We start from the raw sequence: 69,841 nt of genomic DNA on the forward strand, positions 1-69,841 counted from the left end.
TGAGACCACGAACCCACCAGAAGGAAAAAACTCTGGACACATGTGAGTATCTGAAGGAACAAACTCCGGACACACCATCTTTAAGAACTGTAACACTCACGGGTCCGTGGCTTCATTCTTGCAGTCAGCAAGACCAAGAACCCACCAATTCTGGACACATTGCCATGACAATGGTAAATTGACACGGCACACTGATGGGTGTGTCTGATTGAAGGGTATTGAAGGGTGCTTCCTCCTCACTCTCCACCACCGTTTTAGCTAGTCCTCCATCTGGTCTGATGTCTAAGCCCCACCTCTGGAGTCCAATCCTGCTTCCTGCTTCAGTTTCCTCTGAGGCCTCTCTCCCTGTCCTGCAGATGGCCACCCTCTTCCTCCTCTTCACATGGTCATTTCTGTGTGTACATGTGCTGCTGGTGTCTCTCTTGTGTGATTAGATTTCTTCTTATAAAGACACCAGTCAGATTGGATTAGGGCCCATCCTAACAGACTCATTTTAAATTAATCGCCTCATTAAAGGCTCCATCTCAAAACAGTCACATGGTGAAGTACTGAGGAGGCTAAGTCTTCAACGTATGAATTTGGGGGAACACACTTCAGTCCATAACAAGAGGTATCCAATTTTCATAGCAGTAACTACAAACTCCTAGAGCAGCTACATAATCTAGAGAAACCTGGCTCTGATTCTAAGGAAAACAAGGTTACAATGCTCAAGCACCTTTTTTTTTTTTTTTGAGATGGAGTTTCGCACTTGTCAGGCAGGCTGGAGTGCAATGGTGCCATCTCAGCTCACTACAACCTCCACCTCCCAGGTTCAAGCAATTCTCCTGCCTCAACCTCCCGAGTAGCTGAGACTACAGGTGTGCGCCACCACACCTGGCTAATTTTTGTATTTTTAGTAGAGACGGGGTTTCACCATATTGGCCAGGCTGGTCTCGAACTCCTTACCTCAAGTAATCCACTTGCCTCGGCTTCCCAAAGTGCTGGGATTACAGGCATGAGCCACCACACCCAGCTCAAGCACTGTTATACATAAGAAAAATAGGCCAGGCAGGCCTGGTGGCTCACACCTGTAATCCTCACATTTTGGGAGGCCGAGGTGGGCAGATCACTTGAGCCCAGGATTTGGAGACCAGCCTGGGCAACATGGTAAAACTCCATCTCTAGAACAAAATCCAAAAATAAAAAATTAGCTGGGAGTAGTGGCATGTGCCTCTAGTCTCAGCTACTCAGGAGACTAAGGTGGGAGGATTGCTTGAGCCCAGGAGGTCGAGGTTGCAGTGACCCATATCACACCACTGCACTCCCACCTGGATAATGGAAGGAGACCCTATCTCAAAATAATAACAATAATAATAATAATAATAATAATAATAAGAGAAAAAATAGACCAGGCATGGTGGCTCACACCCATAATCCCAACACTTTGGGAGTCTGAGGCAGGCAGATTGCTCAAGTCCAGGAGTTTGAAACCAGCCTGGGCAACATGGCAAAACCCAGTCTCTACAAAAAAAAAAAATATATATATATATATACACACACACACACACACACACACACATACACACACACACACACATATATATGTACACAAAAAATTAGCTGGGTGTGGTGGCACATGCCTGTAGTAGCAGCTGCTTGGGAGGCTGCAGTGAGCTATGATCACACCACTGTATTCCAACCTGGGCAGCAGAGAGTGACCCGGTCTCAAAAATAATAAGAATAAGAAATAAAGATAAAATAAAGAGAACCACCACTTTTTCAAACACAGAACATATTTTACTTAGTTTTACAATCAAATGTAAGTGGAGATCAGATTCCCATAGGAAGCTCCAGGTTTGTTCTAAACAGCAGAGAGACAAACCAACCAAGAGTGGGAGGTGTGAAAGAGTAGACACAACTGAACAATGTGCGTGGGGCCCTTGGTTCTATAAACCTCAACAACATGTAGGGTCATCATCAAGTAAAACCACTGAAGTGGCCGGGCGTGGTGTCCCACGCCTATAATCCCAGCACTTTGGGAGACCGAGGCAGGCGGATCACCTGAGGTCAGGAGTTTGAGATCAGCCTGGCCAACATGGTGAAGCCCCATCTCTACTAAAAATACAAAAAATTAGCCAGGTGTGGTGGTGGGCACCTGTAATCCCAGCTACTTGGGAGACTGAGGCAGGAGAATCGCTTGAACCCAGGAGGCGGAGGTTGCAGTGAGCCGAGATGGCACCCCTGCACTCCAGCCTGGGCAACAAGAGTGAAACTGTGTCCCAAAAAGAAAGAAAGGAAAAAAAAAACCACTGAAGTGTGACAAAATAGCTCTAAACTGAAAACAACATAAATGTCCACCCACAGTAGAATGGGTAAATCCATTGCTTTTCTTTCCTACACTGGAATACTACACATCAATGAAAACCAACAGATTACTGCTATTAATACATAGATGATTCTCACAGATTTCATGCTGAGTGAAAGAAATCAGTCACAAAAGAATACATATAGTAAGATTCCATTTACGTGAAACTCAGGAACAGGCAAAACTAATCCATGGTGATAGAGGCCTGAATAACGATGACCTTGGTTTGAGAAAGGGGCAAGAGAGAGCATGGTAGGAGCTGGAGGTAGTCCGTACCTTGCTCAGTCTGGATGGTGGTCACAGGGGTGTATACATTTATAAAAATGATCATGTGATATATGTAAGATTTATGTATTTTACTAGATATAAGTTACATATTAATTGGAAGAATTTAAAATGCTGCAGTGTGGTGGCACACACCTGTAGTCCCAGCTACTCGGGAGGATGAGGCAGGAGAATCGCTTATACCCAGGAGGCGGAGGTTGTAGTGAGCCGAGACTGCGCCACTGCACTCCAGCCTAGGCGATGGAGCGAGACTCTGTCTCAAAAAAAAAAAAAAAAAAATGCTGCAGTGTACAGGAAATCAGTAAATGCACCCTTATTACAGTTGCAGCTTTTGTTTATCAAACAAGCATTTGAATATTCTGTGGACTGGCAGTTACCAAGGCTGTATTAAGTAGGATTTCCATGAATATTTTTTAGTATGTATCAATAAACATTTGTGCTTCCCAGCTAGGGTAAATTTAAACCAGAAATCTTTCAACAGTCTTAAATATAATCTTACACATCATACAGTTGGCTAGCCAGAGAACCACAAAAACAGATAGAGACACATTCCAAAGAGAAAATCTCTCTCTCAGCTTCATCATTGGAAAAATGTAGACTGGACAGTAGGAGTTCAATGATTCGTGTGGAAGGGATCATCACAAACAAATAATCACCTCTGCAAGCTTTTCACACAGGTCTTTAGAGTGGCCTGCAGGACCTGGCCTACCCACTCCCCGTCCCCACCCTCCTCCTCTCTGAACTCATCTCACACCACTCTCTTCCTTTTCCACTCTGCTCCAGACACACCGTCCTCCTCGCTGTTTCCCAAACTCAGCAAACACACTCCCTTCTCAGGGGCTGTGCCCTTGCAGGTCGGTCTGCTCTTCCCCCAGAGATCCACATGGCTCCTTCCCTTTCTTCAGGACATTCATAAAATTCCACCTCAGTTCCCTGGCCGCCCTATCAAAATGTGCAGGCAGAGACCCACTTCATCTCCCTGTTCCCAGCTTTATTTTTATACCCAGCATGTTTCACATTTAAGCATCCACAGGTATTCTTTGTTATCTTGTTTGCTATTTGTAGAGATTTTTGTCCATTTTGCTCACTTTTTTTTGTTTTTTGTTTTGTTTTGTTTTTTGAGACAGGGTCACGCTCTATTGCCCAGGCTGGAGTGCAGTGGCATGATCACAGCTCACTGCAGGCTCAGCCTCCCGAGCTCCAAAGATCCTTCACTTCAGCTGGGACAGGGACTACAGGCATGCACCATGATGCCAGATCAATTTTTGTATACTTTTGTAGAGATGGGGTTTTGTCATGTTGCCCAGGCTGTTCTTGAACACCTGAGCTCAAGCAATCCACCCACCTCAGCCTCTCAAAGTGCTGAGATTACAGGCTTGAGTCACCACACCCGGCCTTTGTTCACTTCTTTATCCCCGGGACTTAAAACATGGTCTGCACTCAATAAATATTTGTTAAATAAATGAATTTTTAAACATCCTGCTCTTTAACCCTATTTGCTTCTATGTATCAGTTCACATATATCAGGGGAAGCCTCAAGATTTAAAAATCTTCACTCAGAAAAAAAGAACTATTGAGGAGAGAAAGATAAGGCACACACGTCTCTCTCAAATAAAATAGTTACTGGTCACCAATGTACGCTTTCAATCTCCTTTCAGGAATTTTTTAATGAATTTCTCTTTTAAAATAAATTATCTGTTTCACTGTAGATGCAATTTTCTCTCTTTCAGTAGTCTGTTGCAGGGTAGGTAGGAACGGCAACCAAAGATGGAGAATTGTCCAGTTCAATTGCTGACTTAATTTTGTAATTCTCTCAAACTTCTATTAGCAGGATCTATCACTCTCTCTTTTTTAAACTGAGTCCAATCCTATTTCTAAAACCTCTCCTCCAGGGCCAGGTCAAGACACATAGGTTTCCTTGGAAGGCTAATTATTTGAGATCGCTCTTCAAACAGTTATTCTTCAAAGATCTGTTCCAAAAGCACAGAGAAATTGATTTTCTGCCAGCAAAATTTATTTACTTCCTGGCTTATGTTCTCAATTAAAAGTTTATTACATGTTCTGCACATAATAAATATTTTAACTTCTTTAGAAACGTTTTTTACAATTTACTCCACCTGGGTAATTAGATGCTCACCCTCACTCAGGATAGAGGTAGATTTCATAGAGTAATAGCAATAAAAATTTAAAGTTCTGTTTCCGTATTGGCAATGTGTTTCTCCTTTTCTACAGTCCCCCTTCATTTTTCTTTGATGATTCTGTTTTTCAAATCAGCACGTTGAGAAGTGTATCAAGTGTTTAAGTTTTAGACACAAAATACATGGCTTATTTTCCCGAAACAACATTATGCCCTGCACTTTTTCAGATTCGGAATTTGAGTGCACTGACAACTGACTAAAACCACATATTAACCAACTGCTATCAAGGTTGGAAATGTGTCTGGTTGCACCATGCAAACTCCCTATGCTGTACTCCAAATATAATCAAGAAAGAAAGCTAGTGCCAGTGCAGACTCATCTTCAAATTTCCAAGCTTTATGAAGATTGACTTACATTTTGCCGCTTACACAGACATCACAATTGAAAACCATGTTTCCAATTAATTCCAAAGATGTTCAGAACCCTTATTAGGCTGGCATCCTTGGAAGTGAAATTTTTCCTTCCACTCTGCCTTAACCCACCTACAGCATTAGTGTTTAAGTTTTAGACACAAAATACATGGCTTATTTTCCCGAAACAACATTATGCCCTGCACTTTTTCAGATTCGGAATTTGAGTGCACTGACAACTGACTAAAACCACATATTAACCAACTGCTATCAAGGTTGGAAATGTGTCTGGTTGCACCATGCAAACTCCCTATGCTGTACTCCAAATATAATCAAGAAAGAAAGCTAGTGCCAGTGCAGACTCATCTTCAAATTTCCAAGCTTTATGAAGATTGACTTACATTTTGCCGCTTACACAGACATCACAATTGAAAACCATGTTTCCAATTAATTCCAAAGATGTTCAGAACCCTTATTAGGCTGGCATCCTTGGAAGTGAAATTTTTCCTTCCACTCTGCCTTAACCCACCTACAGCATTTCATTTTGTGAGGCAAATTTACTTTCTTAATTCTCCAACTTGTTTTTCTTGTTCGGGATTCTCAGTGAAGTCCACAGCTCTTCCCCACCACCCCCATGCTCCCTCCAGCCTAGATCTCCCTCTAGCCACTGGTTCTGCCTTGCTGACCTCTGAGTTTACCGGCCACCTGCTGACATTAGGGAGGTCCTGACATAATCGCAGAGACTGGGGATGTCAAGTGCATTGGATTTCTTCTGCTTCCTGAACACCTAGCAACCTGCACTAGAGTGTTTAACTAACAACATCCACCCACCAGGGGGCGCCCCTCCACTAGCAGTGCCGTCTGATGGCCTTTTACAGTTTTCCCTGGCCACGCCTGTAGTTCAAATAGTTTGAGCACTCCTTAACACGGCTCTTTAAAATGGAAAAAGAAGGCCATTTACTGAATACATGGACAAAAAGAAACAGATAATACCCCTCGGGTATAATTCGTCTCAGATTTTAGTATTTTTGCCCTTGGGAAAGCTGCGGCTTGCTGTGAGAGGGGCTTTACTGCCACCTCCTGGATCACGGCTTGGCAGCACCGGGCGGTACTGAACAGAGCCAAGGCAGTAAGGTGTCACCCTAGTGAAATGAATGTGAGGTCAACGGCGCAATCCCAGAGCTCAGATCTTTCATAACTTTCCTTAAATAATTCCTGTCCATCCAAGCAGAACTGACATCTCCTTCATCCCTCTGCCTCAGGAGGGAGACGTGTTAATCTCTCATTGACTTATTTCCTCCCAAAACCCAGAAGAAGAAAGGGGACCTATCTTACTTAAAACAAGTGTAGTTTTTAAAAAAATACATTCTGGGCCGGGCGCGGTAGCTCACGCCTGTAATCCCAGCACTTTGGGAGGCCGAGGCGAGCGAATCACGAGGTCAGGAGTTTCAGACCATCCTGGCTAACACGGTGAAACCCCGCCTCTAGTAAAAGTACAAAAAACTAGCCGGGCGAGGTGGCGGGCGCCTGTAGTCCCAGCTACTCGGGAGGCTGAGGCAGGAGAATGGCGTGAACCGAGGAGGTGGAGCTTGCAGTGAGCCGAGATCGCGCCGCTGCACTCCAGCCTGGGCAACAGAACAAGACTCCGTCTCAAAAAAAAAAAAAAAAAAAAAAAAAAAAAAAAAAAAAAAAAGACCACCTTTCTGGTCGGGGGTGGTGGCTCAAGTCTGTAATCCCAGCACTTTGAGAGACCAAGGTGTGCGAATCACCTGAGGTCAGGAGTTCGCAACCAACCCGGCCAACATGGCGAAACCCCATCTCTACTAAAAATACAAAAATTAGCCAGGCATGGTGGTGCACGCCTGTAATCCCAACTACTCGGGAGACTGAGGCAGGAGAATCTCTTGAACCCGGGAGGCAGAGATTGCAGTGAGCCAAGATCCCCCACTTCACTCTAACCTGGGCAACAGCAAGAGACTCCGTCTCAAAAAAAAAAAAAAAAAAGCATTCTTCTGGCTGGGTTGCATTTCTCAAAAATCATTTTTAGCCACAATATGTCTTGAGCCAAACCATATTATCTGAATCTGGTTTTTCCCTTATTGTCAGATATAGAAAAACCATCTAAAGAGGGAAGCCTCCAATACTCAAACTAAAATCTGCTTTACCTTTTTTAAAGACCTTAATATCTTTTATTCACAGAAGGAATTCAAATGACCAATATATATACATAAAATGTATCAGAATATGTGTAACCTTAGTAGTAATCAAGAAAATGTAAACCAAAGCAAGGTAAGTTTCACCCATCTATCTGGCCAAAATGGAAACTATTAATGTCTAACGTGAGAAAATTTTCTCATATACTGTTGGTGAGAATATAAATTAGTACAGTCTTTTTGAGGGACAATTTGGCAGAGTCAATCCAAATCTAAAATAAAGCATTCCTCTTGCAGCTTCAAAAAAATGTCCATCTCTGGTTAGCACTGTGATCATTTTTCCAATGTCCATTCTCTGCCTGCCCTGCTTTGTGGAAGCCATGTGGTTCCATGGGTGGGCTGCTATTGGCCTAAGCCAATCAGCATAATCCAGTTTCCCTTTGATTCCATTATTAATTAAGGGAAGGGAATTTAACAGAGGCCCAAGGTTCAAGTCATCAGTGATTGTCATTCACCTGGCTACTGTGATTGATTCAGGGATGAGCAGTATCCAAATTAGGCTCAATAACAGTGAAGTGTTGTTTAATGACTGGGGAAACTCCTTGTCATCTCCTCTAGAAGTAAATGAGGAGGCATGTAGCTCCAGGAGTCTAAGCTCTCAATGTTATATTATCTAAACAGGTTTTAAAAATTAATTCCAGCTCTAAATAATCATAATCATATATTTATTTCAACACCCATGGCTCTATCATTTATTGAGTGACACTGAGTCAATTCCTTAAGTTTTCTAAGTCTATTATCTTGCCTACAAAACATGAATAACATTCCTACTTTTATAGGGTTATTAACTATTGTCACATAGAAATCACTGTGCTACATAAGGTTCCCCATCTTTATAGATTTAAAAATTCAGTGAGGCAGTGACACTGAGTATTGTTCTTGCCTCTGTGTTTTCAGAATCGAACCCTGACTCTTCTGGTGGGTTGAGGAGCAACTTTAACACCTTTCAATAAATGGCTTTTCCAGTTAAAGAAAAAAAAAAAAATTGGGGGGGGGGAGATAGGTATACATGTAAACAAAAAGAGTGAGAAGCCAAGGAAGACAACTAAAAACGGGTTGAGGAGGCCAGGCATGGTGGCTCTCTCCTGTAATTCTAGCACTTTGGGAGGCTAAGGAAGGAGGATCGAAATTTCAGCACAGGAGTTAAAGACCAGCCTGGGCAACATAATGAGACCCTGTCTCTATAAAAAATAATAATAAAATAAAATAATGAAACAGGTTAAGGAGGGAAGTGACCAATTAAAACATTATTTTGTGGGGGTCAAGGGATAGTTTTAAATTCTAGCAGCAAGATTAATGAAGATCACTTGCCAGGTCTAGAGCAAGTGGGATAGCTGCATGGAGGTAAACTGATATGAAAGCCTGTTCTCCGGACTGATAGGAGATCCTACCCTAGCTTAGGGATAGGAAAACATGCTGAATTGAGATACATTGTTTTCATTTCCCTGAACCTTTCTTATATGTTCATGTTAATTGACAATACATTTTCCAAAATGTTACCAGAAACTTCACTTCTACAGGAGATGACCCTGAGTGCCAAAGTAGAGAATATAGAAATTAAGAATGTGCAATAGGCAAAACCGAATTTTCACTGAACACAAAGAAAAATGCTGTTTTGTGGATGGGTTTTTTGTTTTAAAAGAAAATTTCTCAATATATTCAACATCAGATATCCACAAATATCTATAAACACAAAACACAAGTTACCCATGAGTGATAACATAAGGTACTTACTTCTCAGAGGGCATGTTAAGAAAAAATATGCTGTACATTAATTACATTTTTGAGTTATTTCATGTCTGAAGCTATCAACAGAAAAAATAAGACCCTTGAGAAAACAATGTGAGAACATAATTTTTTATTCATATAGAGGAGTGTTAAGCACCCTCTTCTAGTGCAAAAACACTTAATGCAAAAAACAACAGAGAAAAATCCATTTAGTCCGTTTCACTAAGACTAGCCTAAAGTCTTAGGAGCAGTGTTCTGTTTCTTCTCTAATCCCCTGACCGTGGTTCAGTTATATAGAGGAGGGCTTAGAAAACAAATCGATCACATTTTTCAATCTAGTCTGATACATAGTGTATTACAAGTCCAGCCTTATATTTTAGCACAACTAAGATAAAGGAACCAATAATGAGAGTCACATAAGAAAACACATTTTCTATGTTCCATTTCAATGGGAAGTCAGATATTCTAAGCAAGCAAGGGATTCTCGGTCAGGAAAACCAGGTTCTGTCACAACTTTTACCAGTTAGTCTTCACAAGAAATGTCGTTTTATGACCATGCTGCTTATATTACCAGTTATACAAGAAAATTAGCTTGTCACTCCTACATCCAAAGTTTTCAAGAAGAATTAACAGATTTCAAACTTATTTGTTAAATACCATACAGTAGTGTATATATTATTTATAGCCTCTTAATTAAATAAATCTAAACTAAAACCATCTATGGAGCCCAGTAAGATAATATTTATTAATTTTAAAACATACATACACACAGCAAGCCCACTGCTCCCCAACAGTACATACACATATTCCCTACAGTGTGTGACTAAATCATATCCTTGCAAGAGAAACTAAATAACCTTAAACTTACAAAAAGGATGACTTTGATTCAATATCTATTATTGTTGATGATTATGATTACATCAAGAATCACTGAAACCAATTTGCAGAATCTTCTTTTTCTAGTAGTTCCACCACAGTTCTAATTAGATACAATCCTCAAGTCGTAACTTGGACTTATAGTAAATAATTTTTAGTTCCTTAATTCTAAAGTTCACAAGGTGTTTTAATAGGCAAAAGATATCAAAAGCTAGTATAAAAACTGTAAGGTAATTGATCCTAGAACCTCAACCATTGAGCTGATATGTTCACACTGATCTTTACATAAAAATAGTATTGAAATAAGCCGAAGCGCCATTTGGCTTTAAGTATTACCTGCTGGCCATGCTGCAGAACCTACTGGCAGTGTTTTTCAAAGTAAAAATAAAATAGTAACATTTTAATATGAAGCCTGTTAATGCCGATACGCTAGTTTTTTCAGCATGTTAGCCATACTAATGTAGTCAAACACCTGGTCACAGATTAAAAGTAGAGCTTTTAAATCAAGACCAAATTTTAATTTAACCACCAAATAGACTTGTACATTGAAACCCCTTATTTGCCTCCTCTTGAATGTCCTACTCTTTTGAGGCTTAAATATCCAAGGTCAGAATTTCAATATTAAGCTCCTCAGAGTAAAAAAGAAAAGTCCTAGTTAAATTCTTCAGCTAAGTTCTAGTCAATGGCTTAGGGGAAAAAGCAACACACTATTAACTGGTTAAGGCAAAAAAAACCTCACACAAATTCTGGTTCCTTAAACAACCATTCTCTAAAATGATAAAGCAGAGCATGGCTAGAAACCCAGAAATCAAGAACTTGTAGCCAACTTGGTTTATTCCCCCCACCTAAAAAGTTCTGGATCCATGCATTGGAAAAGATGTGTGGAATGTAGGTAAATGATTTGGCACCTTGGTGGAAAGTTTTTGAGAAGGCCTAAGTGTTTGAGGTCACAAGGAGACAGGAACTTCTCTGGGTTCTAGTATCACCCTTAAACTACCAGGGGACAAAAGTGGAGTCCATAATCATGAACATTCTCTCCCCAAAGCCTCTTCAGCTGGGTGGTTCAATAGCAATTGGTTCGCAGAAGAGTAATCAGTCCTGATCAATTCCGTATGGAACATTAGCACCAGAATCTTATAATACAGAGAACTAGCCAGTGCCAGAGTGGTAGTAAGTCCTTCGAAAGAGGTTTCTCTGTCAAGCTTGCATTAGTGTGGTTCTTAGAAGATCAGCAGAGAGGTCAGAGTCTCATAATATACTGATAGAACATCAACAATAAGTACAGAAACCAAAGATACACATCTACCCATGGACAGGAGTTACATATTCCCTTAATATCTAGAAACATGTAAGATTTTTAAGTGTGTTTTCATAGTTAAATTTGGGCAAAGCAAACAGTTTCTCTTACTGATCCTAGTTTCTTCAGTTTTCTTCAACTGGTCCTAATTATTATCACCTACCCCCACCAAACCCACTCCTAAATAAATGTACACATTTATACAGAAAACACACAAAGTTCAATGCATGAGTAATATGGCCTTTTATAATATTTCTCTCTGTCCCCCTTTTTTACTCACTTTTAATCATGGGAAACTTAAAATATACAATCTTCTAACAGTAAATACACATTCATGTAACAAGAACCGTATCACTGTTCTTCCACTGGATATATCTTGAAATAGCATCAGTGGACATGAAAGGTAATGGGATAACATTTGAGGAGGGCCATTTGTTCAATCTTCCTTTGAAACATTTGGAAGTCTTTGTCTTTCCTTCTTCTAGAAGGCCTTCCTTAGAAAATGCAGGCAGTTCAGAAGGAAATGATCAAAACCATGAATCTCTCCTCTTGGGATATCAGCACTCTTGCTGCAAAAAGATGTCATCTCAAGTGCAAGAGCAGCATCTAAAAGCACAGGAGGATATACCATCAACTATTTTACATAAAATCCTTCTAAAAATTAATTTCTATCTCACTTGCTTTCTCACATTGCATATATTGATAATATTGGTGGGTACTATGTAGTTTAAGAAAACCTTAGATTTCAATTAGATGTGTCAACAGCTAATTTTTAAGACAATCTTTAAAACAATTACCAATCAAAACTATCATGTGTATGACCAGGCGCGGTGGCTCACGCCTGTAATCCCAACACTTTGGGAGGCCAAGGCGGGCAGATCACCTGAGGTTGGGAGTTCAAGCAGCCTGACCAACATGGAGAAACCCCATCTCTACTAAAAATGCAAGAAAATTAGTCGGGCATGGTGGCCCATGCTTGTAATCCCAGCTACTCAGGAGGCTGAGGCAGGAGAATCGCTTGAACCTGGGAGGCGGAGGTTGCAGTGAGCAGAGATCACGCCATTGCACACTCCAGCCTGGGCAACAAGAGTGAAACTCTGTCTCAAAAAAAAAAAAAAAAAACTACTATATGTAACACATATCTCCTTTTATGCAAATAATGACTAATTCTGACAAAACACATACAAGTTTTGCAGAGCCTGTAGTTTACACAGTTTGTATGAATTAGTTGTTCATTGCTCAACATGAATTAACTGAAATGAATGAATTGCAAAGACTCTCCCAGGGCCTTGAAAGGACCTGTGCAAATGAAAGATCAAAACTTAAGCTTTGTTCACTTCACAGTGAATTCACCTTTGATGTCACAGATGCTCAAAATGCTTTGTAAAGATTAACAGATTAATTCCAATAATACAGTTATGGGCTGGGCATGGTGGCACATGACTGTAATCCCAGCACTTTGTGAGGCCAAGGCAGGCAGATCACCCGAGGTTGGGAGTTCAAGACCAGCCTAGCCAAGATGGTGAAACCCCATCTCTACTAAATACACAAAAACTAGCTGGGCATGGTGGCACACACCTGTGATCCCAGCTACTCGGGAGGCTGAGGCATGAGGATCACTTGGAGGTTGCAGTAAGCCAAGATTGCGCCACTGCACTCCAGCCTGGGTGACAGAGCAAGACACCGTCTCAAAAAAAAAAAAAAAAGTTACGCGAATGTAGGAATTTATCATCATAATATTTTATATAGTTAATGAGATATTAAACATTGAATGACTTGCTTGAGCAAATAAATTATCACTCAAAATGGTCTGATCGGCCAGACACGGTGGCTCACACCTCTAATTCCAGCACTTAGGGAAGCCAAGGTGGGCAGATCACTTGAGCTCAGGAGGTCGAGGCCACCCTGGGCAACATGGTGAAACCCCATCTCTACCAAAAATACAAAAAAATTAGGCGGGCTTTGTGGCACACACCTGTGGTCCCAGCTACTCAGGAGGTTGGGGTGGGAGGATCGCTTCAGCCTAATAGGCAGAGATTGCAGTGAGCCAAGATCACACCACTGAACTCCAGCCTGGACAACACAGTATGATCCCATCTCAAAAAAAAAAAAAAAAGTCTGATTTTTGTTTTGGTTTTTTAACACTAAAAAAGTTATATTTAAAAGGAAGTCAATAATTTGGTATAGCACTGATCTCTCTTTATTGGGAAAAATATTGCCAAGTATAGTCATGCACTATATAACAACGTTTAGGTCAACAATGGGCTGCATATACAATGGTAGTCCCATAGGTTATCATGAAGCTGAAAATTCTTATTGCCTAGTGACATCATAGACATGATAACATCATAGTGCAATGCATTACCTTTTCTATGTTTTGATATATGAATACTTACCATTGTGTTACAATTGCTTACAGTATTCAGCACAGTAACATGCTATACAGGTTTGTAGCTGAGGAGCAATAGGCTGTACCATATAGCCTAGGAGTATAGTAGGTTATATCATCTAACTTTGTGTAAGTAGACTATGATGTTAGCATAACAGTGAAATCACCTAAGGATGCATCTTTCAGAACATTAAGCGAGGCATGGCTATAATCAATGTTGCTTTACAGGCCCACAGGGCAAATGACTGATAAGGGAGATAGGTATATATCTTTCTTGAGCACTTGTCACACTAAATTCACATTACTATATCCAATAAAATGCAGGAGATTAGTTTAAGAGCAAGAGATATATGCTCTATGAAAAGGGATTTCATCTCAGAGATAAATACTACTTCTGGTTTTCTAAGTGGCACAACTCTTTCTCTATCAGAAGCTCTCATGGAATCAATCACTGGAGAAGGTTTCAGCTGAAAAATTGGTCTTCAGCAAGCCACAAAATAGTACCCGTGAAAGGCTGCACGGCTTTAAGTATGGGAAATCACACCTACCCAGTTCAGAACCAAAATGGTTCTCAGTGCTGGTGTTCCATTTGAGGCAAATCAGCCCCTGAATCATCTGACAGGGGAGGTCCTGATACCTGTAAATTAATAACAGAGCATCATAGGTTCTCAGTAATTGCAAAAGTTCCACTTCCCCAAAATTTCAATTCTATTTGTTCAAATATTAGATGTTTAGAATTAACTATTCATAGCTCAAGTTGCCTACATGGAAAAGAACGAAGTAAGGGGACATTATTCTTTTCCTTTTTTTTTAGTACCAAACATTACTGTTGAGTGGATGTTATTCTTTGATCTTAGTGTATGTATATGTTAAAAGATAATTCTGATCTGCTATGGCAGTGTAAGCCCACTACAGCCCATCTCTTCTACTTATTACAAAAATACAAAAACAAAAACCTGTTGGAACCATCATATAAAGACTTTGAAGCAGCCCTTATAACTCTGCTACATGAAGTAAAGGAAAATATACTTGAAATGGATGAAGGGATAGGAATTCTTAGCAGAGAAATAGACACTATAAAAGGGAGTCAAATGTATATTTTAGGACTAAAAAGTACAGTATCTGAAATTTTAAAATCTCACTGGATGGGCTTAATAGCAGAATGAAGATGATAAAGTAAAAAGTCAGAGAACTTGAAGACAGATGTATAGAAATGGCCCAACCTGAAGATTAGAAAGAAAAAAGTTTAGGAAAAAGTGAACAGTATCGGGAACCTATGAGAAAATACTAAATGGTCTACCATACATATCATTAGACTCTCAGAAGGAGAGGTGAGAGATTATGGCACAAAAAAAATTTTTTCAAAAAACAATGACCAACAACTTCCCAAATCTGGTAAAATATGTAAGTTTACAGATTCAAAAAGGCTGTCAAACCCCAAATAGGATAAACTCAAAGAAAACTATGTCTAGATACATCATATTTAAGCTAATGAAAAGAAAAGATAAAAATTAAATCTTGAAAGCAACTAGAGGAAAATGAAACATTACGTACAGGGAAACAATTCAAATGCCTGAGAATTTCTCACCAGAAATTACAGAGACCATAAGACAGAAGAATCACATCTTTACAGTGCTGAGAGGAAAACAAAACAAAACAAACATGTCAACCCAAATTCCATATCCAATAAAATATAATTCAAGAATTAAAGTAAAATAAAGTCATTCTCAAATGAAGAAAAACTAAGAACATTTGTCGCCATCAGACCTGCTCTGCAAGAAATGCTAACAGAAGTTTTTCAGGCTGAAGGAAAATAATACCAGAGGACAACTGGAATCTAGGGAAAAGAGAGACCAACAGAAACGGTAAAGAGCTAGGTAAATATAAAAGACAACTTTTTCCTCATAAATTGTTAAAAATATTTATGACTGTTTAAAATAAAACATATAATGTATTTGGGGTTCTGAAGACATATAAATGTAGTACATATGAAGTTCTAACATAAAGTGCAAACTGGGAGAAGGGAATACGTTTGCAAGGTTCCTACTTCTTTTGTTGTTAATTATTTATCAAGAGAAATTATTTCTTAGACCACATATTCATGTTTCATAGTTCAGGAACACAGGTAAGTGACAAACTTCTAGGTAATTCAACCCAAAGAAATCCTTTGCATTCCAAAATCACTTTGTATTCTGAAAGATACCAGCCTTCCCCATCTCCTCCAAATCTTTCACAGAATCATAATTTCTGTAGAAATCTGCATATGTCTTCTTTCTTGCTTCAGCCACAGCAATCTTACAGATAGCTGCAACCCCCAGGGATACAATAAAGGTTCCAACAATATGAAATCACAGACATTTGGCCAGAAGATCACACAGCTGAGGTTTTGCCAAAGCGCTGGAAGCCATGGTAGTTACCGTCCTTTATAGGTATGTCAACCTCAGAACCAACGTCTTTCCTGGATGATGGAGAAATGGATGGGCAGTTCCTACTTTTTATTTCAAGGGGTACAATGTAGACTACGAAAAATTAGTGATGTATATTGTAATTCCTTGAGCAATCACTAAAAAAATATATAAAAAGATATTGCTGAAAAAATACTAAAACTATTCAAAAACAAAAGAAAACTGGAAAGGAAAAACAGGAGCAAACAGAAAACAAATAATAAAAAGATGGGACTAAATCCAAAAACATCAATTATCACATTAAATGTTAATGGTCTAAACATTCTGTGGTCAGCAGGATTGTAAAGCTATGCCCTTAAGATTCCTGTCCCTAGCTAGTTAATCAAACTAATTTCAGTACTGATATGAAGGGACTTTGTACATGGAATAAATATTACTAATTAGCTGTTAATTGTTACTAATTTGCTGTTAAATGTTACTAATTAGGATAGACTATCTTCGTGGGCCCAGTGTAATCATGTGAGCTCTTAGCATCAGAGTGAGTCAGAGATGAGGCAGAAGGAGTGGTCAGAGAGATTCAAGTGTAAGAGAGATCTGACCACTGTTGCTGATTTTGAAGGCAGAGGAAGTGGGCCATGAGCCAAGGAATGCGGGTGGCATCTAGAAGCTGAGAACAACCCCCAGCTGTTAGCCAACAAGGAAATAAGGACTTCTGCCCTACAACCATATGGAACTAAATTAGCCCAACAACCTAAGTGAGCCTGGAAATGGTTTCTCCCCTAATGCCTCCAGAAAATAATGCAGCCCTGCAGACACCTTGATTTCCACCTGTGAGACTCATGCAGCGAAGCAGCTGTGCCCAAGCTTCTGACTCAGAAACTGAGATAATAAATGGATATTAATTTAGTGTGTTAAGTAGTCCCCACCATTCGTGAGGGATATGTTCCAAGGCCCCCAGCAGATGCCTGAAACCTCAGATAGTACCAAGCCCTAAATATATAGTATTGTATTTTTTTTTATCTGAAAGCCTAGACAGCTACTAAGCAATAAAAGGGTAGGTAGCATATGTATACAGCATGGATACACGGGACAATGGGACGATTCATGTCCCAAGCAGAACGGAGCCAGACAGCTCGAGATTTTATCAGGCTATTCAAAATGGCGTGCAATTTAAAACTTAAGAGCAGTTTATTTCTGGAACTTTCCACTAACATTTTCAGACCACAGTTGACCATAGGTAACTGAAAATGCAGAAAGCAAAACTATAGATAAGGGGGGACTACCATATCTCTAAGGTAGCAGAAATAATAAATGAATACACATTCCAATTAAAAGGCAAAGACTGACACAATGTATACAAAGGAAAGATCCTACTTATATGCTGTCTGTGAAAGAAACACTTTAAATATAAATATAAAAACCAGATAGGGTGAAAGTAAATGAAATCAACAAGATTTACTATGCAAACATACGTATAAGAAGTTTGGAATGGCTATTTTAATATCAGATAAAACAGAATTCAAAGCACAGACCACTACCAGAGATAAAGAGAGGCATTTCATAATGAGAAAAGGGACAATGTATCAGAAAGACAAAACAATTATGTGCAAATACCTAATAACAGAGATTTAAAATACATAAAGCAGCCAGGCGTGGTGGCTCACTCCTGTAATCCCAGCTACTCAGGAGGCTCAGAAGGAGGTCAGGAGTTTGAACAACACAGCAAGGCCAGCCAAAACAACAGAGCAAGACCCCATCTCTCAGAACAAAAAAGAAAAAAATTAGCTGGGTGTGGTGAGCTGTGCCTATAGTCTTAGTTACTCAGGAGGCTGATGGGGGAAGATCGCTTGAGCCTAGGAATTCAAGGTTGCAGTGAGCTATGATCATGCCACTGCACTCCAGCCTGGGCAACACAGTGAGACCCCATTTCTAAAAAAAATAAAATAAAATAATAAAATACATGAAGCAAAAATAAATAGATATAGGCCAGGTATGGTGGCTCATGCCTGTAATCCCAGCACTCTGGGAGGCCGAGGCGGGTGTATCACTTGAGTTCAGGAGGTCAAGATCAGCCTGAGTAACAAAGCAAGACTCTGTCTTGAAATAAATAAATTGGCCGGGCGCGGTGGCTCAAGCCTGTAATCCCAGCACTTTGGGAGGCCGAGACGGGCGGATCACAAGGTCAGGAGATCGAGACCATCCTGGCTAACGCGGTGAAACCCAGTCTCTACTAAAAATACAAGAAAATTAGCCGGGCGAGGTGGCGGGCGCCTGTAGTCCCAGTTACTCGGGAGGCTGAGGCAGGAGAATGGCGTGAACCCGGGGGGGCGGAGCTTGCAGTGAGCCAAGATCGCGCCACTGCACTCCAGCCTGGGGCACAGAGCGAGACTCCGTCACAAAAAAAAAAAAAAAAAAAGAAAAAAAAAAAATAAATAAATTAATTAATGTAATTAAATTAAATCAAACAGATATAAGAGATAAATAGGCAATTCTACAACATAATAAAAGATTTTAACAGCACTCTTTCAAGAACTGATAGACCTAAACAAAAAAAATTAAGAGCATAGATGATCTAAAGAATACTGTACTATTAACCACCTTGATCTAGTTTCACATTTATAGAACAATTAATCCAACAACAAAGAATATACATTTTTTTCAAGGGAACCAAGTCAATCACCAAGATAGACTGTAGACCATAAAACATGTCTCATTGAGTCTAAAAAAATCAAGATCACACTGAGTGTATTCTCTGACCACAATGGAATTAAATTACAAATTAATCAGTAAGAAGACATCTAGGGAAACCTCAAATACCTGGCTATTAAACAACATTTCTAAATAATTCATAGGTCAGAGAAGAAATTACAAGGGAAATTAGAAAACGTATGGACTAACCTTTTTTTGTTGTTGTTGTTTGAGATGGAGTCTAGCTCTGTCCCCCAGGCTGGAGTGCAGTGGCGATCTTGGCTCACTGCAAGCTCTGCCTCCCGGGTTCACACCATTCTCCTGCCTCAGCCTCCCGAGTAGCTGGGACTACAGGCACCCGCCGCCACGCCTGGCTAATTTTTTTGTATTTTTAGTAGAGACGGGGGTTTCACCATGTTAGCCAGGATGGTCTTGATATCCTGACCTCATGATTCACTCGCCTTGGTCTCCCAAAGTGCTGGGATTACAGGCATGAGCCACTGCACCCAGCCTAGACTAAGCTTAATGTTAAAACATGACAAAGATATCTTTTTTTTAAAAAAAGGATATTATAGTAGCAGTAATAGGAGGTTAGATATATACAAAATAATTAATCAAATAAGTAAATATATTAAATTATACATAGAATAACATACAGCTAATTTTCTCACTCTCAAAGAGGATAGTAAACTAGACCAAACTCTGTGATGTTGGATTCGAATTAAAGGAATCCTTGTAGATTTCAATAAGCATAGAAATGAAAATACAACATATCAAAAGCTGTGGGATGAAGGTAAAACAGTGCTTAGAGGAAAATGTGTAGCTTTACATGTTTACATTACACACACAAAAATCTAAGTGACCAAGTGATGGGTTACCTTAAGAACCTAGAAAAATTGAGCAGAATAAACCCAAAAAGGGAAAAACTAAGAGGAGACATCAATAAAAATAGGGAACCGACAGATAACAGAGGAAATTAACAATGCCAAAGGCTTGATTTTGTTGAAAAACACAACAAAATTGACAAACTCCTAACTATACTGATCAAGAAAAAGAAAGTGAACATAATAAAGTAAAAATAAGTAAGGAATAATCATCACAGTCCTTACAGATATTAAAAGGACAATAAGAGGTTAGGTGCAATGGCTCACGCCTGTAATCCCAGCACTTTGGGAGGTTGAGGTGGATGTATCACTGGAAGTTAGAAGTTTGAGACCAGCCTGGCCAACATGGTGAAACCCTGTCTCTACTAAAAATACAAAAATTAGCCAAGTGTAGTGGCTCACTTTGGCTAAAAAATTAGCCAAGTGTAGATTACTCACTACAAGTGTAGTAATCCCAGTAACTCAGGAGGCTGAGGCAGGAGAATCGCTTAATCCTGGGAGGTAGAGGTTGCAGTGAGTTGAGATTGTGCCACTGTACTCCAGCCTGGGTGACAGAGCAAGATTCCATCTCAAAAACAAAAATAAAACAGAAGGACAATAAGAGAATACTATGAACAACGTCATGCCGACAAATTTTAAAAATTGTATGACATGAACAAAAGTATTAAAAAATACAACCTACCAAAAGAGACACAAGAAGAAACAGAAAATCTGAATAGCACTATATTTTTTAAAGAAATTGAAATCAGGCTGGGCACGGTGGCTCACACCTGTAATCCCAGCACCTTGGGAGGCCAAGGCAGGCAGATTCCCTGAGGTCGGGAGTTCGAGACCAGCCTGACCAACATGGAGAAACCCCTTCCCTACTAAAAATACAAAATTAGCCAGGCATGGTGGCACTTGCCTGTAATCCCAGCTACTTGGGAGGCTGAGGCAGGAGAATTGCTTGAACCCAGGAGGTGGAGGTTGCAGTGAGCCAAGATCGCACCATTGCACTCCAGCCTAGGCAACAAGAGCCAAACTCCGTCTCAAAAAAAAAAAAAAATTAGGCCGGGCGCAGTGGCTCACGCCTGTAATCCCAGCACTTTGGGAGGCCGAGGCGGGCGGATCACAAGGTCAGGAGATCGAGACCACAGTGAAACCTTGTCTCTACTAAAAATACAAAAAAAATTAGCCAGGCGCGGTGGCGGGCGCCTGTAGTCCCAGCTACTCAGGAGGCTGAGGCAGGAGAATGGCCTGAACCCAGGAGGCGAAGCTTGCAGTGAGCTGAGATCGTGCCACTGCACTCCAACCTGGGCGACAGAGCCAGACTCTGTCTCAAAAAAAAAAAAAAAATATATATATATATATATATTCAAAACTTTCCCCAAAATAAAGCTCTTGGGACAGATGGCTTCACCAGAGAATTCTATTAATCATTCAAGGAACAAATAACACCAACTTATTAAACCTTTTCAGGAAATAGAGACCACTTCTCAACTTGTTTTATGCAGCTAACAAAATCTCAATATTAAAACATGACAAATATATTTTTTTAAAAAAGGGAAATCACAGTAGCAGTTACAGGAGGTTACATATATATCAAATAAGTGCATATATTAAATTATACATGGAATAACATACAGCTAAATTTCTCACTGTTAAAGAAGAGAATAGTAAACTAGACCAAACTCTAGGTGTTGGATTACAATTAGGGGTATCTTTGTAGATTTCAGTAACCATAGGTAGAAATAGAAATAAACTCATAGTAAATGTGTATGTATGTACATGTCTATGTACCTAGCTCTGTCCACTAAGAGGGCCTTGGAACAATGACTCCCCCAAATCAATGAACACACCTAGAGCCCAGATCTTAATTTCTAAATATGATTTTCTACTAAAGGAAACTAGGGATCCTTAGAGAAGTGGCTGATTCCAGGTTGGTACAAATCAATCTGCATTATCTGTTGCACCAGATAGCAAAGAATTCCTCAAAGAATAATGAGGACATGTCAAAAGGAGACAGAAGCTACCTTGAAGGGTATCCCACTAGAAAAACTGGACTAGTTTGAACATCAAAATAAATAATGACTCAACAATGTGAAAACAAACCACCATTAAAAATGGGCAAAAGATTTGAGCAGATATTTCATCAAAGAAGATATACAGAAGATATACAAATGACAAAAGATTCTCAACATCTTTGTCATTAGGGAAATACAGATTAAAACCACAATGAGATGCCACTTCAGACCTATTAGAATGGCTAAAATTAAACTGACAATACCAAGTGTTGGTGAGGATAAGACACAACTGAAATTATTATGCATTGCTGGTTGAAATACAAAATGATGTAGTCATTTTGGAAAAATTTGATAGTTTCTTATAAAGTTAAACATACACTTACCAAATGACCCAGCAAATCCATTTTCAGGTATTTACCAACTAAATGTGAAACTATATATTCACACACAAAAAACACATTTACAAATGTTTATATAACACTTCACGTTTAATTGTCAAAAACTGCAAACCACTCCACTGTCCCTCAGCTGAAAAATGGATAAATAGATAAATAGACTCCACCTCTAAAAAAAAATTGTATTACTGGGCGTGGTGGCCTGCACCTGTAGTCCCAGCTCCTTAGAAGACCGAGATGGAAAGATGGCTTAAGCCCAGGAGTTCAAGGCTGCAGTGAGCTATGAGCATACCACTGCACTACAGCCTGGGCAACAGAGCAAGACCACATGTCCAAAAAAAAAAAAAAAGAGGCCAGGTACAGTGGCTCATAGCCAGGTGTGTTAGAGCACGCCTGTAGTCCCAGCTACTCAGGAAGCTGAGATGGGAAGATCGCTTAAACTCAGGGAATCAAGGCTGCAGTAAGCCATGATGGTGCCACTGCACTCGAGCCTGGATGACACAGCAAAATTCTGTCTCAAGAAAAAGAAGTAAAGAAGTATATAAGAAATGTATTGATACTCTATGGTTCCTAAATGTGGAATCTGTGACAGTGATTAATCTTCATGTGACAGAAATTTGTTCAGTTTTAATTAAATGGTGCTATAGAAATTGTCGGCAAGAGATAAGGCAAAGCAATCACAGCAATAAATCCTTTCCTCAGCATCTCTAGATAATTTATTATCCTCAGTAACACTACTCCTTTGTAGAGCTCTGCAGAACTATTAAAGAGTTAACAGTGAGGCCGGGGGCAATGCCTCACACCTATAATCCCAGCACTTTGGGAGGCCGAGGCAGGTGGATCACTTGAGGTCAGGAGTTCAAGACCAGCCTGGCCAACATGGTGAAACCCTGCCTCTACTAAAAATACAAAAATTAGCCGTGCACCTGTAATCCCAGCTGCTCATGAGGCTGAGGCACATGAATCACTTGAACCTGGGAGGCAAAGGTTGCAGTGAGCTAAGATTGCACCACTGCACTCTAGCCTGGGTGACAGAGTGAGACTCTGTCTCAAAAAATAAAAAAAGAGTTCACAGTGGAAAAAGCATCACCATGGATAAGGAACAACATACAGGAACTCTCTATGAAATGGAAATGTGTTAATAATGAGGATGGAGAAATAATTCTAAAACAAAAGTTGTCTAGCTTCAAGCAAAGGTGAAAAATCTGTCTGAAGCAGTAAAAGGAAAGTACAATGTCCATAGCCAAAGTTTGTAGCTAGTTATGGTTGGCTCAGGAGATTTAAGTTTGTCAATTTTTTCAGTGTAAAAATGACTGATATGGCTGTTGATATAAAAGTAATAGAAACACATATATTCTGAAAAGTTAAGAGCAATGATAGAAAAAAATGACTATATGGAATAGCAAATCTTTAACATGGATAAAATGGATTGTGTTCGGGAAAATATGTCAAATAGATCATCTATTTTGAAAGAATAAAAACAATTCCAGAGTTTCTCTCTTTGAAAGGTAGGGTGTTTATAACTTTGGAGTTAATGTAGTGAAATACTACGAACTATAAAATAAATAAATAAATAAACCTAGTAGTTAACAAAAACTGTAGCTAGGCTGCATACCCAGACACACACATTTTTAACCTATAAAAAATGGATTACTGGCCAGTAACCATAGCTCACGTCTGTAATTCTAACACTTTGGGAGGCTAAAACAGAATGATCACTTGAGGCCAGGAGTTTTGAGACCAGCCCAGGCAACATAGCAAAGCCTCATCTCTACAAAAAATTTAAAAATTAGCTGGATATGGTGGTGCATGCCTGTAAACTCAGCTATTTGGGAGGCTGAGGTAGTTGGATTGCTTAAGCTCAAGAGTTTGAGGCTGCAGTGAGCTAGGATCACGTTACTGCACTCTAGCCTGGGCACCAGAACACGACCATGTCTCTAAAAAAAAAAAAAGTATTATGGCAAGTTAGGAAACATTTATGTAAATATATATGTAATAAAGGTACTAAGTGCGATGAATGAAACAAACTTTAGCAAGCAAAATGTTATAAATCCCACCAATAAACCTGCACAATTCTTAAGAGCAAACTCTCCCTAAAATACTTTACTAGTAAGTATGAGAGAGACCCGAGTTCTGTCCATCCTATAAAGAGTATTTCTGTACCTGATGTAATGTAATACTGGGGGTGTGCAGGTCAATAGCGGCCAGAGAAGGAATTCGAGATTCTGAAAGAATTTTGCTGTCTTTCTTTGTTAGCCTGGAATTTCGAGCTAGATAAAAATGACCATAAACACAGTGAAAATATTAGACATTTTGTTAGTTTTTAGTTTTTGACATTCTCTACTTGTTACTCAGTATGTACTTATTAAAATAGGTATTTACATACTTAAATATGTAAAGTTACTATGAATTTTTATTTTTAAATTCTGTTTATTTAAAATACATTTTAAATACTCTAAACAGACTATACAAAGTAAAAGCATTATCAACATACCTGTGCCTTCCAATGCTCTTAGTTCAGGGAGATGATTATAGTTTAGTTCAGGCAAATGGACATCTGTCCTGGAGTACTCCCTTCTTTTCTTACTTGCCCAAAAGAGGCTTTTTTCACTAGAGACCTAATATCATCAACATAGTCAACAAAAAAGAATTAGTTTCAAGGTTAGCTAGGCTTTCCTTCTTTTGTAACTCCTATGTTCATATCCTAAAATTTGTGAAATTGAAGGTCTATAATAAAAAATTTGAAGGATATTAATAATAGAAAAAAATTTCATCCAATTATTTCAAATGTCTTCCTCATTAAATTCATTAAAATTGCTAACAAGTAGATAACTTGATTGCTATGAGTTTCTCCTCCCTTTGCCAATTATCAGTGTGTAAATCCCAGCAAGTAGTAAAAGGTTAAAAGATGGGCATTGATGCCCTGGTTCTTCAGGCCAGCAAGGTCGGGCCTTACAACACTTCCTAGGCTTTTCAGCAAATAGTTGCTGTTGTCTTCATAAATTTTGAACAGTTTATCTTCACATGTATATCACATCTCCCCCTAGCTTATTTTTCACTTTCCCAATATAATTTTGTTATTCATTTTTCTATATTTGTCCTTGTCTTGCTCCTCAGAGTAAGAATATAATACTATCCTCCTAGGAATACAATTTATTAAGTAAAGAATTATAACTTCAATTATTTTCCTAATCTTTCTTAGTACTATTATTTCACAGTTGATAAAGTCAGAAAAAATGTCCGGAGCTGCGTGGCCCGGCCATAGCGATTATAACTGACGACTGACACCTGAGCTCTATACATTTCCACTTTATGCCTCCTCCCTAGATTTACTTTCTTCCTTGTTCTGCTGTCTCATACGCCAGTACAAAATGGCACTCTTCCGGGTTCTTCATCACCCATTTTCCCGCGCCCGGGAAAATGATCAACTTACAGCGCAGGTGCCATCCCACGCCCGGGAAAATTACCAACCGATGGCGCAGGCGCAACATGACCTCCGACCGAAGAAACCAATACCTACCTGGCCACGCCCACTGCAGGGCCACCATCATCGCCCTGGCCCAACCTCCACCCTTGCTGGTCTATATAAGGCATTACACTGCCACCAATAAACGAGACTTGATCAGGATACTGTCTTGTCTCCATTTCTCATGTCTCTTGTCCCCCCGAGTTCCCACTCCCTCTTCTAGGGCCTACATTGACGATCCCGCGGGTCGGGACAAAAAAATAGTGAGGAATAGCAGCAGCACTTCAATTCTGCATCCTTATGAATTTGACACTTTTCCAATATTTTTCATTCGAGAATCACAGAAACCCTGTATTCATATGTATGTATAATGAACTACATACACACAAGCATATGTATAATGAAATTAAGTTATTGAGGTTCCTTGATGCCTCAAACTTAATATTCTGTGAGTTATGCTATTCTGGCTGCCAGAAATTCTTCACAAGTCCTGCAGTGAGCTTTTGAGTTTCTTTCTTTTGGATGTTTCTGCTTACTCTTTTCCAAGCGCTAAGGCTATTGGTTCAAGTTGGCTATAAAATAAAATAGTTCAAGAAAACTACATGCAAGTACAAAAAATAAAATTTAAAAATGAGTTTAAACTACCAGATTAACACATTCAAAGAGTGAAAATAAAACACATAATAAGTATTTATAATAATATATTTATTCACACATCAGAATGGGGGCATAAAACATGGGAGAGAGGTACTGATCTTTAACATACAAGTTGAAGAAAGTCTAGGCTTAGCTCTGCTTGCATTAATTTTCATTAAGGAAAGACTCCACTGGGTCTTCGCCCTCCTAATCTTCACCTCCTTTCTTGATTACCTCTTCCAAAGAAGAATAAATCAGATCTAAAATTATCAGCCAGCATTGATTATGCAATACCTGAAAGCAGGTTGATATCAGTTCTGGCAAAATGGTATTAAACCAGCTATTTTGAAAAGCCTTCCTGATTAAAATAATCTTCCAAAGCAAATCAGGATTTTAAAACACAAATATCCACAAAGAAACCAAAAAAGAAAGTATTATAAGCACAGAAATTATAAACTAAGAATAATTAAAAGAAAAATAAATACAATGTCCAAATCATGAGAGAGATGAAAAGGCTGTATTTTCCAGCACTGAAGATAGTGAGAGAAGTAGAGAAGGGAAATTTGTCTCACACACACACACACACACACACACACACACACAAATACTCCTTTGGGAATACATCCATACCTCCCTTTGTTGTGAAAAGCATTCATTCATTCAGTGTGGAGTCTTTCCTTAATGAAAATTAATGCAAGCAGAGATAAGCCTAGATTTCCTTCAACTTGTAGGTTGTAAGTCAGTACCTGTCTCCCATGTTTTATGCCCCCATTCTAAGGCGTGAATAAATGTATTATTATAAATACTTATTATGTGTTTTATTTTCAGTCTTTGAATATGTTAACCTGGTAGTTTGAACTCATTTTTAAATTTTAGGCCAGGCATGGTGGCTCACACCTGTAATCCCAGCACTTTGGGAGGCCAAGGTGGGCAGATCACCTGAGGTCAGGAGTTTGAGACCAGCCTGGCCAACATGGAGAAACCTCGCCTCTACTAAAAATACCAAAATTAGCTGGGTGTGGTGGTGGGTGCCTGTAATCCCAGTTACTCGGGAGGCTGAGGCAGGAGAATCGCTCAAATCAGGGAGGCAGAGGTTGCAGTGAGCTGAGATCATGCCACTGCACTCTAGCCTGGGCAACACAGTGAGATTCTGTCTTGAAAAACATATAATATATATATATATTTGTACTTGCATAGGAAGGAAAAGTACAGTGAGGAAAACAAAAGCACAAATCTCTGCCTTGGAAGCTTACATTCTAGTCGGGGGAGACAGACAATATATAAGAGTATATAGACGATGTCAGGTAAATGCAATGGAAAAAAATAAGCAAGGAGAAGGCATCGAACATAAAGGGAGGCATAATGAGTTACAAGACTTCACAATAAGGTTTCATGTGAACTAAGGAAGAGAAAAAGTAAATCCATTGGATTATCTGGGGGAAGGATATTCTAAAGCAAAAGAAATAGCAAGTGCAAAAGCCCAAAGGTGGGAGTATGTCTGACCATGTTCCAGGAATAACAAGGAAATCAGTGTGGTAGAACAGATTGATGGAGAAAGAGTAGGTGGGGATGGGATAGAGGGCTGGGTGGAGTCAATCATGCAGGCACTTATAGACCCTGTAAGGACTTTGGCCTTTCCTCAGACACAAGAAGCTCAGACATAAGAAGCTAATGGAGTATGTTGAGCAGAAGAATGATGAGAGTTTCACCTAACTTTAAAAGAGAAACATTCTGGATGCCATGCCGAGAATAATAATGCTCCTTCCTGTGCTATCTCTAAATACAATATGATACTATGCTTTAATTTGCTGATCCTCTAGATCATGAAGTCCTTGAAAAGAAAGATTTATTTATTTCCAGTGTCTCACACATAATAAATGATTGATAAATATTTATTATATAAATAAATAGAATCGTTTCTTTCTTTTTTTTTTTTTTCGTGAGACAGGGTCTTGGTCTGTCACCCAGGCTGAGGTGCTGGGGCACAATCACGGCCACAGCTTACCACTGTATCCTCAACTTTCCAGGTCCACCCACCTTAGCCTCCCAAGTAGCTAGGACTACAGTCATGTGCCACCATACCCAGCTAATTTTTTAAAAAAATTTTTGTAGAGACAGGATCTTGCCATGTTGCTCAAGCTTGTCTCAAACTCCTGGGCTCAAACTATCCTCCCGCCTCAGCCTCCCAAAGTGCTGGGATTGTAGATGTGTGCTACCATCTCCGGCCAATAGAATACAGCCACCAAAAATCTGGTGTGGGTGAGATAAGACAATTTATATTCTCATCTACTCTAAAAAAGAACTGATCAGCAATCATCAAGGCGAGAAAATTTACTATGTTATTAAAGAAAAAATAAAACAAGCCAGGCACAGATGGCTCATGCCTGTAATACCAGCACTTTGGGAGGCCAAGGCAAGGTGGATCACAAGGTCGGGAGTTCGAGACCAGCCTGGCCAAGATGGTGAAACCCTGTCTCTACTAAAAATACAAAAATTAGCCGGGTGTGGTGGCAGGCACCTGTAATCCCAGCTACTCAAGAGGCTGAGGCAGGAGAATCGCTTAAACCAAGGAGGTGGAGGTTACAGTGAGCCAAGATCACGCCACTGTACTGTAGCCTGAGCAACAGAGCAAGTCTCCGTGGGAAAAAAAAAAAAGAAAGAGAGGAAGGAAGGAAGGGAGGGAGGGAAGGAGGCAGGGAGGGAAGGAGGGAGAGAAGGAGGGAGGGAGGGAGGGAGGAAGGAAGGAAGGAAGGAAGGAAGGAAGGAAGGAAGGAAGCAAGGAAGGAAGGAAGGAGTTTTCAGACTTATAAAACTTATTTAAACTTTCAGAATTTCACGTTTATGGCTATGATGAGTTGGGATAATATATGCACAATTAAGGTTTCACTTTATATGTATCCAAATAAAATTCTCAGTTTTTCACTATCATATTTAATTTTAATAAAAGTCTACAGCTGACTGGTGTTTGCTCTTCTACTACTGAGAACTGCTTACTTACTAATGTGGTCACATTAATGTTATAAATGCCTGATGGGGAATGTCTGTTCGGTTTCACAAATGGAATAGAACACTTCTTAGTTTTCTCATCCACTCTGTAACAAAAAAAAAAAAGTTTTTAGGTTAGAACCAGCAATAATTATTTTTTCAAGCACAAAACCAAATGACACAGCACCAACTAGCAAGCAGTTTAACCAGAATGTAATGTCTATTCTCAAATATACAATGCACATAAATCTGGTGAAACATTCTATTCTTTAACACTACCCTCATGCCTCCCACCAGCCCCCAAGTCCTGCCAAATACATTACCCTCCTTTCAGCGAAATTCCCAAATAGAGCTTCCTTATACTACTATAGGCTCACAGTCACACCATGCAGCAGCAACCACCCCAAAATTCTCTCTTTTACTATGACAACCTGCTTTCACATTATTAGAGTATATAGCTGTAGATTCTCTTCACCTTAAGGAATAAAACCCTACTGTCTCAGGACTTAGGTGAATTGTTTTGATCAAATGCTAATAATTTTCATCACACAGCCAAAAAGCCTTTTGAAACAACTACCTGACAAGAATGAATAGCATTCAGAATTCTGAGAATAAAAACAATGTGGATGAATTGACAAACCCTTGCAATTTGCAAATATATCCTTAAACAATTTTTTGGTCTTATTTTGCTAATTCATACCTGTAACTCTGAATTGGTAGAGTCGCAGTCCCCATTCCAGAATTAATACCAGGAGCAACTGCAGAAAGATTGTGCATAAGTGGGGGAATTGCCACGCCTGGATTCCTTGTGTGGTCCACACTGACATTGCCGCAGTCTTTGAGGCTTGTCGAAGGCACTATTTTGATGTGACTTGTCCTACTGTCATGGAGACAGCTGGCATTTGAAGCTCTATTGCCTTTTTCAGCTTTTTCTCCATCAATTTTTGAGCCTTTTATTTTAAATAGTTTACAATCCTTAATTTTGGGATCAGCATTGGTGTCCTGATCATTAATAAAAATATTAATAAGGTTAATGATCTGAAGAGAACGAAAATTCACCTCTTCTTATAAAGTACTTGTCAACTAGAGCAGAATATCATAAGTATCACCTTTTTCAACCTGTTTTCTTTATTCTACCTAAGGGATTAAAATTAAAGCCAGATTCTTATTCAGATAGTTATTGGGAAAATATGAAAAGAATGGAAATGCAATTCACCCAGCTCGCTCAGACATACACACACACACATACACACACATCAGTGGAATAACTCATGGAAGAGGAATCAAGAATGTCACTTTTGTTCTTACATATTCAGAGTCAGGGAACACAAAACTGATAACTCTTTCTTCTTTTGGTGTACTTGATATGAGTGGATTGGTGGTGGATTTGAATTACCTTATCAAGAACAGATCCTGGGTAATTTACTAGGAAAAGCGAACCTAAGTTAAGTATCCAAATCTCACTTTTCAAATGCTTTACTTTATATAAATTTCTACAAACAATATTTTTCACTCATATCCTTTAAGAAAGATAAGTGGGATGAGGGTTGTTTGTTCCACATGTCTATGTGTGTATGTGTGCATGAAAACACATGTCTAGATGTTCTTGGATGAATGTGATTTAAGCACTGTTTCACAGTCTGGCACCTAACAGGTACTCAAAACATGATATGTTAAGTTTTCTAAACAGGTAATATCTATTGAGAAGATACATTTTTACAACTAAACTAAAAGTTAACAATATACTCACTGCTCAGAAAACTTTTTTCAAAATCATCATTTTTCTCAACAAGTTAAAAAAAAAAAGTATATTAAATTAAAAATGTGAAACATGAACATTTACCTGTACCACAAGTGTTTTTCTTTCTTCACCTAAGGAATCATCTTTTTCTTTTTCCTTCTTTCTGTTTTGGGATTTTTTAGATAAAGAAATATTTCTGACATCTTTCTGTACTTTTAACTGTAGTTCTTGGGAAAACCTACATAAAAATATAATAAAATTGTAAGACATGGATAAACCTACAAAAAAAAACTGACTTTCAAGATATTTATTTTTTAAAAACTGAATGTGAAACTAGTCTATGTTATTAAAAATGAGAAAAATCCTAGCCTAGATCAGCAGTTTGGAAAGGGTGGTGCATAGATCTTTGGGGATCCCTAAGAACCTTCACAAGGTTCACAACGTCAATGCTATTATTTTAACATAAAGATGTTTGTCTTTCTTACCACGTTAACACAAAAGCAGTGGTGGATAAAACTGCTGACACCTTACCAAGAATCAAAGCAGCAAAACCAAAATGTACTAGCAGTCATTACTTTCTTGATAGCCATACATTCTCAGTTGCCTTTTTTGTTTTTAAAGGTAGTCTTGCTTAAGAATGTCTCTGATGAAGCAGCAAAAAGGTATTAACTTAGTTAAAGCCAAACTCTTAAATGCATCCTTTTTTTATCGTCTGTGACAAAATGAGAATATACACAAAGTACCTCTGCTACAAACCAAAATACTATGGTTGTCTTAAGAAAAATGCTTGCGTAATTATTTGTGATACAAACTAAACTAGATATTTTTACTTCAAAGAAACACTGACAGAAAAACTATGATTATTAAGACTTTGGTTCTATGGGAAACATTTTCTTTTAACAAATAAAGTGATCTTGTCACTTCAAGGAAAACTGAACTTACTGTGTCAATGATAAAATTCAAAATTGTATGCAAAAATTACAATTCTGTTAAACTTGTATCCACTACTGTGAGCTTAGCAGCTTCCCAAAACTCACAAACTTTTATGAGATAGAATGTAATTTTTGATGCTGTACGAGAAATATGTCAATATTTTTAAGATCTGCATAACTCAGCAAACTAATATTTTCCAAATCACTAAAGCATGATATTACAAAAGCATGCATGGGTAAAAGATTCATTAAAAAGGAAAGACAGACAAATGGATTTTAATTTAACAAAGGAAGAAAAACTCAATGATATGGTTTCAGATTCCACAATGCAACCAGCCTTTAAGAAACTACCACTGGGCCGGACACAGTGGTTCACACCTGTAATCCCAGCACTTTGGGAGGCCCAGGCAGGCGGATCACCTGAGGTCAGGAGTTTTGAGACCAGCCTGACCAACATAGAGAAACCCCATCTCTACTAAAAATACAAAATTAGCCGACTGTGGCGGCACATGCCAGTAATCCCAGCTACTCGGGAGGCTGAGGCAAGAGAATCGCTTGAACCCAGGAAGTAGAGGTTGCAGTGAGCAAAGATCGCACCAGTGCACTCCAGCCTGGGCAACAAGAGCGAAACTTCATCTCAAAAAAAAAAAAAAAAAAGAAACTGCCACTGTCAAGTTTTGCTATGGTATCAGAGTTTTGGTATAGAATCAAAGCATACCCACCATTATCTACTTACGTGAGTCCAGAGTTTCTTCATATACTTCCACAAAAACAACATATCACAACCAATTGAGTACAGAAGCAAATAGGAAGACCTAGCTATCCTTTATTAAGCTACACGTTACTGCCACTCATCTCACTATTCTGTGTTTTGTCAGCTGCACTGTGTCTCCAACACATCAGCAGCGTCAGCAGTATCAAAGCACTTGGTGTGATATGAGTTTGGCAGCAACAGAAGATGGCACTTTTATAACTACATCAGCATCTAAGATGATGGCATCACACAGTTGGTAGCAACATAGAAATCAATGACCTAACTGGTAGATGTCACCACAGGGAGAAAGAAAGACTAGCATAAAGTGACTGCTTCATGAAAACCAAGAGCACTAATTTAGTAAATGTAGGAGACCACCCCTAGGAACTGCATTATTGCTAAGGGAATATGGGGGTAGGGTGGTAGATATCTGAGATCCTGCAAAGTAGGTGGGAACAGAAATAAGAGAAGTGCTGTTTGTGACTATTGTGGAAGACTTACTTTAACCCTAGGTTGGTATGGTCTGAAAAACATGGGTAAGTACTATACCTCTCAGCAAATCCATCCATTTGAAAGAAATCATGGTGTAGGAGCTCAGAACAGAAGGGTCTTTTGTCAGGGTCAATATGTAAGCATTTCTGAAAAATTAAGAACACCTAGAGTTCATATCAAAGAAAAACTACCAACATTTAAATTTATAAATATGAAAAAAATTCCTCTTTATAGTCAATGATTTTTATTTTTTTTTTAAAGACAGGGTCTCACTCTGTCACCCAGGCTGGTGTGATCGCTACTCAACCGCAGCCATGACCTCTCTAGACTCAGATGATCCTTCCACCTCAGTCTCCTGCGTAGCTGGAACCACAGGTATGCACCACCACACCCAGTTAATTTTTGTATTTTTTGTAGAGACAGGGTTTTGCCATGTTGCCCAAGCTGGTCTCAAACTCCTGGGCTCAAGCTATCCACCCTCCTCAGCTTCCCAAAATGCTGAGATTACCAGCGCAATCCACCACACTTGCACACCAATGTACTTTACACATCTATAATCAAGGATAAAGAACAAAGCACAAATCTAGACAATGACCATCAATGGTTGCTAGTATCACAAAAAGACCACCAAACATTCAGTGTCTCTATATGGAAATACGCAAACCTCCTATGACGTAGTGCTGCCAAAAAATCAACCTGATTCTGATCAAGTTCTAGCTCTACTGTGAGTTTATAAGAAATACAGGACACAGAGGAACATGTATACCACATTATGTAGAAAATTCTAAGGACAAATGACTTAGTTTCTTCAACAAATAAATTGCAAGGTTTAAACAAAAAAGAAAGAGATGAAGAGAAGCTTATAAATAAAGTTTTAAAAACATACCGACCAATTGCAATCTATAGTCTTTATTTAGATCCTATTTCAAACTATGAAATGAAATTTTGTGGAAATTAAAGAAACTTTAAACATCAGTTAGATATTTTGTGATGGTAAGAAATTAATTGGAATTTTTAAAACTTAAGGCTATTACAGAATGGAAAGGATTTACCCTGTAGTTATTACTATTCTAGATGCTTTACAAAGATTATTTTATTTTATTTTATTGCAAAGTCTTGTTCTGATTCATTAAAGCCCCTAAAATGCCAGTAAAAATAGAAGGGACTCAATAAGTAGCTTTAAATGAACAAGAAAAGTTCTCCGTATAACGGTGCTTCTTTTATAAGTAAAATAACATGTCTGCGATTTGCTTCAAAATACTCCAAAACAAGCTGAAAAGTGTAGATAAATTAAACAAGATTATCAAATGGTTGATAATTGTGGAAACTATATGACAAGTACATGAAGGTTTGTTATACAACTATTATTTCTATTTTCTTTTCTGTTTGAAATTTTCCATAATAAAATATTTTCAAAGTTTTATATGATTCTTTAAGGTATGATCAAGGTACACAAGTTGGACAATAGTTTTACCTTCATTCTTTTATATCTCCTTACAAGATCATAAAGCTTGTACCAATTAAAAATATTTGAATCTGTTAAAAGATTATGTAACAAACTGGAAATGTATTATTCTAAGAACTTGTTATAATTAGTTATAAGCTTATTAAACTTCATGAGTTAAAGAATTAAAAAAAAAAAATGGGTAAATGTTATAGCCTAGTGTTTTAGAGGTAAGTATTTTATCAATACTTTAAACAATCTTAACTAATGAGAACTTTTTGAGCTAATAATTCCCCAAAAAGGTCAACTTTTAGAGTAGATTCTTACTTGATAGAATGAAAACCTCTCTAACATCTTCCTTAATCAAATACAACAAAAAAGTATTGGCCATTTGTAAACTGGCTGCAGCCAATCCAGTGGCTAAGCAAAAACCCCTTTGACAATACCATACAGATCATGATCCTATGCCCTACATTTTATTTATTTATTTATTTATTTTGAGACAGAGTCTCGCTCTGTTGCCCAGGCTGGAGTGCAGTAGTGTAATCTCAGCTCACTGAAACCTCCGCATCCCAAGTTCAAGCAATTGTCTGCCTCAGCCTCCCGAGTAGCTGGGGTTACAGGCACATGCCATCACGCCTAGCTAATTTTTGTATTTTTAGTAGAGACGGGGTTTCACCATCTTGGCCAGGCTGGTCTTGAACTCCTGACCTTGTGATCCACATGCCTCGGCCTCCCAAAGTGCTGGGATTACAGGCGTGAGCCACCGCACCCAGCTATCCTATGCCCTACATTTTAATATTTTCCTACTTCTCTAACCGTTATTTATTTATTTATTTAGAGAGAGAGATTCACTCTGTCGCCGAGGATGGAGTGCAGTGGCGCTATCTCAGCTCACTGTAACCTCTGTCTCCTGGGTTCAAGTGATTCTTCTGTCTCAGCATCCCGAGTAGCTGGGATTACAGATGTACGTCACCACGCCCAGCTAATTTTTTTGTATTTTTAGTAGAGATGGGGTTTCACCATGTTGGCTAGGCTGGTCTCGAACTCCTGACCTCAAGTGATCCACCCACCTTAGCCTCCCAAAGTGCTGGGATTACAGGCTTGAGCTACCGTGCCCAACCCCTTTTTATTTTCTTATCCTACTTTTATTTTCTTTTCCATTTACACAAGGCTTGTATTTTAAATGTTAAACGTTAAAATCATACAGTGTTTTTATGTTTTTAGTATGTTTTTCAATGAGGATGTTTTCACATTTACAAAATGCTAGATAACAATAAATGGTTTCTTAATGAGTTTTAAAACAGGTAAAATTTTCAGTCCTTTTTCTATGAAGTTACCCTCACCAAATTATTTAAATTTTTTCTAAATGTACAAAAATTAAAATCATTACAGGAAATTGTTGACCTAAAAGATCAACTAGAGGCCAGGCATGGTGGCTCATGCCTGTAATCCCAGCACTTTGGGAGGCTGAGGTGGGCGGATCACGAGGTCAGGAGATCAAGACCATCCTGGCTAACACAGTGAAACCCCATCTCTAATAAAAATAGAAAAAATTAGCCAGGCATGGTGGTGGGCGCCTGTAGTCCCAGCTACTCGGGAGGCTGAGGCAGGAGAATGGCCTGAACTCAGGAGGCAGAGCTTGCAGTGAGCCGAGATCGCACGGTGGCTAACGCCTGTAATCCCAGCACTTTGGGAGGCCGAGGCGGGCGGATCACGAGGTCAGGAGATGGAGACCATACTGGCTAACACGGTCAAACCCCGTCTCTACTAAAAATACAAAAAATTAGCAGTGCGTGGTGGCGGGTGCCTGTAGTCCCGGTTACGCCGGAGGCTGAGGCAGGAGAATGGCGTAAACCCTGGAGGCGGAGCTTCCAGTGAACCGATACCGCGCCACTGCACTCCAGCCTGGGCGACCAGTGAGACTCCGCCTCAAAAAAAAAAAAAAGAAAAAAGAAAAAAAAAAAAAGATCAACTAGACAAGGAAAAAAAGAAAAAATAAGTCTTGATAGTGCATAAATTCCCTGTCATAAAGTATAAACAATATGTATGATTACCTTTGCTAAATCTATCACCACTTCAGAGAGCTTAGGATAGCGTCTTTCAAGAGGTTGTCTTTCCTTGATTTCAGGCAACCTTACTCCAGCAAACACGGGATTTTTATAAAAAAGCTCCTGATGTCTTGGAATTAGATTACCTGGAAGTGAAAACAGCACATATCTCTGTTATTATACAACATGACAGAAGTGGTGAAGAGACAGGTGGTGTGAAGTAGAGGAAATAGTGGAACACAGCTTATGGAGTCTGGGGCTCTGTCAACATGCAAAATTGACCAAGGACAATGCTGTTACTGTGGTGGTACATGGAAGTCTTAAGGATCATAGGAAAAGGGCAGGTAAAAAATATTTTATAACTTTCCAGATATAAGTACCAGCACTTCGTTTCTAACTACAAAGCATGAAGTGCTGAACAAAACAATAAAAATATTAATAGTCATATGGACAGGATCTAATCTAGATAAATCAGTTCTACCCCTTTAAGAATTTAATATTTGGTCAACTGATTTTGTGCTTATCTTAAAGTCAGATTTGAGCACTTTATCTTTTTAATCAACTTTAATATCTAGTTGAATATAAAACATATCTGAAAATTCCACTGTAAGAAACCATTGTACTGCTTATTTAATTTCTAACCTGAAAACTTCAAATCAAATAGTTGAATTACCCCAAGTATTTTCCCATTATTTCCATTTCTAAGCTCCATCTTCAAACATGAAGTTGATATTTCAACAAATGTAAGATTTTGATAGTCCGGCTTTGAAATTCTGTCAAAAGCACTAACAGCAAAAGTCCAAATCTGTGGCAACATTAAACCAACCTTGGAAATCTCTGTCTCTCCTCTTGAATGGAAAGTAAGGACAGTAGCCATATTACACCAAATGCTTACTGACTCAAGAATAATAAATGATCACTGCGTCCTCTCTACATGTAATTAACTGTATATAAAAGTGCAGAGAAATGCACAACTTCTGCTCTTTTCCTCTCTGTTGAGGGGAAAGGGGAGGTAGCGTGATTAAGAACATGCATCAGGGCCAGGCACGGTGGCTCATGCCTGTAATCCCAGAACTTTGGGAGGCCAAGGTGGGCAGATCACCTGATGTCAGGAGTTCGAGTCCAGACTGACCAACGCAGAGAAGCCCCATCTCTACTAAAAATATAAAATTAGCCAGGCATGGTGGTGCACGCCTGTAATCCCAGCTACTCGGGAGGCTGAGGCAGGAGAATCACTTGAACCCGGGAGGCGGAGGTTGCAGTGAGCCAAGATTGCACCATTGCACTCCAGCCTGGGCAAGGACAGCAAAACTCCATCTCAAAACACACACACACACACACACAGTTTTCCTATATGCTCCCTACGTTCACTTAAAACATATATAATCTTTAATGCAACAGCTTAAAAAATCACAAACACACATGCACAAATGAATATGCAGAAAAATCTCTAAAATTTAAAACACAGAGGTGTAACCTTACCTAAACAAATCATAATATGATATAGCTGATCAATATCAGAATCTCCAGGAAATAGGGGTTCCCCCATGAACATTTCAGTTACCAGACAACCAATGGCCCACACATCAACAGCCCTGAAAAAAAAAAGCAATGTGGTGTAAAATCTGGCATCCTAATATGCTCCAAAACCCAAAACTTTTTGAGCACTGAGGTGATGCTCAAAGGAAACGCCAAGGAGAGCATTTCAGATTTCAGATTCTCAGATTGGCATGCTCCAATGGTATAATACAAATATCCCAAAATCAAAAAAAAAAAAAAAAAAATCTGAAATCTGCAACACTTCTGGTCCCAAGCATTTAGGATAAGGAATACTCAACCTACAGTAAGTCTTAAATTACCCATGAAAAGATATTTCCCTATTAAAGTTCTAACTCCCAATTTTGCATAAGTGAGCTTTCCAGAAACTTCAATCATGTGACATAAAAAGGAAATGCCTTCTGAAAAGCCAAAACAGTTATTATGTATACTTTATTCTGGAAATAAGACTCTCAGGCTCTATTTAGGGCCTATTCATTCTTTGTTTACACATAACTGTAGCAAGCTTGACCAATCCATGCTATGCCATGGTACACTGAAAACAGCATACCAGAAAGAGGAGGTAGCTGCTAAGGATAAATACAGTAAAGGTTGATAGGGATAAATTTTTTTTTTTTTTTTTTTTTTTTTTTTTTTTTTTTAGACAGAATCTCACTCTGTCGCCCAGGCTGGAGTGCAGTGGTGCAATCTCAGCTCACTGCAACCTCCGCCTCCCAGGTTCAAGCGATTCTCCTGCCCCCGACTCCCGAGTAGCTGGGATTACAGGTGCATGCCACCATGCCTGACTAATTTTTGTATTTTTAGTAGAGACGGGGCATCACCATGTTGGTCAGGCTGGTCTTGAACTCCTGACCTCATGATCCGCCCACCTGGGCCTCCCAAAGTGCTGAGATTAAAGGCATGAGCTACCACACCCAGCCTAGGGATAAAAAATTTGAAACGATCTTAAAAATCAGTTACAAGAACTCAAAGAATACGCAAGCATCATTTGATATAGGAACAACTACCTTAAAATGCTTAAGGTTATTGCTGAATTATAAAATGGCACAAAAATTATAACATGGTAGCAAAATAAGAACTCAGTAATCAAGAAAATAATATATAATGTTTAGTGTGCTCTGAAAACAGAAATTGTAGAAAATATTTTAGAAAGATTTCAATCAAAAGCAGTAAAAGCTACAATCCTTTCTTCTTTGAAGAATTCCCTTGTGAAGACAATTTACGTTTTAAAAACATTTTACTGGCCGGGCGCGGTGGCTCAAGCCTGTAATCCCAGCACTTTGGGAGGCCGAGACGGGCGGATCACAAGGTCAGGAGATCAAGACCATCCTGGCTAACCCGGTGAAACCCCGTCTCTACTAAAAAATACAAAAATCTAGCCGGGCGAGGTGGCGGGCGCCTGTAGTCCCAGCTACTCGGGAGGCTGAGGCAGGAGAATGGCGTGAACCCGGGAGGCGGAGCTTGCAGTGAGCTGAGATCCGGCCACTGCACTCCAGCCTGGGCGACAGAGCGAAACTCCGCCTCAAAAAAAGAAAAAAAAAAAAAAAAAAAAAAAAAAACATTTTACTTAGTTATATTTCTGCCTCCACCCTTGCTTACTCCATCTTCCCTATTCCAACAATGTCACATTTAAACAATCAATGTTCACCTCTATTTACAAGTGATAAATGTATCTATTTACAATCCACTGTATAAAATAGACCACTTAATTTCCCCATCTCTAAAACAAGTATACTTGTTTCACAGGAATGTTTAAAGGGGAAGCACCAAAAATGATTACAAATCACTTTATACAGCCCCTGAAACTCAAGCCTTACTTTCAGTATTAGAGGGATCATTTATTATATCATAAACATATTCCACTGTAGCAAGAAGCAAGAGTAAAAATCTACTCCTCCCCATTACTGCTGTCTTACTTGCCATACTTGACGTCACCAACCAATAGTTCTGGAGCTCTGTACCATCGGGTTGCCACATAATCAGTATAAACCTCCCCAGGAGCTGCCAATGTTCGCGCAAATCCAAAATCGCATAGCTTAACAACGCCAGATTGGGAGACTAATATATTCTCTGGCTTTATATCTCTGTGTATGATCTAGACAAGAAGCAGAGTGTGACAGATGTTAAATAAAATTAATTATTTTGGGGCACCTGCTCTGTGCAGGGCATTCTATCTTGTCCCTATAAAGAATACAAACAAAAGCATAGAAAGTTGTACCTAGCCCTAAACAACCTAGGACCTAGTTGAGCAAGAAAGAACATTTATACTTGAAATTTTATTTAAACAATCAAAAATATTGGATAAAATATATTTTTTCAAATTGCTAAATCAACTGTTCAGTTAATGACTCCTCTCAAGACTAAGAGAGTAAAGCTATCATTGAAGCTGGGGCAGTCAGGGATAATTTTTATGCACGGCGTGGGCTCTAACATAGGTCTTTAACACTAAGTATGACCTATGACCTAGATAAATAAAGAAAAAGAAGGGCAACCCAAGCGAATGTAACAAAGAGAGCAAGAATGTAAATGGGGATAGATAAGAGATTGTGGGAAAACTTTTTTTTTTTTTAAGACAGAGTCTTGCTCTTGTTGCCCGGGCTGGAGTACAATGGCGCGATTTCGGCTCACTGCAACCTCCGCCTCCTGGGTTCAAGCAATTCTTCTGTCTCAGCCTCTCGAGTAGCTGGGATTACAGGCTCCTGCAACCATGCCCAGCTAATTTTTTTGTATTTTTAGTAGAGATGGGGTTTCACCATGTTGACCAGGCTGGTTTCAAACTCCTGACCTTAAGTGATCAGACCACCTCAGCCCCACAAAGTGCTAGGATTACAAGCATGAGCCACCATGCCCGGCCTAAAATCTCCTTCCTTAAACACAGAATGGCACCCATGCCAGCAGTACTTGACTCTAAACTGCCTGGATGTATCTGTACATCTAAAGGTTGAATGTGTTATGTTAAACATGGGTTTATTTGTCATGAAAGTATAAAAATAAAGGGACACAGAAGCAACGGAGGCAGGACACATTCAAATGCGCTTCTAACGTGAGAGAAACAATGATTCTTTTTGCTTACTGGTTCCACTGGCAAGCCTATCCTTAGTACAGAGATGAATGTAGGGCATTCAGCCACCTAACTCCAAATATTACAGGCCCATTGGGAAGATACCATCATTTTTATGAAGAAGGATGAATCAGTATCTTTTAAACTGATACATTAAGTATTTAATTCACTAACACCTCATGCTGATCTGATTTCTTGCAAATTCAACATTATTGTTATTCTACTTTATATATTTCACCCCTGTAACAATTATCTCTCTTTGCAATTTACTAAACTGGCATTCAGTCTCCTGAGTTTGGTCAATGTGAGTCTGCCCTAAGAGACAGACAGTCTCAAAATTAGGTTTCTCAGAATAGATTTTCTGAGCCTGTATCATTCCAAAGTTGCCAGGAGGCCACTATGGAAGGCCTCCTAAAAAAGGGCAGTGTGTTTCCCAGTGGAAACTAGGTATCTGCCTCTACTAAGCAATTTTTTTATATATGTAGACTTCACACTATAACTCAATAACATAACAAAACTACACAATAAAAGACAGTTAAAAAGTTAAAGACAGTGAATAATACTAATAACCAAAAAGAAATATATCAATTTAGGTGGCAGGTACGTAAAATGATTTTTTCTTTCTTTTATAATTATCTTTACTTTTAAGTTTTTCTACCATTAATATTTATTACTTTTATAACCACACAAAAAATGCCATTTAAAATATTTTGTAAAACTGGCAAAATCTATGTGTTGAGCTATTCATTTATACTTTATAGGTGTCATTCTTCTTGGAGGTGCTTTTATATGATACTCAAAGTATATAAAATTATTGTGATAGACTACAGGGTAAGGATAGAAATTTTCATATATTCACACTTTGTAATTAGGCAAGAGAACACAAACTAACAAACACACAGACCCTTGGGTCTATACATTTCTCAAGATTCATCACTTAAAATTTGTGCACTTCACTTAGTAAATATTGCCTTAAAAAAGAACAGAAAACAGGGTCAGGCACAGTGGCTCACACCTGTAATCCCAGCACTTTAGGAGGCCAAGGCAGGTGGATCACCTGAGCTTGGGAGTTTTGAGACCAGCCTGGACAACATGGTGAAACCCCATCTCTACTAAGAATACAAAAATTAGCTGGGCATGGTGGTACATGCCTGTAATCCCAGCTACTTGAGAGGCTGAGGCAGGAGAATCACTTGAACCTGGGGGGCAGAGGTTGCAGTGAGCTGAGATCTTGACACTGCACTATAGCCTGGGCAAAAGAGCAAGACTCCATCTCGGAAAAAAACAAAACAAACAAACAAAAAAACCCAGAAAACAAATATTTAACTCCAATTAATAAGATGCACAGATGAAGTATTTAGTGTTAAAGTATACTGACTTTCTGAAACTTATTTTCAAATGCATAAATCAATAAGACAGATTAAAGGATTAATTAATGAATAAATATGTGATAAAGCAAATTATTTAAACCCAATACTTACATTGTGACTGTGACAAAATCCAATTCCATTAATAATCTGAAACAAATACTTTTGAACTACTTGGTAGTCTAGTCCATTTGGAAAGAGCTCCAAGTCGTCAAGAATTGTGTGGTCAACAAATTCAAAGACTAGGTACCATCGTTTTTTTTTCTTACACACTTCCAAGAGATTCACCAAGTTTTCATGCCTCAGTTGCTGTTATTAAAAAATGCAAAATAGCTGTTATTTTAAAATGCAAAATAGTTTATATAAACTAAGATCAAATTATTAGTAATTAATTATTTAAAATAGATCCCAGCATAATAAAAACATAAATAAAATGCATATACAGTATAAATTGTAAAAGCATATTCTGGTTTTTAAACTACAATTGAGAGACTATATTGCTCCTTTCTCCTCTCAGAGAACAAAATCAAGCTAATAAGAAAAAGAAGTGTAACTCCATCTTTGATTAAACTAAGAGGAATCTATGACCTCCTACTCATAACAAATGAGATGGGACTACTAAATGTAATAAAGGTCAAACAGAAGTATAGGAAGACACCAAAAGATCATCTGTGGCTACAAAACTGGCAGCGTAAAAGTTCTCTGAAGCCAGTGACGTACCCTGAAAAGACAAAAAAGTCCTCCTTTAATATAACGGAAAACTATATATATATGTATGTATGTATAATGGAAATAAGGCTCATAGACAGCAGTGAAAACATCCCTAGAACTGAATGGCACCAAGAAACAGCAGTGGGGAAGGGCTGGATAAGGAATCACACAGAAACACATTTGCTGGAAACAGTCTCTCAGTGAGGCAGAGTAGAAGGCAAAACAATTTGTTATGAGCAAACCTGCAACTGCAAGTTTCAGAGAAATTAAACCTAATATAATTAAATCCTACACTCAGGCATATGTGATAAGGAACACCATTGTGAATTATGGTAAATTCCTGCTAGCCTGGAACAAAGTCATGGCCTCTCCCCAGAACCTCCCACAAATAGTCCTTCAAAAACTCAGACTTTATTATAAGAAACAATCAAAAAGGAACCAATCAAGGATCTATTCAAAGATGTAAGAAATGAGGAAGAAGGGAGAAAGAAACACAAATGGTAGATTAACACTCACCAGAAAACAATGTTGCCACCTTTAAAGGGAAAGAAATCAATGGAATACAGAATACAGCTCTCCAAATCCTCAAGAAAATCCAAGTATGATCCAGGAACATTATACCCAACCAAATTGTCATTCAAGTAAAAGACAACATGAGCATTGAATCTATGTAAGGCAGGACTAAATCTTATACAAATGTGAGCATCATGGTTACAAAATAGAAAGTGAACATTTTAAATGCAACAATGCACAAATGATATAGAAGATGTAAACAAGATAAAAGTGTATATATATACCAGGTGCAGTGGCTCGCACCTGTAATCCCAGTGACTTGGGAGGACAAAGCAAGAGAATCGCTTAAGGCCAGGAATTTGAGACCAGCCTGTGCATAGCGAGACCCCATCTCTACAAAAAATTTTAAAACTTAGGCTGGTGTGGTTGGGCACACCTCTAGTCCCAGCTACTCGGGAGGCTAATGTGGGAGAATCACTTGAGCCCAGGAGTTGGAGGCTGCAATGAGTGTAGTGAGCTATGATCATGCCACTGCACTTCAGCCTGAGCAACACAGCAAGACCTTATCTTGAAAGAAAATGAAAAAACAAAACACTACAGTAAATAAGATATTTTCTGAAATCAGATGGTAGGTGAGTGGGAGAGAAAAGGAACTAGAAATATAATAATTACTTTACAAAGAAGTAACTATGTTATTTAACACTACAGTTATTAAGGTAAGCAATATGGCTAGGCATGGTAGCTCATGCCTGTAATCAATAGCTTGAGGCCAGGAATTGGAGGCTGCAATAAGCTATGATCATGCCACTGCATTCCAGCCTGGGTGACAGAGTGAGACTCTGTCTCTTAAAAAATTAAAAAATAAAAAAAGGTTACCAAGGAAACACATCATATAAATATAAACATAATATAAGGAATTCAGGGGCCGGGCACAGTGGCTCATGGCTGTAATCCCAGCACTTTGGGAGGCTGAGGCAGGTGGATCACCTGAGGTCAGGAGTTCAAGACCAGCCTGGTCAACATGGCAAAATCCCATCTCTACCAAAAATACAAAAAAACTAGCCAGGCGTGGTGTGGCATGCCTGGCTACCACCATGAAGTAATGAAGTAATATCGATGAAGTAATCACAGTTTCTAAGGAGGTTGAGGCAGGTGAATCACTTGAACCCAGGAGGCGGAGGCTGCTGTGAGCCGAGATCGCACCACTGCACTCCAGCCTGGGTGACAGAGTAAGACTCCATCTCAAAAAAAAAAAAAAAAAAGGAATTCAGAGATCATATAGAAAAATATTTTTAAAAGAGTTATACATATACATCATGGAATATTATGCAGCCATAAAAAAGAATGAGATCATGTCCTTTGCAGGGACATGGATGGAGTTGGAAGCCATTATCCTCAGCAAACTAACAGGAACAGAAAACCAAATACCACATGTTGTCACTTATAAGTGGGAGCCAAATGATGAGGGCACATAGAGGGGAACAACACACACTGGGGCCTACCGGAGGGCAAAGGGTGGTAGAAGGGAAAGGACCAGGAAAAATCTGGATAGTCAATGACTGACAAATAATTCTTTAAACCCAAGACTTACATTGTGACTGTGACAAAATCCAATTCCATTATTAATAATCTGAAACAAATACTTTTGAACTACTTGGTAGTCTAGTCCATTTGGAAAGAGCTCCAAGTCATCAAGAATTGTGTGCTCAACAAATTAAAAAACTAGGTACCATCATCACCTAATCATTAGCCTAATGGATACCAGGCTGAATATCTAGGTGATGAAATAATCTGTACAACAAACTCCCATGACACATGTTTACCTATGTAACAATTCCATACATCCTGCACATGTTCCCCTCAACTTAAAAGTTAAAAAAAAATTTCTACCCTGCCTTCCCTTAAAACAGACATTCTACAATGTAAAAGAAGTGTTGCTAAGAAAAAAATAAAAGTTATAAAAGAATACGATATTATACATAATAATAACTAATACTTACACAATGCTTACTATGTTGCAGGTACTATTCTAAGCACAAAAACCTTATAAAATAGGTACAATTATTATCCTGCTTTATAGCTGAAGCAACTAACTCACGCAGAGGTTAAGGAACTTGTCCAAGGTCACACAGCAATAACTTATGAGGCATGATTAAAACATCTTCTCAAAAAAACCAAAAAACTAAACAAAGAAACTGACAAAAAATGCCCCAAACCCACAAATTTCATATCCTAATGGAACTATAAATTCTGGCAAATTCTATTTTATCAAATTAAGACATCTAAATGATACTAGAATGTCAGTTGTTCCATTGGACTGTTTTGGCACATTTCTAATAGAAGAAAACATTACACTAAAACTTTTTACTCTATAAAAAATTCACACTATAGCACCAGATAATTTCTCTCTCTCTACTCTATGTCAAGTCCTTCTTGCAAAGATTTCCACACTATCTCCAACTCTGCAATTATAATTAAAGCACAGACTATCCACTGGGCGTGGTGGCTCATGCCTGTAACCCCAGCACTTTGGGATGCCGAGGCGGACGGATCACGAGATCAGGAGTTCGAGATCAGCCTGGCCAAAATGGTGAATCCCTGTCTCTACTAAAAATACAAAAATTAGCCAGGCATGGTGGCAGGTGCCTATAGTCCTAGCTACTCAGGAGGCTGAGGCATGAGAATCGCTTAAACCCGGGAGGTGGAGGTAGCAGTGGGCCAAGATCGTGCCACTGCACTCCAGCCTGGGCAACAGAGCGAGACTCTGTCTCAAAAAAAAAAAAAAAAAAAAGCACAGACTATCAGCTCCACAGGTTCTCTGTCTTTGTGCTTATCTTTTTAATGGCAGATGGTTACCTTCTTTTGTAATGGCAGACTGAATAACTCAGACCAGCCCTCTAGTTGAAAATTCAATTTTTTTTTTTTTTTTTGAGATGGAGTTTTGTTCTGATTGCCCAGGCTGGAGTGCAATGGTGCGATCTCGGCTCACCGCAACCTCCTCCTGCCAGGTTCAAGTGATTCCCCCGCCTCAGCCTCCCGAATAGCTGGGATTACAGACATGCGCCACCATGTCGGCTAATTTTGTATTTTCAGTAGAGACAGGGTTTCTCCATGTTGGTCAGGCTGGTCTTGAACTCCCGACCTTAGGTGATCCGCCCGCCTTGGCCTCCCAAAATGCTGGGATTACAGACGTGAGCCACTGCGACCAGCCATTGAAAACTCTTTAAAAGTTGGATTGATTTTCAAAAAATTTTCTTCAACATATAAAAGGCTAAAACGACAATGAGGATTACGGGGCTAAAATTGAGAACAGGAGAATCCAGAGAGTTAACCTCAGGACTCAAAGCTAATTTTGACATGAAGTAACAAATGTAGAAATGAGCTTTGATTTTTGTGGCTCCACAGGGCTAAAAGGGAAAAGTCAAAGTCCAAAAGCCTTCTAAAGGTGGGATAGCTGAGAAACCGCCTCCAATTAAAGCTACATCCTCCAGAGTGAGAATGAGCAGAAATAAACGAGGCATCACTAGATTAACATCACATTCAAGGAACTAAAAGCCTTGAATTTGGATTCACACACTGGACTGGGAGCATCTCCGTGTACCTGTCAGAAGCAAATGAATATTGCCTCTGGACAAAGAAAATCTTACCTTAGCCTCAAAATATTTCTACAAATAACATTTCAAAAACAATATTCAATTCTAAAGGATCATGAGAAACACAAGATAAAAAGAGACTGTAAGCAAGAACTTTGAACTTACTAAGGAGGTCCTGGGCTGGCAGTGTGCTTGTATCAGACAGAAATCAGAACTGGGAAAATTTTAATGTAAATAATTGTTCATTACAAAGGGTAGTTAATAATTAAAGGGGGTAAAAGAAGACTGTAAGGGATATGTTCAAAGTAGCAAATACAGGAAGCCCCATTTTTAGGGCTGAAGGAAAGTGCATAGTGCACAAGAAGGAACTAAAAATCTAAAAGAGCCCCCAATAACCACCAGACATTTAGTCCTCATTGGAAATGGCCCAGCAGCCACAAAACTGTAAAGATTACCAATAGTGAAAAAATTCACCAGAGCACACAGGCCAGAGATGGTTTGTAGAGTGGCCAGCAGTTGGTAGAGTAACTCACCAGAATGTGCCAAGTAGGCCAGAACTGGTCCTTGAAAGATGCTGAAGTGAGTTAACAGACCTCCCACATGGTGATGCGCCTACAGCTGTATTTAAAAAAAAAAAAAAAAAAAAAAACACACTAGAAGCTGGAAGAAAAGCCTCTTCCTCTTGCTAAGGACCGACAGTGTCTTTCCATGCCCCCTATCTGTTGACAAAATCTAAAATCAAATCAACTGGCAAAAAAAGAGAAATGTTTACAGAGTCCAGCTCTAATATCACAAAGCAGGTAAAAAAAGGAGTGATTTGGAGTTGAGAGACAATAAATTGTTTACTGGCACAGTGCTCACAAACATGGAAGAATGAAATAAAAATTGTCTCTGGAGAAAAATAATTTTACCTTAGCCTCAAATTATTTTAAAAAAGTCTTTCAGGACAGGTGGCTCCCACCTATGATTCTAGCATTTGGGGAGGTTGAGGTGGAAAAATTGCTTGAGCTCAGTAGTTTGAGACTAGTCTGGGTAACATACTGAGACCCTGTCTCCACAAAAAATAAAAAAAAATAGCTGGGCATGGTGGCACATGCCTGTAGTCCAAGCTCCAAAGCTCCTTGGGAGGCCGAGGCAGGAGGACTGCTTGAGTCTGGAAGATTGAGGCTGAAGTGAGCCATAATTGCACCACTGCACTCCAATCTGGGTGACAGAGCAAGATCCTATCTAAAAAATAATAACAGGCCGGGCGTGGTGGCTCAAGCCTGTAATCCCAGCACTTTAGGAGGCCAAGACGGGCAGATCACGAGGTCAGGAGATCGAGACCATCCTGGCTAACACGGTGAAACCCCGTCTCTACTAAAAAAATACAAAAAACTAGCCGGGCTTGGTGGCGGGCGCCTGTAGTCCCAGCTGCTCGGGAGGCTGAAGCAGGAGAATGGCGTAAACCCGGGAGGCGGAGCTTTCAGTGAGCTGAGATCCGGCCACTGCACTCCAGCCTGGGCAACAAAGCAAGACTCCGTCTCAAAAAATAATAATAATAATAACAACAACAACAACAACAACAAAGATAATAATAGTATTTCAAAGATAAGATTCAGCACAAAATTGAAGATATGCAGGCATACAATGAAATAAGACACCATAAGTAAGAAATACCAGAAAATATCATCAATTGAAACAGATATAGAATGACTTCAGATATTGTAGTTATCAGATATGGACTCTTTAAAAAAGAAAGCCAACCTCAAAAAACGGAGGGAACTTAAAACCATAAAAAGTAACATAACAGATATGGACCCAAATAAAAATTCTAGGATGGAAAAGTATAATTACTTTTGTTGACAGTAACAAAAGTACTTAGTAGACTAGGTAATTTGTAACAATTCTCCAACTGAATACAAGTAGAAAAGCTGGACAAAATGTATAACACAACTACTTGGAGGAATGAAAAAGATAATATAGTGAAAAATACCTGGGCTAGGAAGACAGAAACCCAGAAAGGTTAGCCAGGCAATTAAGGCCAAATTTTTTTAACCCAAAAAACATATGCCACTTTAGAGGGAAGACTAAGAGGATCAGTAGCACTTTTCACCATGTTGCAGGCCTAAGGTAGCAGTGACTGATGTTCAGGGCCCATGAAAGTGAAAAGAAGGAGTTCAGTGCTGGTGAAATCTTTTCATTTGGGTTAGCCCTAAAACTCCTCAAGCTATCAGTAGTAGCTGATATGAAGCTTAGTATATGAAGCTGAATTCTTAAATGGAGAAGAGAGAAAGAATGGGACAGTAGCAGTATGTGAAGCAACAATTATAGCTGAGCATTTATTTATTTATTTATTTATTTATTTGAGATGGAGTCTTACTCTGTTGCCCAGGCAGAGTGCAGTGGCACGATCTTGGTTCACTTCAACCTCTGCCTCCCAGGTTCAAGAGATTCTCCTGCCTCAGTCTCCTGAGTAGCTGGGACTACAGGCGCACGCCACCACGCCCAGCTAATTTTTGTATTTTTGGTAGGGAAAGGGTTTCACCACGTTGGCCAGGCTGGTCTCGAACTCCTGACAAGTGATCTGCCCACCTTGATCTCCCAAAGTGCTGAGATTACAGGCATGAGCCACCACGCCCAGCCTGGGCATTTTTAAAAATAACAAATTACATTATTTGATAGAAGCAAGAGCCATAAAATTAACAGACAAAAAAAAAAAACCCCACACCTAGGCATATTATTGTAAACTCCTGAAAAACAAAAATAAAACCTTAAAAGTATCTAGAAGAAAATGGTTATTGAGGAACACAATAAGACTGATGTCTGATTTTTCAATACAAGCAATGGGAGCCAGCAGAACAGTAGAATTCTATCTTGAACATACTGAATGTAATTAACTGACAACCCTGAATGCTACATCCTGAGAAAATAGCCTATTTTTCTTTTTCTTTTTAAGCGATGAGATCTCACTACAGTGCCCAGGCTGGAGTGCAGTGGCTATTCACAGACATGATCATAGCACACCACAGTCTCAAACTCCTGGGCTCCAGTGATCCTTCCACCTCAGCCTTCTGAATAGCAAAGACTATAGGCCCGTGCTACCACATCTAGCTTGAAACAGTCTTTTAAACACAAAGTAGAATATATACTAACAAAAATGAATAGAACTTCTTATCATCAGATTTGCTTTAAAGAAAAAAAAGGAAGTGCTTTAAGCATAAGGATAATGAACCCAGATGGAAACTCAGAAATGTAGGAAAGATTAAAGAGTAATAGAAAGGGTAATATTAGGTATATCCTAATAACTGCTGACTGTGAACAATTTTAAAAGGGATTTAACTACATATAGAATTTAACAATATTACACAGCAGCAATAACACATATATCTGATGGGTGGAGGGGAGAAAGGAGGGGGTAACTGAAGTTAAAATTGCTAAGATTTTTGCACTGCAAAAGTACCTGTTTGAGTATCCATAAGTCAGGTTCATATATTACAATATCTAGAATAATTTCTAAAATACTAGCAAAATAATGTTTAAAAAGAAAAAACCTAGAAATATGGAAGGCAACTAGGAAGATAAGTATAAATCCAAATATGTAAGTTTTATATTAAATATAAATAGACTAAACACTCCAAGTAAAATACAAAGACTATCAAACTGAATAAAACAAAAGAAACAACTGTATCTGCTTATAAGAGATATACTTTACATCTAAAGACACAGAAGGTTAACAGGAGAAAGGATTAAAAAGTATATATCATATAAATAATGATCAAAAGTACAAACACACTAATGACAAAGTATATGTTAAGACAAGAAGACTGGCCAGGACTGGTGGCTCACGCCTGTAATCCCAACACTTTGGGAGGCCGAAGTGGGTGGATCACAAGGTCAGGAGTTTGAGACCAGCCTGGCCAACATGGTGAAACCCTGCCTCTACTAAAATACAAAAATTAGCCAGGTGTGGCAGTGGGCACCTGTAATCCCAGCTATTCGGGAGGCTGAGGCAGGAGAATTGCTTGAACCCAGGGGGTAAAGGTTGCAGTGAGATGAGATCATACTACTACACTCGAGCCTGGGTGACAGAGCAAGACTCCATCTCAAAAAAAAAAAAAAAAAAAAGACAAGAAGACCAAGAAACAAAAGGGTTATACAATGTTCTTGAACTGGATGCAATATTGTAAACACATCAATTCTCCACAAATTGATCTACATAAATTCAATTAAATTCCTAGAGTTTTTATGAACATTGGTAAATTGATTCTAAAATGTATATGGAAATGCAAACAGACAAAAATAGGGAAGATAGTCTTATAGAAGGAGGACAAAACAGAAGGGATTTATTCTACCAGATATAAAAACTTACAAACTAGGCCAGGTGCAGTGGCTCACACTTGTAATCCCAGCACTTTGGAAGGCTGAGGAGGGTGGATTGCTTGAGCCAAATAGCTCAAGACTAGCCTGGGCAACATGGCAAAACCCTATCTTTACCCAAAAAATTACAAAAATTAGCCAACCATGGTGGCACACGTCTGTAGGCCCAGCTACTCAGAAGGCTGAAGTGGGAGAATCACTTGAGCCTGTGAGGCAGAGATAGCAGTGAGTCAAGATCATGCCACTGCACTGCAGCCTGGGTGATAGAGCAAGACCCTGTCTCAAAAAAAAAAAACCTACTAACTAGAATAAACATGATTGTGGGCTACTGGTGCAAGCTTAAACAAATAGACCAATGGGACAGAATAAAATCTTACCTATATAGGAGAACATGTGGCAAAAGGAATATTCAGAACAGTGGAGAAAAAGATGGTATTTTCAATAAATGTTTCTGGGACAACTGGATAGCCATAAGGGAAAAGTCATAAGATTTGACTGTGTCAAACACCATTATTAAGATCAAGAACAAGTATTAGATAATTAGGAATGATAAATATAATCAATCCAAAGTAATAAAAGTAAAAGACATAGAGAACTGGTAATACAAATAGCACATATTAAGGTGGTAGATATATATATTCAAAATACATCAGATATTATATTACAAGTAAATAGAGTAAATGCTCCAACTAAAAGGCAAATATTGTCAAACAGGAAAAAAGCAAAATATAACTATACAGTTTTCACAAGAGATACATCTAAACAAAAATTCAGAAAAATTAGGGGGCCAGGCGTGGTGACTCACGCCTGTAATCTCAGCACCTTGGAAGGCTGAGGCGGACGGATCACCTGAGGTCAGGAGTTTGAGACTAGCCTGGCCAACATGGTGAAACCCCGTCTCAACTAAAAATACAAAAATTAGCCAGGCCTGGTGGCAGGTGCCTATAATACCAGCTACTTAGGAGGTTGAGGCAGGAGAATAGCTTGAACCCAGGAGGCAGAGGTTGCAGTGAGCCAAGATCGCGCCACTGCACTCTAGCCTAGGCAACAAGTGTGAAACTCCATCTCAAAAGAAACAAACAAAAAAAAGCATTCAGAAAAATTAGAAGTAAAAATATGGAAAAGATTTACTATGGAAACAGTAACAAAAATTAAACTAATGCATGTACTCATTAATTTCAAATAAATTAGATCTTAAAACAAAATACTGGCCAGGTGTGGTGGCTCACACCTATAATCCCAACATTGAAATGCCAAGGTAGGAGGATTACTTTAGCTCAGGAGTTTGAGACCAGCCTGAGCAATATAGTGAGACCTTATCTCTACTAAAAATAAAAAAATTAGCCAGGCATAGCAGCACACACCTGCAATCCCAGCTACTTGGGAGACAAGTGTAGGATTGCTTGAACGCAGGAGTTTAAGGCTGCAGTGAGCCATGATGATGCTACTGCACTCCAGCCTGGAGGACAGAGTAAGACCCTGTCTCAAAAAAACAAAACGAAACAGCCGGGTATGGTGGCTCATGCCTGTAATCCCAGCACTTTGGGAGGCTGAGGCGGGTGGATCATGAGGTTAGGAGTTCAAGCCCATCCCAGTCAACATGGTGAAACCCTGTCTCTACTAAAATAAAAAAAAAAAAGAAGCTAGGCATGGTGATGCACACCTGTAGTCCCAGCTACTCAGGAGGCTGAGGCAGGGGAATCACTTGAACCTGGGAGGCGGAGGTTGTAATGAACTGAGATAGCGCCATTGCACTCCAAGCTGGTAACAGAGTAAGACTCCGTCTCAAAAAAAATAAAAACATCGAAACAAAATATTACTATAATAAAAAGGGTTATTGCATAATGACAAAAGATTTAACTCAACAGCAAGATAAAATAATTCTAAATATAACACACTAATAATACTGTTTCTGTTTATAAAAATAAACATTAACTGAACTACAATGAAAAGTAGAAAAATCAATAATCACAAAGCAAGATTTTAACATATTCTCAGTGTTGGATAAAACAAGCATATAAGAAAAATAAATAAGAATTTGGAAGATTTGAACAACACAATTTAACATGAACTAATGAACATATATGAAATACTTTTCAAGAACAAGAGGGTTTTTTTAGTTGACTACATTCTGAACCAAAAAGCAAATATCAAGAAATTTCAAAGAAATAAATTCTTATATGGTGTATACTCAGATCATAGGGCAGTTCTGTCACAAATAAATAACCGGGAAATAACCTAGAAAATGTCCATGTTTGGAAATTCAGAAATATACTTTTAAATAACTCAGGGATTAAGAAAAATATAACGGAAATGAGAAACTATTGTTAGCAATCAAAATTTCCAGGATACATACCAAGCTGTTTCTACAGGAAAATGTATATCCTTAAATGCATATTTGAGGGGGAAAAAGGCTGGAAATTAGAGAAGCATCTATCGCAACAAATTAGGAAAAGGAGCTGCAAAATAAACCCATACAAATAAGTAGAAGAAATGAAATAATAAAGAACAAAATGATATTAATGATATTCCTACTAACAAGTCATCAAATCTGGGGGTGGTCTTTGGGACTGCTAACACAGACCATAGATAGATAATTGATAAATACACAGAAAGACACAGAAAGAAGGAATAAGCACTTTTAAAATCAGGTTTACATTCACCAGATAAATGAATTTGCATATCTAATCATTGTATTTCTTCATATTGCCAAAAAAGGAACTTATACTCATATTTTTTCGCTTCAATATATGCATCTACTCACCTTTAGTAACTTGATTTCTCGCATTGCAATCTTTTTAACCATTTTGTCATCGTCACTTTCTAAGAATTTCTTTATGGCCACAATTCTTCCAGTATCTTTATTTCTACACTTCATCACCATTCCATAACTCCCTTCTCCAACCAATCCCAGGTTTTCATATTTTTCCATTTTAATTTAAAGTCAATAGACACTTTTTGCTGTGAAAACCAAAACACAGAATTAACAACATTGAGTATGTTAATTTCCTCCACCTTCCCAGCAAATTAATTCTTCCCTGCTTGTCTTCCACATTACATGGCTGTCCTGTATTAATTCACTATTTCCTAGTGTTTCTATATGTAAGCTATGTTTTCAAAATGGTCACACACATTAATCTATGTTTTCAAAATGGTCACACACATTTCATAATATACAAGGCAAATGGAATTGAAGCCATTAACTTTAAATTACTAAATGTCATGTTAATGAAATTCCATATATTTTTAATTATAATAAAGCAATACTTGAGCTATCATACATAACAATTACAACTCACTTTAAAAAGCACAATTCCAGCCTGGGCAACATAGCAAGATTCTATCTCTACAAAAAACATTTTTACCATCCTGGCTAACACGGTGAAACCCTGTCTCTACTAAAAAATACAAAAAAAAAAAAAAAAAAACTAGCTGGGCGAGGTGTCGGGCGCCTGTAGTCCCAGCTACTCGGGAGGCTGAGGCAGGAGAATGGCGTGGACCCGGGAGGCGGAGCTTGCAGTGAGCTGAGATCCGGCCACTGCACTCCAGCCTGGGAGACAGAGCGAGACTCCGTCTCAAAAAAAAAAAAAAAAAAAAAAAAAAAAAAAAAATTTTAAATTAGCTGGGTGTGGTGGTATATGCCTGTGGTCCCAGTTACTTGGGAGGCTGAGGCAGGAGAATTGCTTGAGCCCAGGAGGTTGAGGCTGCAGCAAGCTGTGATGGCACTGCACACCAGCCTGAGCAATGGAGCGAGAATCTGTCTCAAAAACAAAACAAAACAAATAAACAAAATGCACAGGCCAGGTGCGGTGGCTCATGCCTGTAATCCCAGCACTTTAGAAGGCCGAGGCGGGCAGATCACCTGAGATCAGGAGTTCGAGACCAGTCTGGCCAACATGGTGAAACCCTGTCTCCCCAGTAGCTGGGATTACAGGTGCCCGCTACCACATTCACCTAGTTTTTTGTACTTTAGGTAGAGATGGGATTTCGTCATGTTGCTGTTACTACATTGAACTTAGAAAATAAGAGTAATGACATCGGTATATAAGCAGATTTTTAAAATTAAATTAAATTAAATATTAGTAGTACCAAATACCGTGAAAGTATTTCAAAAATCCTGTTAATGATTACTCACTAATCATTAACTTCATAATTTGATAATTGAATAATCAATTACTTCATAATTTGAATTTGTGTTCGAAATTTTTTTTTTTTTTAGACGTAGTCTTGCTCTATCGCCCAGGCTGGAGTGCAGTGGCGCGATCTCCGCCCCCTGCAACCTCCACCCCCTGCAACCTCCACCCCCTGCAACCTCCGCCCCCCGGGTTCACGTCATGGTCTCCTGCCTCAGCCTCCTGAGTAGCTGGGACCACAGGTGCCCGCCACCACGCCCGGCTAATTTTTTGTGTTTTTTTAGTAGAGACGGGGTTTCACCGTGTTAGCCAGGATGGTCTCGATCTCCTGACCTCGTGATCCGCCCACCTCGTCCTCCCAAAGTGCTGGGATTACAGGTGTGAGCCACCGCGCCCGGCCTTGAAATGTTTTGCTCATATTATATGACATTTTCTGAATAAAGGCAATTCTAAGAGAATCTTTCTCGTTTTACTAATGATTGATGAAGGTCCAGCAATCATTAGACAAAATGTTGGTACAGGAAAAAATTATTTCAATCCAAATACATATAGATTTTAACTTATAAGGTTTCATTGCCATGGTATATATAAGCTATTAAACTATAACTCCAATAAGAATAAAAAATGCTGCTCTGAATCCCAATGTGGTTCCAAAAGTTTCAGGAGAAAAAAACAGTCTTTTAATAATTATATATCTAATGACATTCACAGTTGATTTTTTTTCACCTGACAATATAAAAATGTTCATTTATTAAACTTTGGAAAGAGAAAAAATTCTTGCCTAATGTATTAATTGTATACTTACGGCAATCTAAAATTAATTTACTCAGATTGTGAACTGTTTTTCCTGTTTCTCTATTGGAACAGGGATGTAAAGACAAAACAAATATTCTCTTTGTTCTAGCAAAGTATGCTAATCCGATGTATACAATACGTTTTCCACACTTGACATATAATAGTTTGAGATTTTATAATATACATACTTTTAATGTAGATATAAGTGGAGAACCAGAAGATTGATCTTCAGGGGTAGGAAATGAAAACAATACCAAAGAACATCAACTTAAATTATTTTAATACCGGTTTTCAGAGTAGATTCCACTACAAACTTTTTACAGAGCAGTGTCCCAGACACTAACTTTCCAGGCATTTGACAATTTACCTTCCATCTCACTTCCATTAACAATTTTTTTTTTGGGGGGGGGGGGCGGAGTCTCGCTTTGTTGCCCAGGCTGGAGTGCAGTGGCACAGTCTTGGCTCACTGCAACCTCTGCCCCTCCAGGTTTAAGCATTTCTCTGTCTCAGCCTCTGGAGTAGCTGGATTACAGGCGCATGCCATCACGCCCGGCTAATATTTTTTTTTTTTTTGAGACGGAGTGTTGCTCTGTCACCCAGGCTAGAGTGCAGTGGCCGGATCTCAGCTCACTGCAAGCTCCACCTCCTGGGTTTACGCCATTCTCCTGCCTCAGCCTCCCGAGTAGCTGGGACTACAGGCGCCCACCACCTCGCCTGGCTAGTTTTTTGTATTTTTTAGTAGAGAAGGGGTTTCACCGTGTTAGCCAGGATGGTCTCGATCTCCTGACCTTGTGATCCGCCCGTCTCGGCCTCCCAAAGTGCTGGGATTACAGGCTTGAGCCACCGCGCCTGGCCTTTTTTTGTATTTTTAGTAGAGACGGGGTTTCACCATCTTGGCCAGGCTGGTCTTGAACTCCTGACCTCGTGATCCACCCGCCTCGGCCTCCCAAAGTGCTGGGATTGCAGGCCTGAGCCACCGCGCCCAGCCTTCCATTAACTAATTTTTTTTTTTTTTTTTTTTTTTTTTTTTTTGAGACGGAGTCTCGCTCTGTCGCCCAGGCTGGAGTGCAGTGGCCGGATCTCAGCTCACTGCAAGCTCCGCCTCCCGGGTTTACGCCATTCTCCTGCCTCAGCCTCCCGAGTAGCTGGGACTACAGGCGCCCGCCACCTCGCCCGGCTAGTTTTTTGTATTTTTAGTAGAGACGGGGTTTCACCATGTAAGCCAGGATGGTCTCGATCTCCTGACCTCGTGATCCACCCGTCTCGGCCTCCCAATGTGCTGGGATTACAGGCTTGAGCCACCGCGCCCGGCCGATTAACTAATTTTTAATAAAATATTTGTATTTGAAAAAAATTCTCCTTATAATTCTATCCCTTCTTAATTTTTGTTCTCTTCCATTAAGAGAGTATGTTTTATTAAGGACTAGGCTTTAGGTTTATCATATCAATGACAAAAATAGCTTGAATCTATAACCTGGGTCATTTTAAAACATTTTGTAAATGATGTCCTAAATATTTGAAGCACAAAGTGAACAAAAAAAAAGACTTTAAGCATGCCTGAGGAGTTCTGAAGCATAGCACAAGCTAACATTAATGCAAGTTGACTGCTTCAAGTTTATTCTGCCAACCAGTTGCGCATCTGGACACACCACATTGAACACACCTGCTTTTTCAAGTGGCACTGTCCACAAATACTTTAAAAGTATCACAGCCTACAAAGCCTCTTGTTTCCTGAAACGGTTACTCATAAACTATAACTTCTCATGCCTTCTACTCTTGAATGGAAAGGTAATACAACCGAAAAAGAAACCTGGCCAATGGGCAAAGAAACCTGGATGGTTCTCATACCAACAATTTAGATAAAATATTTGGAGAATGCTAATTTTTTATTTTGTTTAAGACAGATTGAAGGGCGGGAGCGAAGTCGTACGCCTGTAATCCCAGCACTTTGGGAGGCCGAGGTGAGCGGATCACCTGAGGTCGGGAGTTCGAGACCAGCCTCACCAACATGGAGAAACCCTGTCTCTACTAAAAATACAAAATTAGCCAGGCGTGGTGGTGATGCCTGTAATCCCAGCTACTTGGGAGGCTGAGGCAGGAGAATCGCTTGAATCTGGAAGGCAGAGGTTGCGGTGAGCCGAGACTAAGCCATTGCGCTTCAGCCTGGGCAACAAGAGCGAAACTCCGTCTCAAAAAAAGAAAAAAAAAAAAAAAAGAAAAAAAAAAAGACAGATTGAAATCTTTTATAGATCAAAGAACGAGATAATAGAAGCTTTAAAAAGTACTTATACTTACCGTTTCTTCAATCCGTTCGCATAGAAAGACCCAAAGGTTTTCAACTTGGAAACAAATTTGAGGTGAAATGCATATCGCTCGCAGGTCCAAAAGATGCTGCCTAGCAAACTAGCAATTCCAGCGCTGTTGTGATTTCTTCTGCGGACGCAGTCACGAGTCCAGGGCGAAGCAGGCAGGGAGGCAGGTGGGCCTCCGTCCGCCGCAAGCTCACACTTAGGAGGACCTCGGGCCGCACGCTGTCGTCGTCAAGGCAACGGCCTCACTCTGTCCCCAACCATAGGCACAAAGTCTTGGGAGAGAGATACAGCACAGGTCAGAATGCGTTCACAGCAGGCATCAACGCCTGTGAAGGCCAAGGGCTAGAGAGCAATTAGCTGGGTGAGAGGTAGCACCTCCCAGCTCGTAAGGCGCCCAGTACCTGGAGTCTGGGAACCTGCACCGCTCCAACTACGCCTGGGCAAAGGCGTTGGCCGCGGAGCTGGAAGGGGGCGGTTCCTCACCGCCCTGAGTGCCCCAGGCCTCCCTTGTTCTGATTGGCCGAGCCGTGTCGTCACGAGCCATGATTGGCTCAGGGCCAACCACCCCGCCCCTTCACCTAGGGCTTGGCCCAGGTTCTGCTCCCTGACACGCAGCGGCCCTGCGTCCCCACACGCCTTGGTTCTCGCCAGGAGGCGCCTTTCTGCCTTCGCCAGGGGGAGGAGGCGATTGTGATGCCTACGCGAAGGGTAAAGGTGGCGGTTATGTAGGACTGCAAAGACTATGCAAAATGCGATACAGTTTCCCTCACAGCCACGCCGCTGGGCAGGGGAGGGCCCGGGCCCACTGAGTCGCGAAGGCGCGGCCTGACCGCGATTCAAAGCTTCCTTTCCGTTCTGGGCGGTGGGGCCAGTGTGAGCCAGGTAGGAGATGACGGTGATAAGTCTAGGAGGTGATGATTAGTAGGCGAGGCAAGTGGAGGAAGGTAGGGGATGACAGACCTGATGTTAGGAGGGACCTTGGGGAGGCCAGTCTGGCCATTGAAAGTGAGGGAAAACACTTTGAGATGGAGGAAGGGGAAGAGAGGGAATGAGTGGAATGGGAAAGTGCTGGGATGGCTGGGGATCTGGAGGACACGCACAACACCCGCGTATGGCAGCCAAATGGGGTGGAGTTAGGGCTTGCGATAAAACTTGCCTTAAATGCAAAAATGCAGCTCAATCCATGACTGAGCAAGACTGGTAGGTCAGAATCACGCACAGGCTTAAATCACACAGGAACAGAGCTTTCCCCATTTTCAGGGGATCTGAGGCAGCGAGGAGGCCATAAGGCCAGTAATATTTTACTTTCAATCATGATTAAGTAAACGTTTCGTGATCATTTTGGTCTCTAAACTACTTTGATTTAGGGAATAGAGTGTTCTGGATAGCAGACAAATGTCTACCATATACCCTAGTCAATATTAAGGTATTAATAATTAATGTTAAGTATTGATTCTTTCTTGTACATTAAGAAATAGACATTCTTTTTATAGTCTTTTGTGAGTTTGGTTAGTTTGCATTAATCTCCCAGTGGTTAATTACCTTGGTCAAACTGCTTCAAATCTAGTTCCTGAACCTTAATATTGAGAACCAGACCTGAGGTCTAGTTATGTCTTTGAATAGAATTATTTGGTCAATTCAAGATGTGAGTCTTAATGTAGCAATTAGCTCTATCCTTATCTGTGACCAAGTTGTGAGAAACCTTGTCCCATTTTGGTACCTCTATAGGCTATAAGAGACTCTGGTGAACTTCTTTTGTATGGGGGTAGATTCAATTTTGTTGGGCCTGAGGCTCAAAAACAAGAGCGCAAAACTATTTTACTTTTGCAATTTTATAATCATATGCAACCATATAACCTTTTAAGGCCCCTTCATGCAAGAGGCCTGGAAGCTTAAATGATCCATTCATACCTCACGGGGAACCAAAGGATAAAGACTGAAAATACTGGATTTGGCGAACAAGTGATGCTTTAGAAAACAATTTCAGCCAGATGCGGTGGCTCATGCCTATAATCCCAGCACTTTGGGAGGCCGAGGTGGGCGGATCACCTGAGGTCAGGAGTTCGAGACCAGCCAGGCCAACATAGTGAAACCCCATCTCTACTAAAAATACAAAAATTAGCTGGGCATGGTTGTGGGCGCCTGTAATCCCAGCTACTTGGGAGGCTGAGGTAGAATTGCTTGATTCCCCGAGAGGCTGAGGTTGCAGTGAGCCAAGATTGCACCACTGCACACCAGCCTGGGAGACACAGTGAGACTCTGTCTCAAAAAAATAAAAATAAATAAAAAGAAAACAATTTCAATAAGAACTGAGTTTGAAAGCCAGTTGTAGAGGACAAAGGGTATTAAAGACTTACACATTCTGGCCATCTACAGGATTGTTATAGAGAAGGTATTATGTAGAAACAGGATTGTGTTACTATTTTTTCTTTCTTTCTTTCTTTTTCTGAGGCAGAGTCTTGCTCTGTTGCCCAGGCTGGAGTGCAGCAGCACGATCTTGGCTCACTGCAACCTCTGCTTCCCAGGTTTAAGCCATTCTTCTGTCTCAGCCTCCCAGGTAACTGGGATTACAGGCGCCCACCACTATGCTCAGCTAACTTTTTTCTATTTTTAGTAGCGATGGGGTTTCGCCATGTTGACCCGACTGGTCTTGAATTCCTGACCTCAGTTGATCCGCCTGCCTCAGCCTCCCAAAGTGCTGGGATTACAGGCATGACCCATCGCACCCAGCCTATTTTTTCATTTTGAAGCGGGCAATATTTATAGGGAAAAAGAGTAGAGAGAGACCTTAAAGAGGCAAGAAAAGGAATAATTAATGAAAAACCAAGGAGAAGTACTGAAGAGTAGGTAATACTGTATGAGAAAGGGTTAGGCTTGAAGAGGTTTAGAGAAAACGGAAAAAACTGAGAAAAGTGTAGGGCATACACTGCGGGCCCAGGTCATCTCAGTAAAAGAACTTTATTTTTGGATAAAAAGGTAATGGTGAGATAGAGGATTAAGGATTTGAGAGCAGAAATACGTTAGAATAGTTACGAAGTCATTTTGATATAAAAGGAACACAAAATAGTAAAAATGTGCTCACTTGAGCCTGGACACCATGAATTTACAGTGAACCAACTGACACTGGTGCCCAGAATTGGGCAACCCCAAAGGAAAGAATGGAGAAAACACATGGTATAAGCCACCTCTTTTAGAGAACCGATAATGCAACAAGATTAAACAAAGGAGTTAAGGAATTTCAGAACAAGGATCACTGAGAAAAAAAAGTGAATCAAAGATGCTGGAGAAAATACCACTAAAATTGCTTGCCATGGGCTCCTGCTAGATAGGAAGATAAATTTTGACAGCAGTTAGCTAATAAACTGAAAACAAGCCAGGCACAGTGGCTCACACCTGTAATCCCAGCACTTTGGGAGGCTGAGGCGGGTGGACCAAAAGGTCAGGAGTTTGAGACTATTCTGGCTAACATGGTGAAACCCCATCTCTACTAAAAATACAAAAAAATTAGCTAGGTGTGGTGGCAGACGCCTGTAGTCCCAGCTACTTGGGAGGCTGAGACAGGAGAATGGTGTGAACCCGGGAGGCGGAGCTTGCAGTGAGCTGAGATTGTGCCACTGCACTCCAGCCTGGGCGACAGGGCAAGACTCTGTCTCAAAAATAAATAAATAAATAAATAAACTGAAAACAGAGGCACCGAGGGTCTGGAAGTCATCATAGGCATGAAGAATAAGTTTAAGAATAAGTTTAAAGGCGCAATATAGGAGGAAAAAGTTATCAGAGAAAGCAGTTTGTGTATTCCAGTTGTTGGAATTGGCACAGGATGATCAGTTCTAAAGGGTGGAGTATTTGGCTGGTTCTTGGGTAGCTGAAGTTGAGTGGAAAATGTCATTGAGTTCAAAGAAACTTGAGGTTACAGTATGAAAAGTTCATTAACATGAACTACCCAAGTAGGACTATAGTGGAAGAGGCTGAGAAAGACATGATTCACTGAAGAAAGTGAAAATGTTCCAAAAATCTAAAGAAAACAGTATGGGAGTGCATGAGGTGGATGTCAAGAGAGGACAGCTTGAGAGATGGCAATAGCAGTGAAATAAATGTGAAATAGATTAAGGACCATATGACCCAGCAATTCCACTTCCAGGTATTATAAGAGAAATAAAAACATGTTCACGTAAAAACTTACACACAAATGCTCACAACAGCATTATTAATAGCCAAAAAAAAAAAAAAAAAAATAGAAAAAACCCAAATGTCCATCAGCTGAGGAATAAAATGTGGTGTATTCAACTTAATGGAATATTACTCAACCATAAAAGGAAGTGCTGATACATGATGGATGAATATTGAAAACACTATGCCAAGGGAAAGAAGCCAGACACAAAAAGGCACATATTATACAAAGTGTCCAGCCTAGGCAAATCCATAGAAACAGAAAGTACATCAGTGGTTACCAGGGGCTGTGGTTAGATGGGAATGGAAAGTGACTACAGATAGGTATGAGGTTTCTTTTTGGGGTGATGAAAATGTTCTGGAATTAGGTAGTGGTGATGGTTATATAACCTTGTGAATATACTAAAAACCACTGAATTGTACACTGAAAAAGGTGAATTTTATGTAATTTGTATCTCAACTTAAAAATAATAGACTAGAGGGGGATTAGAAATTATAGCCTGCCCAGAAATATTTTCCAATGAATTTATATATTTTAGTTTAGAGTAGACCCATTCTTCCTCACATTAGCAATCATCTCTTAAATTGCTGTCCACAACAATCATTTTCTTCATATCTTGACATCCAAAAAACAATGTGCTTGGGCCATTTTCTTGCCCATCCCCCACTAGTCACCCCAAAAAGTCTCTCACTTAGGCTCCATGAGATCCTGACTGATGAGGTTTTGGCATCACATCAATTGAGTCACCAAATGAAAGGGCCGTAAAATCTTCAGACTACAAAAGGTTCTTCATTATCAGTATATTATAGAACATGCAACAATGAATACATTTCCCCATTCTATTAAGAAAATGGACTGACTCATTTTGAAGTTTTAAGTTTTTTTGATGAGAGGACATTTGCTAAACCTAGTAGTTTAATGACTTGATTACTACATTAAAAGATTATGAAGACAACTAGATTTGAAAACCTAAAGTATAAGGTGCCACTTATTTTGCCAAGTTCAACATATACCACACCTTGCTGTATCAGCCACCAGCATCTATACCATAGTGGTTGTGAACATAGGAATCCATTCCTCAAATATTAAAAATAGTATATATTCTTTCCTACTTAGTTAACCATGGTAATAAATAAAATAGTATACCTTCTGGTTGTTTGCACTAGTAACATGCCTCTTATTACCCTTCCTTACTTTTCATTTCCTTCTAGCCTCACTCCATTCCTCTGTTCATCCTCCTCATAGCAAAACTCCAGAAACAGTTGGGGTTCATTAGTTCAATTTCTGAAAATCCAGTCCTCTCTTGGGCTTCATCCTTATTACTTCGTTGAAATAGTTCTTACCAAAGTCACTATGGCCTACATACTGCCAAAGACATCTGTAGTGGAGCTTACTAGCTACTCACAATAAGCTGATTTCTCTTTTACCTGTACGCATGGCTTATTTTTTGCAACCACCATGAAGTTGGGAATGGCTATGTGATTGAATTCAAGCCAATGGAATATGAGATGTGTACATTCCCATTCCTGGCCCAGAAAAATCTAGCACTCATGATCCTCCATGCTCTTTTTCCCTTTCAGTTAGCTATAGTAGAGATTATTCCATAATCTTGGAGCCACCTATTGAAGTTGGTAGAGCCTTCATTCACCTGTTTTTCTAAATAGCTACATGGGAGGAGGGCCAGACCACTGGCCTTTTCACTGCCACTCTAATACTTTTTACAGGAAGCAGGGGAAAAAACTATTTTATCTAAGCCATTAGACATTTTGGGATCTATTTATTATAGCAGTTAGCCCACTCTAATTCACTTGCTATTTTATTTGAACTTTCAGCAGCATTTGACACAACTGTCTATCCTTTTCTTCTGATAAACTCTTGAAACTTGGCTTCCCATGACACCAACACTTATCATATTTTGTCTCATTGTTTTCTTTGTATGCTCCTCTCCTGTACTATAATCCTAAGTTTTGGAAGTATCTGAGGTCTCATTCATCAGCCTCATCTCTTCTATACATACTCTTCTTAAGTGATCTCATCTAATCCAAAGGCTGCAAAGATCTATTTGCACCACTCACAGCACAGACTTCTCAGAACTCCAGAATCACACATTTAATTGCCTGACATTTCTTCTTGGATATCCAATTGGCATGTGAAACTTAACATGGCTAAAACAGAACTGTTGATTTCCCCTCCACAATCCACTTCTCCTCTTTCCCTATGTGAGTACCATAGCCTTCCATCCAAGGTGCCCCCAAATCCTATGAGTCAACCTCGAGTCTTCCCTCCCTCACATTCAAAATCCAATCCCTAAGCAACTTTATAGGTTCTACCTCAAACACATATCACATTAACTGACCACTAACCACCATCTCCACTGCTACAACCCTTATCCAAGCTACCATCACCTGTCACCTGACAGCTCTTCCTAATTCAGATCACATCAATATTCAGATCCCTACAATCCCGAGTAAAATTCAAAATACAAGACCACCCTCAATTTAGCTCTTCCTACCTCTTAATATCTACCTATTAATATCATCTGCATTATCATTAGAGCCATACTGGCCTTCTTATTGCCCTTTAAGATACCAAACTCCTTCCAAAAACAGGGCCTCCAAATTTTCACTTGGAACGCTTTACCCCTGGATTTACTCAAGGCCGTCTTCTCTTCAAATCTTAGGTATACCTCTTTTCATTACCATCCTGGGTAGAACAGCCCCATCTCCGGTCACTATTCTCCTGTACTAATTCTACCCCAATTAGCCATGTGGTCTTGAACAAATAGCTAACCCTTTGTGCCTGAGTTAACCCTTCTGTAAATCGTACTACTCTCATAGGATTACCATTAGGATTAAATAGGTTGTATTCTGCTCAGGACAAATCAGAACTGAAATTAACATGCTTGCTGCCTCTCTCCCTCAAAATACAAATTTCCTAAAGGTAGGTTGCATCTGCTGTACTGCCAGCCAGCATCTAGGCAAGTTTCCGGCACATATTCAGTGCCGATATTCATTAATGGCTATACAAGTTCTCACATCTTTCACATGTATGTGTTACTTTATTATTTGTGCCTGCCTTGAAACACCACTCTAAGTCATTCCAAGTCACCTTCCAATGAAATGTCTCACATCTGCTTTCTATTCCAAAAAGCTCGTCACTGTGTCAGGCAGTTTTTTTGTTTGTTTTTAACTTCTCCAAGCTTTAGTTCGCCTCTTAAAAAACTCTTTTAAAGAGGATTATCAGAATAAAAGGTATAATGTATATAAAATGACAGGTCATCAAAAAATATTCCCTTTTTCATAGACACAGTATTCAACATCTATTAACTTCTGTTCCAAGTCCCCACTCTGCCTTATTACTTAATGCTGTGCTTCCTCAATATAATTCCTGATTAAGGGATCCTTAATTTTAGGCCTTCTAGTGGTAGAGACTGAGTTTACAATTTTCTAAAATAAAGCCAGGATAAAAATGCATTCCATTCAAAGTTTACATTCCTGGTGTTTAAAACCCCTTTTCTAAAATTTAATGATTCATTCTGAAGTTGATTTTATAGCCCTTTATTTTTGAGACAGGATTTCACTGTTTTCCGGACTGGAGTGCAAGTGGTGTGAACATGGCTCACTGCAGCCTTGACCTCCTGGGCTCAAGCGATCCTCCCACATCAGCCCCTTAGTAGCTGAGACTACAGGCATGTGCTAACATGCTTGGTTAATTTATTTTTTGTGGAGACCAGGTCTTGCCATGTTTCCCAGGCTGGTCTTGTTTTCCTGTGCTCAAGTGATCTTCCTGCTTCAGCCTCCCAATGTGCTAAGATTACAGGTGTAAGCTGCCACACCCAGCCTGTGTCACCCTTTAAAGCAGATCGACACTTTGATAATTCATCATTCAAATTGTCTCATACTATAGTATCCTAAGCCTCCATATCTTTGGCTGTAAACAAGTAGAGTTAGCTTGCTTAAATCAGATGCTATTTCTCCCTCAGATGTAATAGTCCTAGACTATAACAGCTTACCAGTTCTGCTTCCATTCTTGTGATTATACCACCTATTTTCAGTACAGCATATTTTATCACTCTGATGCTTTCTTCTTTAATGGCTTCCTAAGGCAATTAGAAAAAAAATCCAAATAATCTCCTTACCCTGGCTTACGAGCTTGAGAGAATCCTGTCTTCTACCTCACCTCTTACCGCTTTGCCACTCCTTGACTCACTCCATCCAACCTCTTCCAGTTACCCTCCAAGCTATTCCAGTTTTACAACTGCATTGGCTAGTCCTTTTGGTGGTGTGTCCCTGCATTAAATGTCAACTCTAGAATGAGTGACTGGGGAACACCTGCCTCAAGTTGCCACTGAGAGGCTTTGTATTATCTTAGTGTTCTACATCACATTTACAACTACTTCTCCATTATCAAGTAACTACTCTCTGGGAGACCAATGGCCTATTCATTCATGTATCCTTAACATCAATAATAGGTCCTAGTGCACTGAGGTGCTTAATAAACATTGTTCAGGCTGGGCATGGTGGCTCACGCCTGTAATCCCAACACTTTGAGAGGCCAAGGTGGGCGGATCACCTGAGGTCGGGAGTTTGACACCAGGCTGACCAACATGGAGAAACCCTGTCTCCACTAAAAATACAAAATTAGCCGGGTGTGGTGGTGCATGCCTGTAATCCCAGCTACTCAGGAGGCTGAGGCAGGAGAATCACTTGAATCCAGGAGGTGGAGGTTGCAGTGAGCCGAGACCGCACCATTGCACTCCAGCCTGGGCAACAAAGAGCGAAACTCCATCTCAAAAAAATAAATAAAAAATAAAGAGTAAACACTGTTCAATGGTTGGTCTTCACTAAAACAATGAACTATATAAAACAGAAATATCTGAAGAAAAAAATACGTACGCCAAGTCATTCATAGGAACCATGTATGGGCTGCATTATGAGAGCTCATTATTTTGGATCATCTGTATTTTCCATAATGTGCACAGCATGTATTTGTTTTTAATTGTGGTAAAATACACATATTTCATGTATTATTTTCAAAATAAAAAGGGCATAAGTCAAGGGAGCCAAACACAATGTACGAAGTAAGAAACACTCCTAGCTAGACTGATCTTTTCAAGTCTTACATCAAAATCCCATAAAGCATTTCTCTAGCACTCCTGTCCCTCCTTTAAAGATTTTTTTCCCCCTCTTGTGTTCCTATCCTTCACATTTTATTTCTCCAATTATTCAAGTGAGGAACTTGAGATTCTTTGATACTACCCTTTTTCTCACCTAGACCTGGGCATATTACCTTCAAATATTCCAAATGCATCAACTTTAGATTTCTAGCACTGCCACTCTAGTCTAAGCTATAATAGCTCTTGACTGAAATATTGCAAAATCCCTTTACCTGGTTTACTCCAATACATCATTATCGAACGCCTTCAATTTGTTTACTCTGTAGCAAGAGACATTTCAAAATAGAAATCCTGTCACTAATTACCTTCCCCCTACACCTACCTACCTGCCAAAAATCACCAACTTCCCCATTGTAGTTGGTAGGGATAAAGACCAACCTCTGTTAGGCCAACTAGACTCTTTACTGCCTGACTCCTAGCTATTCTTCTAAACAGGCACCTACTCAATTTCCCCATAGGGCTTCTTCAGGGGCCTTTTTAACTTAAGAGTGGGAATCTTATTTAATCATCTTTTTTCTTTTTTTTCCTTTTTTGAGATGGAGTGTCACTCTTGTTGCCCAGGCTGGAGTGCAACGGCGCAATCTCGGCTCACTGCAACCTCCGCCTCCCAGGTTCAAGCAATTCTTCTGCCTCAGCCTCCCAAGTAGCTGGGATTACAGGCATGTGCCACCATGCCTGGTTAATTTTTTGTATTCTTAGTAGAGACAGGGTTTCACGATGTTGGTCAGGATGGTCTCAAACTCCTGACCTCAGGTGATCTGCCCACCTCGGCCTCCCGGAGTGCTGGGATTACAGGAGTGAGCCACCACACCTGGCCTAATCATTTCTTAGTAGTACCTAGAACAGTGCTTGGTATTTTGAAGTTCAATGGCTAATGAACGAACTGAGCCAGTGGAAGTTAGAATAACATGAACAAGTCTTGTGGCAGGGAAAATGGACAATAAAGGAGGAGAGACACAAAATATTGAATGGAAAAGATGAGACTTCAAACATTTCTAGGCTGATTAAATCAGAAAAAGAGATGTTCATCATCACAGAGCCAGGTATACACAGGTTAAGTTGCATAGGAAAAAAAAAATACATTGTTTTGGACTTACCAATTTTGAATTATCAAAACGGAACTAGCCAAAAGGATATTTAAAAAGACATGTTTAGAATGCAGGGTAGGTAGACAGCAGAAATGCAATTGAGTCAATAACAGCTAACACTGGCCAGGGGCGGTGGCTCACGCCTATAATCCCAGCACCTTGGGAGGCCGAGGTGGGTGGATCACCTGAGGTCAAGAGTTCAAGACCAGCCTGGCGAACATGGTGAAACCCTGTCTCTACTAAAAATACAAAAATTAGTGGCAGGCACCTGCAATCTCAGCCACTTGGGAGGCTGTGGCAGGAGAATTGCTGGAATCTGGGAGGCAGAGGTTGCAGTGAGCCGAGATTGCGCTATTGCACTCCAGCCTAGGGCAACAACAGCAAGACTCCATCTCAAAACAACAAAACACAAAAAAAGAGCTAACACCAGTGACATTTTAAGTGCTTTA

General features: G+C 39.5%; 1 protein-coding gene across 1 annotated transcript; it reads right to left on the reverse strand.

Moving 5' to 3' along the window:
• Positions 1 to 11,517: 11,517 nt before the first annotated feature.
• Positions 11,518 to 59,427, reverse strand: CDKL2 (cyclin dependent kinase like 2). Its single transcript, XM_007998910.3, has 14 exons — positions 58,941 to 59,427; positions 54,482 to 54,678; positions 42,656 to 42,850; positions 40,030 to 40,208; positions 38,039 to 38,151; positions 36,563 to 36,702; positions 33,119 to 33,207; positions 30,986 to 31,121; positions 29,843 to 30,144; positions 29,156 to 29,249; positions 24,550 to 24,673; positions 24,219 to 24,325; positions 14,229 to 14,317; positions 11,518 to 11,897 (listed from the first exon to the last, which is right to left on the reverse strand). Exons 2-13 carry the CDS (start codon positions 54,647 to 54,649, stop codon positions 14,252 to 14,254), a joined length of 1,713 nt encoding a protein of 570 aa, XP_007997101.2. The 5' UTR covers positions 54,650 to 54,678; positions 58,941 to 59,427; the 3' UTR covers positions 11,518 to 11,897; positions 14,229 to 14,251.
• Positions 59,428 to 69,841: the final 10,414 nt, after the last annotated feature.

This window comes from Chlorocebus sabaeus, chromosome 7, assembly GCF_047675955.1.
Source record: "Chlorocebus sabaeus isolate Y175 chromosome 7, mChlSab1.0.hap1, whole genome shotgun sequence".
In the NCBI taxonomy this organism is placed as follows: domain Eukaryota; kingdom Metazoa; phylum Chordata; class Mammalia; order Primates; family Cercopithecidae; genus Chlorocebus; species Chlorocebus sabaeus.

Coding starts and splice junctions, on each gene's coding strand:
- CDKL2 (XM_007998910.3), bottom strand. CDS start 54,649: ATGGAAAAATATGAAAACCTGGGATTGGTTGGAGAAGGGAGTTATGGA. Junction 38,152..40,029: donor GGTGACGTCAAGTATGGCAA/GTAAGACAGCAG, acceptor TTTTTTTTTCAG/GGCTGTTGATGTGTGGGCCA. Junction 24,674..29,155: donor ACATTAATGTGACCACATTA/GTAAGTAAGCAG, acceptor TGATGATATTAG/GTCTCTAGTGAAAAAAGCCT.